This window comes from Tachyglossus aculeatus (genome assembly GCF_015852505.1).
Source record: "Tachyglossus aculeatus isolate mTacAcu1 chromosome 12 unlocalized genomic scaffold, mTacAcu1.pri SUPER_6_unloc_4, whole genome shotgun sequence".
Lineage (NCBI taxonomy): Eukaryota > Metazoa > Chordata > Mammalia > Monotremata > Tachyglossidae > Tachyglossus > Tachyglossus aculeatus.
In genome coordinates, this window is record NW_024044831.1 from 707,676 (window position 1) to 779,764 (window position 72,089).

Genomic DNA, 72,089 nt, shown 5'->3' on the forward strand with positions numbered 1-72,089 from the left:
GTCACACAGCTGACAAATGGCAGAACCGGGATTAGAACCCACGACCTCTGACTCCCAAGTCCGGGCTCTATGGCAGAACAGGGGTGTATTTATTGAATCCAGTGACAAAGAGGGAAAGCAACTGACAGGGGACTAAGGAGTGGTAGTGTCACTGTGCAAATCACTAATACTGGAGTCCAATCCAGGTACTCCGCAGCTATGCACATTTCAAATGGCTAAACAACACCTATCATCCTCCCTTGTTCCAGAAGCCTGCAACATTGGTGGCATTTTCTGACTCTTCTCTAGAATTAACTCTCACACTCAAAAAGCCACCAAATTCTACTAATTCTCTCTCTGCAACATGTCAGGCCAGCCTCTTTCTGATTACAGCCCTAGGACTTCGGTTTTCTCCTGGTTGCATTAGCCTCTTCGCTGATCTCACAGACCCCACAGACTTCTCCTCAATCCAATCCATACTGCATACATTCATTCAATCAATGTGTTTTGTTGAGGCACTTATTGTGTACAGAGCATGAACTAAGTGCTTGCAAAGTGCAATTCAGCTACAGATAGGGGACAGTCCCGTCGCAATGATTTGAGCTTCCCTTTCGGGAGGAATGCGATTAAATTAGTAATAATTAGAGCTTCGCCCTAACGGGAGGTGAATATATTTGCATATACATTCGCACGTTGCAGAACTCCCGAGGTCCCAACCGGACAGAATTCCCCTGACAGTTTGTACGCGATGGGGCGGCTCTAGCTCTCACCCATGTGCACTTCCCACTCGGGGAGAATTCCACTTGATTTACAACCCTCGCGAGGGAAGCCCCTAACTCCCCACCCACGAGTATTTTCCACTTTGGGGGGAATCTATTCATGCGTTACATACCCATGAGCACCCAACGGAGACGGGTACACTCACCCATCCCATGGTGTGCCTTCAACGCTTTGGACAGAAGCACCCTGCAGCCACTGTTGCACGTATCGATCCCCTGGCCCGATGCTGCAGGGTATTTATCCACCTGCACTCCTAGGTCATTCCAAGCTTCCGGCCTCAATTTATCTAATCTCTGCCCTCGCCCCTCCTCCATACCTATTTTGATTGGGCACGGGGGCGAGGGAACACCTTCATTAAGCAAAACAATGCAGTAGAAGTATCAAGAAATAATCATGTTAATCACCACCCCTACAGTTATTTCCTAGTCTGGGAGAACACTGGCAAATTCACCTTCCCAATTACCACCATCGTAGTTTCTAGGAGAGAGGGAGCCTTTACATTGAGGAAGGCAACCATTTATTTGAGGGAGTTGCCTTCTCTCAAAGGAATTCTCTTTTGATCTTTCAAACTGATAGCTCTGTCCCTGAAGGCAAATTGGTAAAGTTTCCTACCCCCCTGCCTTAACTGCAAATTTCTTGCAAGCAACTGGGAGATTTCATGAAAAGCTGAGATAAGGGAGAAGAATTAAGAACCCCAAACCAATAAAATGACTCTCAATCTGCGGAACTACAAAGATCCAGCTAGGAACTTCTCTTCAATGAACGATTTTATTTTGTTAGTATGTTTGGTTTTGTTCTCTGTCTCCCCCTTTTAGACTGTGAGCCCACTGTTGGGTAGGGACTGTCTCTATATGTTGCCAATTTGTACTTCCCAAGCGCTTAGTACAGTGCTCTGCACATAGTAAGCGCTCAGTAAATACGATTGATGATGATGGTGATACACGTTTCACAACACTGGCCAATTCATTCAAACATAACTTTCCTAAACACACTTTCACACCGATACAGGGGTAAAGCCAATTTCCCCGTTTCAAACAAGATGTAAATTTCCACCCACCTTCAGGACAAATGACTAAATCTTTCTTCGTTCCTGCTCCACCCAGAGCCATATACATAATCTTTCTATAGGCATCGCCTCAAATCTCAACAATTTGGCGTTCCAAGAACGTCCTCCGTTCTATGTACACAAAACACGAGGGGGCACGTTCATGCAACCATTTCAACCCTTAAAGCAGAACACTCTGCAAGTTCAAATTCTTACTCAAAGAGGAGGGTGTACCCAATCCCACATTCACACAATGTTTTCAGTACTTTAAAACAGAATGGAGAGGTTTTCTGGTCATCATTCAGAACTTCATTGGGGGCGTTGAGTCAGCTTCCAGCACACACAGATTTCTCATGTAAGAATGGTTTGATGCCTGCAATTTAAAACTAGATAACTTGCTTAGTGCTAGTTTAATGTAGTGGTGGTGGTGGTGGTATTTGTTAAGCTCTTACTATGTGTGAAGCACTGTTCTAAGCGCTGAGAGGATACAAGGTGATCAGGTTGCCCCACTTGGGGCTCACAGTCTTAATCCCCCTTTTACAGATGAGGTAACCGAGGCCCAGAAAAGTGAAGTGACTGCCCAAAGTCACACAGCTGACAAATGGCGAGGCCAGGATTAGAACCCATGATCTCTGACTCCCAAGCCCGGGCTCTTTCCACTGAGCCACTCTGCTTCTCTTTCAGAAGGCACTAATCCTTCCCTACTGGCTCCGGTGGATCGTTCGAGCCCAGTGTGCCATGTCGCCCAGAGGTCACGACCTTGACCACGAGTATGGGTCATGTCCACCCCTGGGCCCAGGTCTAGGTGGCTGCTTTCTTGTGGACTCACATCCACCTGGCCGGCTGGCCCACCTCAAGGTTTTCCATCCCCAACCTGCAAGGAAGGCAAACAGCCTTCCAGCTCTCCACTGTCTATCACCAATCCCATCCTCATCACAATTTATGTCACCCATCATCCGGGGACAGGTTCTTTGGGGAATTGGTGTGGCAAGAGAGAGAGGTCGAGGATGGAAAGCCTGAGTTTTATACAAAATTAATTCCACGAGGCAAATTGAATTATTTAATTGTTTAGGCACAATTAATTGAACTTCCCTTTTCAGAGGAATGTGATTAATAAGAAGCATGGAAAAGAATGGAGAAGCAGTGTGGATCACGGTCTTGGGAGACAGAGGTCGTGGGTTCAAATCCTGACTCCACCAGTTGTCAGCTGTGTGACTTTGGGTAAGTCACTTAACTTCTCTGTGCCTCAGTGACCTCATCTGTAAAATGGGGATTAAGACTGTGAGCCCCACGTGGGACAACTTAACTTCTCTTTGCCTCAGTTGCCTCATCTCTAAAATGGGGATCAAGACTTTGAGCCCCCCGTGGGGCAACCTGATTACCTTGTAACCTCCCTAGTGCTTAGAACAGTGCGTTGCAAATAGTCAGCACTTAATACATACCATCATCATTATTATTATTATTATTAGTAGTAGTAGTAGTAGTAGTAATAGTGTTTCCTTATATACACTTGTATATATTTGCACGTGACAGAACACCCAGGTCCCACCCAGGCGGAATTTCCTTACAGTTTGTTTGCACACAGTGGGGCAGCTAGCTCTCACCCATGTGCACTTCCCACTCAGGAGGAATCCACTTGATCTCCTTGCCTTCACATAATGGCACTGCTACTATTGCTTTTTCCCGTGGGAAAGGTTGACCTGACACATTCTACCTCTTCAACCCTTCTTTGTCAGGTGTGATCTCTCTAAAATTTCCCCTGCTTCTCTGCAGTCACTCCCTCCTCCTGCTCCCTCTTTAACTTTCTCATTTTCTCCAGCAGTATCTCAAGAGATCGCCCGCCTTCTCTACACTTGCCCTCTCCTTTCTTCCCTCCTTGACTCCCATCTTTAACTGTTCACTTTCCAATGCCTTTTCCCCCACCGCTTTCAAACATGCTCCCAGTTGTCTACACTAGCTGCCTTCATTTCTTCTCCAATTCTTTGCTTTCTCCAAGATCATCAGTGACTTCCTTCTTGTCAAATCCAGAATCTTCTACTGTATCGTAATCCTCCTCGACCTCTCAGTTGCCTTCAACACTGGTTACCAACTTATCCTGGAAACTTTAATTCTGTTTGTTCTGACTATTTTGACACCTGTCTACATGCTTTGCTTTGTTGTCTTTCTCCCCCCCTTCTAGACTGTGAGCCCGTTGTTGGGTAGGGACCATCTCTATATGTTGCTGACTTGTACTTCCCAAGTGCTTAGTACAGTGCTCTGCACACAGTAAGCGCTCAATAAATACGATTGAATGAATGAATTTATTATTCATTATACACCTGAGGGAAAGCCCCTACCTCGCAACCAAGAGTATTTTCCACTAGGGAGGAATCCATTCATTTGCTATATACCCATGGCGAATCACCTGGCTTCCGGCCCCATGAACGCTCAGTGGGGTGGGTCAGTTCCCCATCCCACAGCTCCTCACTTGGTGCGGGCAGAGTGGGCCTGTCTCTCTCTCTCTCTCTCTCTGTTCTGGACAGAGAAGCCCTGCAGCCACCTGCTGCAAGTCTTAATCTTCTGCACAGAGGGCCAGAGGCTGCAGGTATCTGGCCTCAGTTTATCCAATCTCTGCTCTCCCCCCTCCTCCATACCTAATTTTATTGGCAAGGGACACCTTCTGTATTCCCATCTTGGGCTGTCAATCTAGCAGTTTTAGTTGTAGGGGCGGTATTCCGCCCTCACTTCTGAGTTCCATCTGCTGGCTCAGGTGGCCACGAGATAGCATTTGACCTTGAGGTGGCCGGTACCCCAGGGTCACCTTGGGACAGTCATTCACTGCACACACCACCATAATGCATGGATAGCACCGTGGTGCTCATGAAATGTGTTGAGAGAGTTTACTCCCCCAACTGATTTCATCTAATCAGTTCTGGTGGCACCTTCAAGGAGATGGTCTTGATGGACGCTAAAGTAGAATAATAGGTTGAGACTATGGCATTTAGGAAAAAATAGTACATTTGAAAATACATATTTTCTTAAATGTGGCAACATCTTTTTTTGTCTGCTCCGTTCTCTTTATCTTTCATGAGAAGCACCGTGCTCAATGGAAAGAGCCCGGGGTTGGGACTCAGAGGTCATGGTTCTAAGTCAGCTGTGTGACTTTGGGCAAGTCATTTAACTTCTCTGTGCATCAGTTACCTCATCTGTAAAATCGGGATGAAGACTGTGAGACCACGTGGGACAACTTTGTGACCTTGTATCTCCCCCAGTGCTTAGAACAGTGCTTGGCACATAGTAAGTGCTTAACAAATACCAAAATTATTATTATTATTTATCTCTCGTATGTCTTATATGATCTAACTCTGAGATATTTCAATCAATTAACAGTATTACTGAGTGCAGACTTTGTGTAGAACTTAAAAAGGGAGGTGTTCCCTGGGGTTGTTTATCATTTGGGGCCATGTAACTTCTCTGAGCTTCATTATCTTAATCTGTAACATGGTTTAGTGGAGAGAGGATAGAGGAGTCAGAAGATCATGAGTTCTAATCCTCCCTCAACCACATGTTTGCTGTGTGACTTTGGGTAAGTCTCTTCACTTCTCTTTGCCTCAGTTACCTTATCTATAATTTGGGGATTGAGACTTGAGCTCCATGTGGAACAGGGACTGTGTCCAACCCAATTTCCTTGTATCCATCCCATCACTTAGTACAGTACCTGGCACATAGTAAGTGCTTAACAAATACCTTTATTTTTCTGTAAAATGGGGATTCAATACCTGTTCTCCCTCCTTCTATGACTGTGAGTTCCATATGGGATAGGGACTCTATCAGGCATGATTGTGTTGTATCTACCCCAGGTCTTAGAACAGTTCTTGGTACATAGTAAGTGCTTTATAAATGTTATTATTAATGATAATAATTGTCATGATACTGTCATTATTATCATCATTATTTGAGCCTATTGGAGGCACAACCCATTTCTGTGGGATTATGTTTGACTGTAGTACTTAAACCCAATTTCTGACTAAATCCTTCCCTCTTAGACTATGACCTATATGTGGGAAAGAGACTGTCTGATGTATCTTGTACCCACCCCAGTGTTTAAAGTGGAGTGCTTAGTACATAGTAATAAGCGACTAATAAATAAAATAACAAAATACATTCCCGGAATAGTAGCCTCCTGACAAATTAAAAATCTTCTCAGCCTAAGCAGGAGAAGAATTGAGTTCAAGGCTAGAAAAAAAGAAGTGGAGAATATTGCTAGGGGCATTTCATTCATTCATTCAATCGTATTTATTGAGTGCTTACTGTGTGCAGAGCACTGTACTAAGCACTTGGGAAGTACAAGTTGGCAACATATAGAGATGGTTCCTACCCAACAATGGGCTCACAGTATAGAAGGGAGAGGCAGACAAGGAAACAAACCAAGTAGACAGGTGATGATATTGATGGTATTGACACCTGTCTTCTTGCTTTGCTTTGTTGTTGAGAAGGGACCATTTCTATATGTTGCCAACTTGTACTTCCCAAGCGCTTAGTACAGTGCTCTGCACACAATAAGCTCTCAATAAATACAATTAAATAAAATGAATGAATCGGAATAAATAGAATTATAGCTATATACACATTATTAATAAAATAAATACAGTAATAAATATGTACAAGTATACACAAGTGATGTGGGGAGGGAAAGCAAGTAGGGCAGATGGAGTGAGGGAGGCAATGGGGAGGAGAGGGGAGGAGGAAGAGGAGAGGGAAGGGATGAAAGCCCTAAGATTTTTGTCTAGCGTAGATATGTGCTTCTGCAGAAAGAATTAGTAGGATAGAAGAAAACATAAACGAAGTGCATTTTCTGCTTGTGAATAACCAACAGAGACTAAAATGCTGTTATAACTGTACACAGGTTTAAGGTCAATCATCATCGTCAATCGTATTTATTGAGCGCTTACTGTGTGGACAGCACTGTACTAAGCGCTTGGGAAGTACAAATTGGCAACATATAGAGACAGTCCCTACCCAACAGTGGACTCACAGTCTTAAAGGGGGAGACAAAACCAAACATACTAACAAAATAAAATAAGTAGAATAGATATGTACAAGTAAAATAAATAAATAGAGTAATAAATATGCACAAACATATATACATATATACAGGTGTATATGAATTCCTTCTTCCTGGCTATGAAAACCTGACCCATATAAGCCATTAGAATTCATAACACATAACAAATTAGGACTCCTCGAAGTGGTTTCTTCTATAAAAGTACAAATTTTATCTTCCTACATCTCGCATTTAAAGGAAACTATCCAGATAATTAAAATGCCTATAAATGAAATGTCAAAGTTAAATGTTTTTTGAAAGTCCTAATCGTTAGGCAAAGTGAAACCTTTATTCTAAAATAATATGCTTTAAATACTGATGGAATCTTGTGAGAGAGCAGAATAATTAAGGTTGCTAAATAAAATGGGTCTGTAGGTCTAACTAAGTCTCTAATCAGAAAGTAATCTTGATGAAAGGGGGATGTTATAATAAGTGCATTTTTTTCCCTTAAATACTGCTATTATTTTTAACTTGAATCCAGCCACATTGGATAAAGCTAACACAATAACACACTGTGAATCAATCTCATTGAAAATGGCAAACAAGCATATAGAGTTGGTCAGATTGTGATTATCTTCACTCAGTATCCTTTCTTTTTCATCTTCTACATCCTGCTGGGTGAGGTAGAGAAATACAGTGAGGGAAATCTTCAGTGGAGAAGTTGAGTGCCAGTTAAATTAATTAATTCATTCATTCAATCATATTTATTGTGTGCTTACTGTGTGCAGAGCTTGGGAAGTACAAGTTGGCAACATATAGAGACAGTTCTACCCAACAACGGGCTCACAGTTTAGAGGGGGGAGACAGACAACAAAACAAAACATGTGGACAGGTGTCAAGTCATCAGAATAAATAGAGGTAAAACTAGATGCACATCATTAACAAAATAAATAGAATAGTAAATATGTACAAGTAAAATAGAGTAATAAATCTGTACAAACATATATACAGGTGCTGCGGAGAGGGGAAGGAGGTAGGGAGGGGGGATGGGGAGGAGGAGAGGAAAGAGGGGGCTCAGTCTGGGAAGGCGTCCTGGAGGAGGTGAGCTCTCAGTAGGGCTTTGAAGGGGAGGAAGAGAGCTAGTTTGGTGGATGTGTAGAGGGAGGGCATTCCAGGACAGGGGGAGGATGTGGGCCAGGGGTCAATGGCAGTACAGACGAGAATGAGGCACAGTGAGGAGGTTAGCGGCAGAGGAGTGGAGGGTGGAAGCTGGGCTGGAGAAGGAAAGAAGGGAGGTGGGGCTAGAAGGGGGTGAAGTGATGTAGAGTCTTGAAGCCGAGAGTGAGGAGTTTTTTGCCGGATGTGTTGGTTGACTGGTAGCCACTGTAGATTTTTGAGAAGGGGAGTAACATGCCCAGAGTGTTTCTGCACAAAGATGATCCGGGCAGGAGCATGAAGTATAGACTGAAGTGGGCAGAGACAGGAGAATGGGAGATCAGAGAGGAGGCTGATGCAGTAATCCAGTAGGAATAGGATAAGAGATTGAACCAGCAGGGTAGTGGTTTGGATGGAGAGGAAAGGGCGGATCTTGGCGATGTTGCAGAGGTGAGACTGGCAGGTTCTGTTGATGGATTGGATGTGAGGGGTGAACGAGAGAGCAGAGTCAAGGATGACACCAAGGTTGCGGGCTTGTGAGACGGGAGGGATGGTTGTGTCGTCAACAGTGATGGGAAAGTCAGGGAGAGGGCAGGGTTTGGGAGGGAAGATAAGGAGTTCAGTCTTGGACATACTGAGTTTTAGATGGTGGGCAGACACCCAGATGGAGATGTCCTGAAGGCAGGAGGAGACACGAGCCTGAAGGGAGGGAAAAATAGCAGGATATATATAAAATATATATATATATTAATATAATATAATATAATATATATTGTAATATAATATAATAATATATATATATAATTCATTCAGTTGTGTTTATTGAGTGCTTACTGTGTGCAGAGCACTATACTAAGCACTTGGGAGAGTATTATATAATAATAAACAGATACATTCTGTGCCCATAATGGATATATATTCGTAGTTAGATATCCTTTGAATGTAAGATTACACTTTGGGTTAGTTGATCAATCTCTGGAGTGTGGGACCTGTAAAATTTATTCTTTTGTTTTCTACAATTACAATATGTCTCTATTGGCTCCATTGCATGAAGGAAAGTGCTAAGCCTCTCACAGCCTACTGGATGTCCTAATTCTCACCTGATATTCACTTCAAAGTATTATTGAAGTGAATATTATTATTATTAATTATTGAATATTTTTATAGTATCACATCACCTCCATAGGCTATCCCTGATTAAGCCCACTTTTCCCTGGCTCACTCTTCCTTCTGCGTCATTCATGCCCGTGGATCTGCGACCTTTGGATATTTGGTATTCTTTCCAACCTCACAACTCATATGCACGTATTTTAAATTATACATTATAAGTTTATAAAGTACTTATCTATTCGTATAAATGTCACCTCCCTCTATAGACTGTAAACTCATAATGAGCAGGAAACATGTCTGCTAATTCTGCTGTATTGCACTCTCCCAAGCACTTAGTGCTGTGTGCTTTGCACATAGTAAGTGCTCAATAAGTACCACCAATTGAATGATTGATTTTGCTGGAGAAGAAGAGACTACATGGGGGTCCCAGGCACCTGCTAAACACAGATTATTGCAACAGAAAAACAGCTGCATGGAACTAGGGAGAGACTGTTTTACCTTCAGATGAGCTAGCAGGGATGAAGCTGGTTAGGAAGATAATTTATTTACCTTTGCTGGCATGTTCTCATTAACCCCTACTCCAGACCCTGTGCCCTTTCTGGGTTTAAGAGTTTGGTTATTCAGGATCCTCACATTGAGATTCTGTGAAGTTTCCTTGGAATTTGCTAACCTAAAGACTGTCTTTAGTGCACTCCAACACTTTATCTCTAATGGTTTTCTTGAGGTAGAAAAAAAAGGACTAAAATCACATTGTTGACCTGGATTGGGATTTCATGAAACCCATTTTGAGAAGACTTCTCTTTTGACTCCCACTTCTCAAGAGTAGAAAAGGTTCAGGTGGGCCATAAATGCATTGACTATACCCACACCACATTAAGTTCACATTAAGATCAGGGGGGTGCAAAACCATCATTAAAAGGCATCTGTATTCAGAGGAAAGGAGAAGGACTGTAGTAAATCAATTAATTCATTAATTGAGAAGTAACATGGCATACTGGATAGAGCACGGGCCCTGGAGTCTGAAGGACTTGTATTCTAATCTTGGCTCCACCAGTTGTCTGCTGTGTGATCATGGGCAAGTTAATTTGGCTTCCAGTTCCCTCATCTGTGAAATGGGGGATCAAGACTATGAGCATCATGTGGGACAGGGACTCTGTCCAACCCCATTTGCTCGTTTCCACCCCAGTGCTTAGTACAGTGCCTGGCACATAGCAAACACTTAACAAATACCACAGGTATTATTATTAGTGTTTACTGAGTGCATAGTGCATACAAAGCAATGTGCATTAAAAGGTACAATATTAAGAGACATGAGTTAGACACACAGTCCCTGTCCTCAAAGAGCAGAGGTAAACAGAGAGAATTATTTACAGTACTATGCATGACTAGTTATCTTAAGTTTTGTCAAGCTGTTTATGGCCTAGATCTGACAAATTGTATAGCCCCATAGAAAGCTTTAATTGAGAGACACATGGAATCTTCTGGCCTTAGGGAGAATCTTGTAAAGAAGATGAGGGAGAAGGCATGCAATGTGGCCTATTGGGAAAGAGTATAGGCCTACAAGTGAGACAACCATGTGTTTTAATCCCAGATCTGACACCTGCCTAGTGTGTGGGGTTTTGGGTAACTCTCTTAACTCCCCTGAGTTTCAGTTTCCTCATCTGTAAAATGTGGATTAGCTCCCTCCTACTTAGACTGTAAGACCCATATGAGGAATAGGGACGGTGTCCAAGCGTATTTTATAAACTACCCCAGGGCTTAGTACAGTGTTTTATCACATAGGAAATGCTTAATTAGAACAGTGCTTTGCACATAGTAAACACTTAATAAATGCCATCAATTATTATTATTAGTAATAATAATAATAAATACCATAATTAAAGAGGCAGAGGAGACTGAAATATTTTCATGTAACGAGGCTGGGAATAGAGCTCACTATGAATGGAAAGTAGAGATGCGCTTCCTAAAGAGCAAATGCATTGCCAAAAAGAAGTGATGTTTTTCTTTTTTCAGGAATAGGAGCTACATTCATTTAAAATTGTTTTGGGGTGTGGGATTATCTATGATGGGAACAAGCAAAACCTCTGAGACTGAAAATAATGCTTACAGGGCCTTAAAAAATCCAGGCAAGAGTCCTGGAGAACTATCTGGGCATTCTCATCTTTGTGTAATCCTGTTATTTATAAAATAAAATTACTCCAGTTTACTTTAGCAAAGAGAATCAGAAATTTAGACAGAAGGCAACAAGGGCATTGAGGATATTTAATAAACCAACTCTCTGACAGGATTATGGTATACATTAAGAATTCTTGTTTTGAATTTTCAGTATTAAAATATCTTAGCTGTGATCTGATTTCTTGGTTTCATGATTGTTCCTTTGACCCTATCATTTTGCCCATAGAAAAATTCTACATCTTATTTGCCTTAGTTTTTCTGTGATAAGGCGTAACAGAGAAACTGCTTTTGTGCAATAAAACCCAAAATATAAACACCTGAAAACTTCCATATTACTACTGAGGATTTGTTTCAGTAAAAAAGCAGAACTTCTTTTGATTAAAAGAGAAAAAGAAACTTTGACAGCTCTCTGCCCTAGTAGAAAAATTAAACGTCCATATTGATATGTATATTTGTGTGTATGTGTGCAGATGATTTCCAAGTCATTAATGAATGTAATAAATAACCACATCTTGTCCAGTTACTCTATCTCCAGACAACATTTTCTCTCTGGGTATTGCCTAGAAGCTGCACTTTTTACCATTTTCAAGCCCCCAACCTTCATTATATAAACCAGGGGTGAGGTGGGGGAAGATGGGTAGGTCTATATAGGGAGGAAGAGTGAGTAATTACTTTTAATAGAATCTACTGGTGCTTTGAAACTGCCCTTGATTTAGAGCCACAGAAGGTTGTAATAGGATTAAAAGCCATGGTTTAAATGAAAATATACAGTATTGGAGTTATAGCGTTTTTAAAAAATAATAATTTGATCTAGTGCTCTGGGGAAAATTAGCAAGAAAAAAAAATGAAATCCAATGAAGTCTCATGCAAATGAAAGTTTCATGAATTGAAAAGTAGATTAAAGGGCTACCAGAGTGAACAATTTTTATCTTGGCATTTGGCAGAATGGGTTTATTGGGCTACTTTGCTGTTTGTTAGTTTAGGATCTACATTGCTTACTTTGAAGGAGGGTCTATAATGTGCATTGTTTGATCCTGCTTAAATGAATTTCCTTGGTATTTGTTTACTGTGTGTTAGTAATATGATGGACTGATTGTGGCATTTTTTTAAGCACTTGCTATGTGCCTAGCATTGGGGTAAATATAAGATAATCAGGGTTGGACGTGGCCCCCTGACCCACACAGGGCTCAGAGTCTAAGTGGGGAGAGATATTTGAATCTCCATTTTACAGATGAGGGAAACTGAAACCAAGCTAAGTTAAGGAACTTGCCCAAGGTCAACACAGTGGGCCATTGGCAAAGTGAGGATTGGGGATAGGTGCCAAATCATGTAGCTTTCTAATCATTCACATCTTTCAGTCATTTTTCCACCTGTATCTCTCTCTTTCATCCTTCATTTTATCCTTCACAACTTAACAATGATACTGATTGATAAGCTGCTTTCTTCATAGCCTAGATCCTTTCTTATTTGTGCCAGTTGGTCAGTTGTCCTAATCTGCCCAGCTGTCAGATCGACATAGACTATTAGTTTGCACTCCACCACATCAGAACCTTCATGCCGGTAGTCTGAAAAAGACTGTGAATCAAAATAGAACTTGCCGCCGGTTCATGCCAGTGGCCTTTAACGGTACACTGAGCCTAGCCTTGATCGTTGGCTGGCAAGGACGTCATCTTCCTGGGTGATCCCTGAGAGTTTTAATCGTTATTCATCAGATACTTGCCTCACTGAAAAATTCAGCTGTTGGCAGCAGCTGTGCCTGTCATTACTGGCAATTGGGCTCCATTCCGATGTATTTTTCCCCGGCATTCTACCTTCAAAAAAGTGTTCATCATATACCATGCTAGATTCCAAGGGCCAGACCAACTTAGGCCCTGTCAGTCAATACCGTACTCACAGATTCCATGCATCGTAATAATGGTAATGGAAAGGAGAGGAAGAAGAAAAAGGGGGAACACACTTTGAAAGAGGGTGTTCACCATAAGGGAAAGGAAAAATTCCTAATCTCCAAATTCCACTCAGGTGGAGTTTGTAATTGTATTTGTAATTAATAAGCAATTTGTAATTGCTTATTAATTTATTTGGTTATGTGGCCACGTTCTGAATCAGGATCTAAAAATAAAGAAAAGAAAAATCTGCATCTGAATCTCTGCAGCTCTCCTCATCCAAGAGTATCCCAGAAAGATCATAGGCTAGATAAATTGCTTTTTTTAATCCATCCTCCTAAGATTGTCTCAAGGGATCAATCAATCATATTTATTGAGTACTTACTTTGCGGAGCACTGTAAGCCAAGCACCTAGAAGAGTACAGTACACTTGAATAGGATATAATCCCCAGCCCACAAAGGGTTTACTGTCTTGATGGTGAAACAGACATTGAAAGATTAATTGCAGGGTTAAGGAGAAACTAGGAAGGGTTAGACTGTTCATGGTGCAGATGGGGAAACTGAGGAACACAGGATTTGTTTGAGCTAGTCTGGGTCAGATGAAAGTAGTGGATAAAGTCTGAAGGATGCAATAAAAATAATTTGATCTCAGTGGGCTGGATTAGTTCTTCTGGGCTTTTCTGTTGCCAATACATCTTAATTGCAATCTATTTGACATTCTATAGATGATAACTTCCTTGCTTTCTGGTCTATTTCAACTTCTATCCCAAGTTTCTTTAACAGATTCCCAACTTCTCCAAAGTCAAAATTAAACCCCTTTCCCATTGCTGCAAGGCAACTTGCCACACTCTTCCTGTCAGCATCTCTCCCAAGAGGTGAGCATATTTTACCTGCCTATCCATGCCTAAGTCAAACTACATTAGTCCCATTAGCAGACCTAGGAATGATTTAGCTACTCATCCACTCTCCTCCAGCCCGCAAGCCACCCGTCATGGATTATAGCTTTCCATTTGTCTATCCTTATGGTGAAGATGAATGTTCTAGACTGCAAGATCTTCTCTAGACTGTAAACTCCCCGTGGGCAGGGAACATGTCTACCAACTCTGTGACACTGTATTCTCCCGAGCACTTGGTTCATTCCTCGGCACACTGTCAAATGCTCAATAAATTTGACTGATTGATTCAGTGATGCTTAGTGCTGACTTGACCCTGAGAGGAGTGTGGCCTAGTGAAAGAATGTGGGCCTAGAAGTCAAGGGACCTAGGTTCTAATCCTGGCTCTGTCACTTTCCTTCTGCGAAACCTTGGGCAAGTCATTTAACTTCTCCATGCACCAGTTTCCTCATCTATTAAATGGAGATTAAATGTTGGCTTTCCCCCTGATCTTTGACACTGAGCTCTGTGTGGGATAGGCAATGTCTGGTTTGATTATTCTGTATCTACCCCACTGCTTTCCACTTAAATTTCACTGATATTGTTATCATTAATATTGTTTAATACTAATAATAGTGTTAATAATAATAACAATATTGGACAAGGGAGGCAGCCACCCCTCAGCCGATACCACCTTCAAATGGAGGTGGTTATAGGATGGTTTATAGGGATTAGAAGTTTTAAATTGCCCAGCTTCCCTCCCACCTATGTGAAGCTGCACCTGTGTTACCGATGGGAGCCCTGGAAGGAGCAGCTCTGTGGACTTGGAGGAAGTGGGGATTGGTTAGAATTCTCCCCTTCCTGCCCTCTCTCTCAGAAATATTTTCAGTTTATAATTGTTTGGAAAGTACCTCTGATTCGTACTTCCATATGATGGTATGAACTTTTTGTTGTTTTTCTGGTGTACCGTTGACACATGGCATCAGAAATGATCATGCAAGGGGGAGGGCAGTCAAATCAATCAATCAATTAAATTGTATTTATTGAGCGCGGATACTGTGTGCAGGAGCACTTGTACTAAGCGCTTGGTGAAGTACAAGTTGGCAACATATAGAGACAGTCCCCTACCCAACAGTGGGGTTCACAGTCTAGAAAGGGGGAGAACAGAGAACAAAACCAAACATATTAACAAAATGAAATAAATAGAATAGATATTTACAAGTAAAATAAATAGAGTAATAAATATGTACAAACATATATACATATATACAGGTGCTGTGGGGAGGGAAGGAGGTAAGATGGGGGGGATGGAGAGGGGGATGAGGGGGAGAGGAAAGAAGGGGCTCAGTCTGGGAAGGCCTCCTGGAGGAGGTGAGCTCTCAGTAGGGCCTTGAAGGGAGGAAGAGAGCTAGCTTGGCGGCTGTGGGGAGGGAGGGCATTCCAGGCCGGGGGATGACGTGGGCCGGGGGTCGACGGCGGGACAGGCGAGAACGAGAGACAGTGAGGAGATTAGCACAGAGGACTGGAGGGTGCGGGCTGGGCTATAGAAGGAGAGAAAGGAGGTGAGGTAGAGGGGGAGAGGTGATGGAGAGCCTTGAAGCAGAGGGTGAGGAGTTTCTGCCTGATGCACAGATTGATTGATAGCCACTGGAGATTTTGGAGGAGGGGAGTAACATGCCCAGAGCGTTTCTGGACAAAGACAATCCGGGCAGCGGCGTGAAGTATGGATTGAAGTGGGGAGAGACACGAGGATGGGAGATCAGAGAGGAGGCCGATGCAGTAGTCCAGACAGGATAGGAAGAGAGCTTGAAAGAGCAGGGTAGCGGTTTGGATGGAGAGGAAAGGGCGGATCTTGGCAATGTTGCGGAGCTGAGACCGGCAGGTTTTGGTTACGGCTTGGATGTGAGGGGTGAACAAGAGAGCGGAGTCGAGGATGACACCAAGGTTGCGGGCTTGTGAGACGGGAAGGATGGTAGTGCTGTCTACAGTGATGGAAGATCAGCGAGAGGGCAGGGTTTGGGAGGGAAGACAAGGAGTTCAGTCTTGGGCATGTTAAGTTTTAGGTGGCGGGCAGACATCCAGATGGAGATGTTCTGAAGGCAGGAGGAGATGCGAGCCTGGAGGGAGGGGGATAGAGCAGGGGCAGAGATGTAGATTTGGGTGTCATCAGCGTAGAGATGATAGTTGAAGCCGTGGGAGCGAATGAGGTCACCAAGTGAGTGAGTGTAGATCGAGAACAGAAGGGGACGGAGAACTGAACCTTGGGGAACCCCCACAGTAAGGGGATGGGAGGGGAGGAGGAGCCTGCAAAAGAGACTGAGAATGAACGACCAGAGAGATAAGAGGAGAACCCGGAGTGGATGGAGTCTGTGAATCAAGGGTGGATAGCGTGTTGAGGAGAAGGGGGTGGTCCACAGTGTCGAAGGCAGCGAGAGAGGTCGAGGAGGATTAGGACAGAGTATGAGCCGTTGGATTTGGCAAGCAGGAGGTCATTGGTGACCTTTGAGAGGCAGTTTCCGTGGAATTGTAGGGATGGAAGCCAGGACTGGAGGGAGTCCGAGGAGAGAGTTGGTGTTGAGGAATTCTAGGCAGTGCGTGTAGACAACTCGTTCAAGGAGTTTGGAAAGGAATGGTAGGAGGGAGATGGGGTGATAACTAGAAGGTGAGGTGGGATCAAGAGAGGGTTTTTTTTAGGATGGGAGAGACATGGGCATGTTTGAAGGCAGAGGGGAAGGAACCAGTGGAGAGTGAGCAGTTGAAGATGGAAGTTAAGGAGGGCAGAAGGGACGGAGCGAAAGATTTCATGAGATGAGAGGGAATGGGGTCAGAAACACAGGTGGCCAAAGTAGCACTTGAGAGGAGGGAGGAGAGCTCCTCTGAGGATACTGCAGGGAAGGATGGGAGAGTAGCAGAGAGTGTTGACAGCCGGGGGTTGGAGAAGTGGGGGGAGTGACTTTGGTGAGGTCGGACCTGATGGATTTAATTTTATTAATGAAGTGGGAGGCCAGGTCGTTGGGGCTGAGGGAAGGAGGAGGGGGAGGAACCGGGGGCCTGAGAAGGGAGTTGAATGTATGGAAGAGCTGACGTGGATGATGGGCATGGGTGTCTGTAAGGGAGGAGAATGTGCAAAAAATTGCCCTGGTTTATTTGAATGAGCCTTATTGAGTTTCCATGCCACTTCTATGCCCCTAAAAGCATGTATTCACTTTATTGACTGAGTGTCTGTGATTTTCAAAGTAGTGAAGTGGGCACTTGAGGATCAGGCAGAAAAAGGAATATGTTCATATATATGTTCATTCTTCTTCTTTGGGAGCTTACACACTAATAAGGAAGATAAGGAGGCATGAAATGACAACTTATTTAATGGTGAAGTGTACAAGCAAAGTGTATGAAGTGTGTAAAAAATGTTGAAGTAGGTTGACATTATCAATAAAGTGGGGGAATAATGTAAGCATGCCTCTTAAAGGATAGGACTTTTTAGGTGGACTTTCAGAGTTGGGAAAGAAGCAAATTGGTGAAACTCAATTTGAGGAGTGTGTTAAGGTGGGTATAAAGGTGTGAGCCATGGGTAAGAAATGGGTTGAAACTGTAGGATGGTTAAGGGTTTTGCTTGAAGAAAACCTTGCTCAGCAATAGCAAGGAATAATATATGGTGGCTAATGAACCACAAGACATGGAATTGGAGGAGGTTGTTTCCTACACAAAGTAGCCAAAAAACATGGGCAGGGAAGACAATTCAATTCTGGGTCAGAAGAGGATCCAGACTCTTTTCTTTTTCTAGGAGGAATGGGCTGTCTCAAGTCCGTGGAGGGACCCCTACAAGGGTTTGGGAGGTCGGCATAAATGTATCATCCTCCTGCACATAGAGTGATGATGATGGCATCTTCCAGCTGGATCCCATATCTTAGACACCAGGAAATGAGGACATGGGAAGAAAACCCAGGTCTCATGATTCCCAGAGCATCAATCTCTCCAATGGGCCAGTAGCAAGGCTGCCACGTTGGGTCAAGACATTATTCCATACCTCTGCAATTCACTAATGGTATGTGCTGAGTGCTTACTGAATGTAAAGTGCCACATTAAATGCTTGCTTAGGACAGTAAAACAGGAGAAAAAAACATGTTCCCTGCTCACAAGAAGTTGATAATCTAATGATGGACATAGCACTAAGTGAGGGAAGGAAGTGGGAGGAAGTGATTTTATGAGGTGAGAGGGAAAGGGATCAAAGGCACAAGTGACAGAGATAGATTTATAGAGACGGTGGGAGAGTTACTCTAAACTTCCCTCAGCAGCTTTTTTGTGAGGATGTCATCCTCAAGTCTTTTTCTGGTATCTCATCCTGCTGCTAGCTCATTATTGCCTTCCTCGGGAACACCAGCTTCAAGCTGACTTCCCTATTGAAAGCAGCTCTAAGTGGAAAAACAGCTTGGCCTAGTGGGAAGAGCACAGACTTGGGTTTCTATTCGGATGCCTGCTTGCCTGCTGCGAGTACTTAAACACATCACTTAACTTCTTTGTGTCTCAATTTCATCATCTGTAAAATAGGAATTAAATACCTGTTTTCTCTCCCCCTTAGACTGTGAGCAGCCTGTGGCATAGGGACTGTGTTTTATCCAAGACAGAGCTCCTTATCTTCCTTCCCAAACCCTGTCCTCTCCCGAACTCTCCCATCACTGTAGACACTGCACCACCATACTTCCTGTCCCACAAGCCCATCACCTTGGTGTCATCCTTGACTCTGCTCTCTCATTCAACCCACATATCCAATCTGTTACCAAATCCTGTCTGTCTCACCTTCACAACATTGCCAAGATTCGTCTCCATACAAACCTCTACCACATTAGTATAATCACTCATCCTAACCCAACTGGATTACTGTGTCAGCATCCTTTCTGAACTCCCAACCTCCTGCCTCTCCCCTCTTTAGTCTATACTTCACTCTGCTGCCCGGATTATCTTTCTACAGAAACGTTCAGGGAATGTCACCCCCATCCTGAAAAATCTCCAGTCATTGTCTATCAACCTCCATATCAAACAAAAACTCCTCACTATTGGCTTTAAAGTTCTCCATCACCTTGCCCCTTCCTAACTCACCTCCCTTCTCTCCTTCTACATCCCAGCCTGCACACTCCACTCCTCTGGTGCCTGCCTTCTCACTGTGCCTCTATCTGCCTGCCTCACTGCTAACCCCTAGCCCACGTCCTTCCGCTGGCCTGGAACATCCTCCCTCCTCAAATCTGCCAAACAATCACTCTTCCCTGCCTCAAAGCCCTTCTAAAGGTGCACCTTCTCCAAGAGGTCTTCCCAGACGAAGTCCCCTTTTCTTCAGCTACCCCTCCCTTCCGCATCACCTTGACTTGCTCCCTTTGCTCTACGGCCCACCACCCCGGCCCTCAAAAATATATATATATATATATATATATATATATATATATATATATATATATATATATAGCTATAATTCGTTTTATTTATTTTGATGCCTGTTTACTTGTTTCGATGTCTGTTCCCCCCCACTAGACTGTAAGCCCACTGTGGACAGGTTTGTCTCTCTTTATTGCTATATTGTACTTTCCAAGTGTTTAGTACATTGCTCTGCATACAGTAATCACTCAATAAATATGACTGAATGAATGAATTAATCAATCTATTCTGGAGCTTGAACCATAGGAACAACTTAAGTGCCATTTTTAAAATATTATTATTTTATGGGAAGCAACATGGCCTGGCAGAAAGAGCCTGGGACTGGTAGTCAGAGGACCCAAATTCTAGTCCCAGCTCCACCACATATCTGCTGTGTGATCTTGAGCAATTTACTTAACTTCTCTGGGCCTCAGTTAACTCATCTGTAAAATGGAGATTAAATCCCTATCTTTCCAATTTATATGAGAGCCTCGTTAGGGATAGGGTCTGTTTCCAACTTGATAATCTTGCTTCTCTACCCAGGTCCTTAGAAAGAGCTTGACACATAGTAAGCACTAATCAAATATCACTATTATTTTTATGGTAATTGTTAAGCACTTACTACTACTACTACTAATAATAATAATGATAGTATTTGCTAAGTGCTTACTATGTGCAAAGCACTGTTCTAAGCACTGGGGGGATACAAGGTGATCAGGTTGTCCCATGTGGGACTCACAGTCTTAATCCCCATTTTACAGATGAAGTAACTGAGGCCCAGAGAAGTGAAGTGACTTGCCCAAGGTCACATAGCTGACAAGTGGCGGATTAGGATTCCAAACCCATGACCTCTGACTCCAAAGCCCGGGCTCTTTCCACTGAGCAACGTTGCTTCTCTGAGCCACACTGCTTCTCTAACTACATGGATTCTCTCTAGCTACTTGGTACATGGCTACTACTTCTCCAGCTTACTACATGGCAGGTACTATACTAAGCGCTGGGGTAGATGAAAACTAATCAGCATGGCTCAGTGAAAAGAGCACGGGCTTTGGAGTCAGAGGTCGTGGGTTCAAATCCGGCTCTACCACTTGTCAGCTGTGTGACTTTGGGCAAGTCACTTAACTTCTCTGGGCCTCAGTTCCCTCAGCTATAAAATGGGGATGAAGACTATGAGCCCCACGTGGGACAACCTGATTACCTCGTATCTACACCAGCGCTTAGAACAGTGCTTTGCACATAGTAAGTGCTTAACAAATACCAACATTATTATTATTATTAATCAGGTTGGAAACAGTCCCTGTCCCACATGGAGCTCACCATCTTAATTCCTATTTTACAGAGGAGGTAACTGAGGCACAGAGAAGTCAAGTGACTTGCCCAAGGTCACACAGCAGACAAATGGCAGAGCTGAGATTAGAATCCAGGTCCTTCTGACTCCCAGGCCCCATGCTCAAAAGCCTGGCAGGAACTAATTCTCCTCATGATTCTGGGATTCTTTCCCATTTTCAGAGAGTGCGTCTCCTTAACCAATTCCTCTTATCAACAGTGATTGACTACTACATTATTCTTCCCAAGTGCTTAGTACAGTACTCTGCATGCAGTAAGTGCATGATAAATGAGGTTGATTGATTGACATCCCATGCAAAATGATTACTCCTCTGGGAAGGGTCTAGTGAAGCAGACAAAATCTCCATTCTAGAACTCCCTGGGCCTTTGACCCTCTAGACTGTAAGATCCTTGTGGGCAGGGAACTTCTCAACCAAGTTCATTATATTGTACTCTTCCAAGTGCTTAGTACATTGGTCTGACAGTAATTGCTCAATAAATTAAAATGACTGATTCATATATGGAACTACTAAGGTGGCCATAATAATAATAATAATAATAATAATAATAATGGTATTTGTTAAGCGCTTACTATGTGCAAAGCACTGTTCTAAGTGCTGGGGAGGTTACAAGGTGATCAGGTTGTCCCAAAGGGGTCTCACAGGATTAATCCCCATTTTACAGATGAGGTATCTGGGGCCCAGAGAAGTGAAGTGACTTGCCCAAAGTTACACAGCTGACAATTGGCGGAGCCAGAATTTGAACCCATGACCTCTGACTCCAAAGCCCATGCTCTTTTGCACTGAGCCACGCTGCTTCTCTGTCACCTTAATGAATTCCAGACACCACTTTGCTAATCCCATAAGAGTATCCAATGAAGGCGCACACTGAAAGGCTTTGCAGGGGTTCATAGAACTTCTATAGTTGCTGAACCTTTCTTCGTGTGGTTCTCTGATCTCTATTCCTGAGACAATATTAATAATCATCAAAAATGTTATTTGTTAGGCACTTACTATGTGCCAGGCACTCTACTAAACACTGGATACAAGCAGATCAGGTTGGACACAGCCCCCATCTCACATGGGGCTCATGCTGTTAATCCCCACCTACAGCTGAGGTAATTTAGTCCCAGAGGAGTGAAGTGAGTTATCCAAGGTCACACAGCAGAGAAGTGGCAGAGCCAGGATTAGAACACAGGTACTTCTTACTCCCAGGCCCATGATCTATCCACTAGGCAAAACTACTTCTCTTCACACCTGTTGATTCTTCTCCTGCATCCCTGTTAACGCTTCCAAGCACTGGGACCCAGTGACAGAAGCCAAAGCAGAAGGAGGCTAGACATTGAAATTACATGTACTGGACATAAAGCTGTCAATACTGGATAGGGGCACCAGTTGAATGGCTATTGTAGTGATAGCGCTTAGCACAGTGCTCTGCACACAATAATCACTCAATGAATATAATGGATTGCTCATCTTGCTTGGTTGATCCTTGGGGTCCTCATAATCTAGTTTGTTTAATTGTAAAATATTCTTTGCTACATCCATGAGAAGCAGCACAGTTCAGTGGAAAGAGCATGAGTCTGGGAGCCAGAGGTCCTGGGTTCTAATTCCAACTCGGCCAGGTTCCCATCGTGTGACTTTGGGCAAGTCACTTAACTTCTCTGTGCCTCAATTTCCTCATCTGTAAAATGGGACTAAATACCAATCCTTCCTCCTCCTTATTTGGGCTGTGAGCCTCATATGAGACAGGGACTGTGTTTGACCTAATTATCTTATTTCTACCCCAGTGTCTGACACATAGTAAGTCCTTAACAAATACCATCATTATTACATCCAATGTATTACATTGCTCCCTGGTAAGCATCAACAGTATGCTGCTTGCAAAGGATCGAGATATAATAATGCATCTCAGTCACTTGGACTCATCTTTCCTTGGCCTCAAATTCTCCTTAAAATCATCTTTTCCCAAATTATGAAGAAGATGCTTAGACATCTGGCTCAGACATATGACCTGAAAGCTACAGGTGACTTTGTTATGAGTATTGCTTCATCACCCAGAGCTGAGGCAGCAGAAGAACTTCAAAGCAATCAATCAATCAAACAGTAGTGTTTATAGAGCACTTGTTATATGTAGAGCACTGAAGTAAGGTCTTAGGAGAGTACAATGAAATTATTAGGCAGGATCCCTGCTCTGTAGTAGTTTACAATCTAATGTAAGAGAGACACTAAGAAATTTCGAACAGGAGGAAGTAGTAGTGTATATGAGAGAGAATCAGTGTTACTTTTTTAATGGTATTTGCTAAGCTCTTACTATCTGGAAGAAACTATTCTAAACACTGGGATAGATTCACAATAATCAGGATTCACACAGTCTCTACCTCACATGGTGCTCATGATCTTAATCTCCATTTTACAGATGAGGTAACTGAGGCACATAGAAGTGAAATGACATAGCCAAGGTCACACAGCAGACAAGTAGCAGAGCCAGGATTAGAACCCAGGTCCTTCTGACTCTCAGGCCCGTGCTCTAGTCATTCTGCCACACTGCTATGGAAGGTTGATCATATTTAAGCGTTTAGGTGGTACAGAAGTGCTGAAGTGGCATTTGGGGGAAATATAGGTGGGGTGATTAAAGGTTAACCAGGGAAGGTCTCCTGGAGGAGAGGTGATTTTAGAAGGACTTTGAAGATGGAAAGGAATATGGTCTATCATATATGAAGGCAGAGAGTGCCAGGCATGGCGGAGGGCATGATCAATTTGGTCAGCAGCAGGAGAAATGAGAATGAGGCACAAGTTACTGACTCTGACTCTCGTAACCTGGACCAAATAAAATTCACCATGAGATTGGTGCTTCAGGCTCACATGTGAACACAAGTATCTGGTGGAACAATCGGTGTCACTCTGCTCCCTTACTGCACAAGCCCATTTATTTGTTTGATTTTATTCCTTTTCAGTAAATAATTTACATAGTTTTGTATTAGCCTAATTTGCCAAAATTGAACAAACAGTGCAATTTTCTACAATTACGCCAGTCCAAGACAGAAGCAAAGTCTGGCTGAGACAGCCTTTATCAGAATGGAAAAGACATTCAGTGGAAATGGAGCATTAGAAGATATTGAAGATCTGCTGAAATTGGCCCCGGACAAAATCCGAAGAGAATAGACTGCAATTCCACTAGCACTCCCTCTAGACATAACTCCCTTATTTTTTCCTCTTTTTATTTGGATTGCCAGGAGTGTCAGTATCCCCAGCCAAAGCAGAGTACCAGAGAATGGCCTCAATGTCTGGTCTGGGCCTAAACATAACCAGGCATGAATTTAAGCAAAAACATAATTGGGTCTTGGTCTCATTTTTGTGAGAATAGGACAGAACACTTCTAATTTATGTATGCTAATTGCTCCTGAGGGATTCTGGGAATTGTTTTAAAGATGTAGCCACATATTTTCAAATGGAAGCAGATATGGTTGATGCATTTCCAAAAATAAAAAAGACACGGTCACCTCTGGAATAAAATTTCCATTTTTTCAGTATTACATTGCCTAGCCTGATAAGGCGTCTTTCAGTCAAGAAATGTGATCAAATCTTTCAGAGTTGTAAGAGTAGGGAATAAATTGAACTAATCAGGACAGGGTCAAAGGTCACCCCGGGGTAGAGATAAAGGAGAAATGGTGAGTTGTGAAGTAGGTAGATGAATTGAAGACAGTTTTAGAAAGGTGTTTAGATTCAGAGCATTATTGGTTAGAGATTATTGTTCTCAGATATTTCAGTTACATCTATCACTTGTCTCATTATGCTGGAGAGTTCTTTCTCCCCAAAATATATAGGGGAATGGAAACTACTTGTCTGCTGTGTGACCTTGGGCAAGTCATTTTACTTCTCTGTGCCTCAGTTACCTCATCAGTAAAATGGGGATTGAGACTCTGAGCCCCCTATGGGAGAGGGACTGTGTCCAACCTGACTTGCTTGTATCCACCCCAGAGCTTAGCACAGTGCCTGGCACACAGTAAGCGCTTAACAAATACCACAGTTATCATTATCATTCTAGATAATGATAATAATAATAATAATTACATTTATTAAGTGCCTACTATGTGCAAGCACTGTTCTAAGTGCTGGGGAGGTTACAAGGTGATCAGGTTGTCCCATGGGGGCTCACAGTCTTAATCCCCATTTTACAGATGAGGTAACTGAGGCACAGAGAAGTTAAGTGACTTGCCCAAAGTCACACAGCTGACAATTGGCAGAGCCGGGATTTGAACCCATGACCTCTGACTCCAAAGCCCATCCTCTTTTCCACTGAGCCATGCTGCTTCTCTAAGGCTAGAACAATACTGAGAAGCAACGTGGCCTAGTGGACAAAACATGGAACTAGGAATCAGAAGGATCTGGGTTCTAATTCTGCTCCTATACTTGTCTGCTGTTTGACCTTGGGTGGGTTACTTCACTTCTCTATGCCTTAGTTATTTCATCTGTAAAATGGGAATTAACATTAATAATAAATCATAATGATAGCATTTGATTGAGACTGTGAGCCCCATTTGGGACATGGACTGGGTGCAACCTGATTATCTTGTATCTACCTCAGCGCTTAGAACAGTGCCTGCCACATAGTAAGCATTTAACAAATACCATAAAAAATTAGTACACTATATTGGAAAGATGAATCCTAAAGGGGAGGATTGATGCTTACCAAAGCATGAAGAAGGTGGAAAGGGCATGCACATACATTTTGTTTTTTACCAAATTCCACAATGAAGAAAAGGGAAATGCAGTGACTCTTGAAGGTGGTAGGTTAAAAATAAAGAACAGAAAATACCTCCTCCTTGCCAAATCTAACCTATTCTATTCTAATCTTCCTCATCCTCTCACCTGCCTTTGACACAATTGACCACTCCCTTGAGTTTACTAGCACAATTCTCTTTGAGTTCTACTCTTAAATGGTCAATCATTTTTAATTTCTTTCTCTGACTAGTCTAATTCCAATCCTCTTAACTGTGGGGTCTTTGGTATGTTCCTTTTTGTCCTATGTTCCCTTTTGTCCTCAATTTACACTCACTCCCTGTGGAGCACCTTCACGCCTATGCCTTCAGCCACCATTCTTAGGAAAATGATTCCTAAAGCTACCTCACTAACCCTGACTTCTCTCTTTATCTAGAATTTCACATCTCCTCCTTCCTCCAGGATGTCTCTTTGGATGTACCACTGGCACCTCAAGCTTAATATGTCCAAAACCCAACTCCTTATATTCCCTCTCAAGTGATCTCCCCCACTTAATTCCCTCATCACAGTTGATGTTGCTACTATCCCGCCATTCTTGAGACAGTCATTAGAATAAATTACAGGTAGGAAGAAGCAACAGAATATGAAGTTATGTAAGTCCAGGGGGTTTGTGTGAGAATCCAAGGAATGTGGAAGTGCTGAGGTGGCAGTTGTATGTGGGGAGGAAGGGGAAAAAGGGAGGTGGAGATAAAGGCTGGAGAGATGAGAGATTAATCAGGGAAGACCCCCTGAAGAAGATACAGATTCAGGAGGGCTTTGAAGATGGAGACAACAATGTGGGAGTGAGTTCCAGGCCGCGGAGAGGGCATTAGGAAGAGGTTGGTGGAAGGAAACAAGAATGAGGCACAATGGGAAAGAGCAAGGCTGAGTAGGAGTTGGGAAATCTGATAAAGCACTTTGAGTCCACTGGTTAGGATTGCCTGTTTCATGGGAAGAGATATGGGACAAGTACTGGAGGACTTTGGATATGAGGACAGATGTGCAGAATGCCATTTAAGAAAAATGATCTTGCAGAGTGAACTATAGGCTGGAGAGGGAAGATTCTGGAAGGTAGGAAGTTATCCAAGGTAGCTGAGCTGGGGTTTCTGCACCAGATACTCTTCAGTCTATCTATAAATATCCTTTCTCTTCTTCTAAACAGCCACCATGCCAGTCCAGGACTGACTACTTATCAGACTCCTCTCTAATCTCCCTGTCCCAGCCTTGCTCTCTCCAGTCTATACTTCACTCTGCTGCCCAGATCACTGTTCCAAAATGCAATTGTGCACACGTATCTCCATGCTTAAAAAACTTTCAGCTGTGACCCATCACTGCTCTCCCCAACTTCATTGCTCTCCTCTAATTCAAAACCTTATTGAAGGCACATCTCCTCCAAGAACCCTTCCTTGACTAAGCTGTCCTTTCTCCTCTTCTCCCACTTCTTTTGCACCACTACTCTCATGCTCTTTCATTCATTCATCCTCCCTCCCATCCCCACAGCACACAGCACAGCACAGCACAGATGAGAAGCAGCATTGCTCAGTGGATAGAGCCCAGGCTTTGGAGTCAGCTGTGTGACTTTGGGCAAGTCACTTAACTTCTCTGTGCCTCAGTTCCCTCATCTGTAAAATGGGGATTAAGACTGTGAGCCCCCCGTAGGACAACCTGATCACCTTGTATCCTCCCCAGCACTTAGAACAGTGCTTCGCACATAGAAAGTGCTTAATAAATGTCATTATTATTATATGATATATCTGTATATATCGATAATTTACGTATTTATTTATTTATCTATTTATTATATTAATGTCTGTCTCTCCCTTTAGACTGTGAGCTCCGGTGTGGGCAGGAATGTGTCTGTTCATTGTTATATTGTACTCTCCCAAGTACTTAGTACAGTGCTTTGCACACAGTAAGTGCTCAATAAATGTAATTGAATGAATGAATGAATCCCTTTCTGCATCAGTCAAAAAATCCTAACTATGAATGTTAAGGCACTCAATCAAATCTCCCCTTCCTACTTCTCTTCTTCAACTACATCCCAGCTCATGCTCTTCACTCTTCCCAAGCTAAACTGTGAATTATTTCAATAGTAATGTCTACCAACTCTGCTATATTGTAGTCTCCAAAGTGCTCTTCCTCACCCTCTCAGCTGCCTTTAACTGTGTCGACCATCCCCTTCTCGTGGAAACATTATCCAACCTTGGCTTCATTGACACTGTCCTCTCCTGGTTCTTCATTTAACTCTCTGCCATTCATTCTCAGTCTTACAGGTTCCTTCTCTGTCTCCTTCCCCCTAACTGTGGGAGTCCCTCAAGGTTCAGTTCTGGGTCCCCTTTTATTCTCTATCTACATCCACTCCCTTGGAGAACTCATTTGCTCCCATGGCTTCAATTACCACCTTTATGCAGATGATTCCCAAATCTACATCTCAAGCCCTGTTCTCTCACAGTCTCTGCAGTCTCACATTTCCTCTTGAATTCAAGACATCTCTACTTGGATATCCTCCCATCACTTCAAACTTAACATGTCCAAAACAGAGCTCCTTATCTTTCCACCCAAACCTGTCCTTCCCCCAGCTTTTCCATCACTGTAGATAGCACTACCATCTTTCCTGTCTCACAAACACATAGCCTTGGCATTATCCTTGATTCCTATCTCTCTTTCAACCCACATATTCAATCCATCACTAAATCCTGTCCATCCACAATATTGCTAAGATCTGCCCTTTCTTCTCCATCTAAACTGCTACCACACTAATAAAATCACTCATCCTATCCTACCAGAATTACTGCATCATCCTCCTTGCTGACCTCCCAGCCTTCTGTCTCTCCCCATTCCCGTCCATTTCACTCTGCTGCCTGGATCATTTTTCTACAAAAACACTCACGCCATGTTTCCCCACTACTCAAGCATGGTTACCCATCGCCTCCTCACCATTATAATAATAATAATGATGGCATTTATTAAGCACTTACTATGTGCAAAGCACTGTTCTAAGCGCTGGGGAAGTTACAAGGTGATCAAGTTGTCCCACAGGGGGCTCACAGTCTTCATCCCCATTTTACAGATGAGGGAACTGAGGCACAGAGAAGTGAAGTGACTTGGCCAAAGTCACACAGCTGACAATTGGCAGAGCAGTGATTTGAACCCATGACCTCTGACTCCAAAGCCAGGCTCTTTTCCACTGAGACAGCTGTCACATTATTGGCTTTAGAGCACCCAATTACATTGCCCACTCCTACCTTACCTCACTACTCTCCTACTACAACCAGCCTGCACATTTACCTGATCTAATGCTATCCTTTTCACTGTACCTTGATCTCATCTATCTCACTGCTGACCCCTCCCCAACATCCTGCTTCTGGCCTGGAATTCCTTCCCTCCTCAAATCAGTTACACAATTACTTTCCTCCCTCTTCATAGCCTAATTAAAGGAGCATCTCTTCCAAGAGGCCTTCCCTGACTAAGCCCTCCTTTTCTCCCAGTCCCTTCTGTGTCACCCTGACTTAGTCCTATTTTTCATCCCCCCTCCCAGCCCGAAAGCACTTATGTACATATCTATCATTATATATTATATTAAAATATTATATTATTATGTTATATCATTATATATTATATTAATATATTATATGTCTATATATTATAGGTATATAATATATAATTTAATAATATATATATATATTAATGTCTTTATCCCCCGATCTAGATTGTGAGCTTATTGTGAGCAGGGAATGTATCTGTTTATTGTTGCATTGTACTCTCCCAAGCACTTAGTCCAGTGCTCTGCACACAGTAAGCACTCAATAACTATCTCTGATTGTGTGATCCCCATAGAATATTTCAAGTTACCAATTACATGTGGGGAGGGAGTTTCAACCTGATCATGTCTGTGAAATAATGTGATCTAGTGTAGAGATTGTGGCCCTGGGAGTCAGAGGACCTGGGTTCTAATCTTGACTTTGCCACTTGCCTGCCATGTGACTTTGGGGCAAGTCACCTATCTTCTCTTTACCTCTTTTTCCTCATCTGTAAGATGAGTACTAAAGACCCAATCTCCCTCTTACTTAGTCTATGAGTCCCTTGTGGGACTGGGATACTGTGTGGATTATCTTATATCCTTTATGGTATTTGGCAACAACTAAGAGCTTAACAAATACCACGATCATTACTATTGTCAGGGGAGAGAAAGGAATGCAAGAAATGACACAATAACCAATCAATCAATGGTATTTATTGAGTGTTTACTGTGAGCACAGCACTGTTCTAAATGCTTGGTAAACACAGTTCGAGTTGGAAGACATGATCCCTCCCCACAAGGAGCTTACAGTCTAGTGGAGTAGGCCTTTCAATACAAGCAGCAAAGCTGCTAAAATATAGCCAGAATTATCTTGTAAATACACAGTGCTGACCTTCAGCTACCAGTTCTGAAGTGGTACCTTTCTTTGGGCTATAGGTATTGAGCAGTTAACAAACCCTAACTCTACAGCACCTCCCACCTATTTTTCTAGAAATAATTTTAACCTTGAAACCCTCACTGTATTTTCTCCCCGGTCAGGAATAGAGGACAGAAGATGAGACTTTGTTAATTTTATTTATTCTTGCAGTTTTCATCTTTTTCCTTGCCCATTTGCCCATCCCTCTGCTCTCTCTGGAAAGTAGAAAAAGAACACCCTAGAAAGCAATCTTTCACACTTAAAAGAAAGCCAATGTTGTGTCCTCTGTGTTGTCGAAAAAAATAAACCATCTCTCTCAGCAACTGTGAAATTCCCTGGCCCCTAGAGAGGAATGTTTCTTGACTCATGTTTGGATCCTTTTCTTTACAAATGCTGCCAGTGGGAACTTGAAGAGATAAATGATGAATAGTTACAGATACTTATAGCCCAGCTTGGAAAAACAATTTCATTTAACAGGCATGCCTGTTAAAATAATGTTGATCAAATGGACATGTGAATAAAAGTTCCCAATGGAATGGCTTAAATAGGTGTCACCATCCAAGGAGAAATGCTTGGTATTACCTTGGAGGAAGGAGAAGAAGGAGGCTTGTTATCCTTACAAGCTAAGTTCCTTGCCTAAAGAAGCAGCGTGGCTCAATGGAAAGAGCATGGGCTTGGGAGTCAGAGGACATCGGTTCTAATCTTGGCTCTGCCACTTGTGTTCTGTGTGACCTTGGGCTAGTCACTTAACTTCTCTGTGCTTTAGTTACCTCATTTGTAAAATGGGGATTAAAAGTGTGAGCCTGACGTGGGACAACCTAATTACCCTGTAACTACCCCAGTGCTTGGATCAGTCCTTGGCACATAGTAAGCACTTAACAAATACCATAATTATTTATTATTATTATTATTATTGTCATTTAAGGATAGGCCCTGTGCTCCCTCAGTGGTATTGTCCTACTTCTGCTTGCATAACTGGGCCTGCATTACTTCGGACCATTTTATTGTCTGTCTCCCCACTTCTAGACTGTGAGCCCGCTGTTGGGTAGGGACCATCTCTATATGTTGCAAACTTGTACTTCCCAAGCGCTTAGTACAGTACTCTACACACAGTAAGCGCTCAATAAATACGATTGAATGAATGAATGTTGCCGAATTGTACTGTACAAGCACTTAGTACAGTGTTCTGCACACAGTAAGCACTCAATAAATATGATTGAATGAAGAAAAAGACTGTGGTATGACTTGTAGCATTCAGATAATAATAATAATAATAATAATAATGGCATTTATTAAGCGCTTACTATGTGCAAAGCATTGTTCTAAGCGCTGGCACTGTTCTAAGCGCTGATGAGATGACTGTTGTATATTCAGATGAGTTTGAATTCTGAGTGTCCACCCCTAAGGATGTGAATGTTGAAATGGGGTTTGGAGCCTTGTGATTTTTGTAGAAAGGCAAATAAGATAGTCAAGGGCTTACTCATGTTTTTATTCATTTTAAAGTTGATTTTATTGTAGAATCCTCAATCCAGTGGACTGAGCATCATTTGATTAGGAGACCTGAGTTCTGGTCCTGCTTCTGATGTGGATTCTAATTCCGGCACTGCCACAAGTTTGCTGTGTGACCTTGAGCAAGTCACTTAACTTCTCTGGGACTCAATTACCTCATTTGTAAAATGGGGATTAAGAGTGTGAGCCCCATATGGTTGAGGACTGTGTCCAACCTAATTAACTTGTATCGATCCCCGAACTTAGAACAGTGCTTGGAGCCTAGTAAGTGCTTAACAGGTACTATTATTATTATTAATATTATTGTTGGCTGGGTGACCTTGGACAAGTTTCCTAATTTCTCTGTGTCTCAGGTTCCCTCATTTGCAAAATGGAGATTCAACACCTGGTCTCCATCCTATTTAGAATGTAAGCCACGTGCCCCCCTCCACCCCGTATCTAGTAAGCGCTTAACAAATACCACAGGCATTATTGTTACTCTCCCCAGTGCTTAGTAAAAGTGTTCTTGCACATAGCAAACACTCCATAATCTGAAGAAGCAGTGTGGCTCAGTGGAAAGAGCATGGGCTTGGGGAGTCAGAGGTCATGGGTTCCTAATCCCAGCTCCACCACCTGTCAGCTGTGTGACTTTGGGCAAGTCACTTAACTTCTCTGGGCCTCAGTTCCCTCATTTGTAAAATGGGGGGTTAAGACTGTGAGCCCCACGTGGGACAACCTGATAACCTTGTATCCTCCCCAGGCACTTGGAACAGTGCTCTGCACATAGTAAGTGCTTAAGGAATGCATCATTATTATTATATAATACCACTGACAGATAGATTGGTGTCAACCCACCTGAGTCCAACTTTCTCATCAGGAGATTTTGCATTCAGACGGGGGTGAGACAAATGGCAATCCTCTTTCAGGGGTTGTCATCTACATTATTGAAAATATAACCTGCTACACAAAAATTGCCCAAGATGCTTTTACCTTTAAACTGTGAGGTGTGATGTTGAGATGCTGCATTTCATTTTTATTCCTCTTGCTTCAGTAAAATGAAGTTGCCCTTGCTGAAGTATATTGTCAGTGCAAGGGCTGTCCTCAACCATGTTCCACTGATGAATGTTCTCCCCCAAAATAGTGCAAGATGGGAGCAGGAAACCCCAGAGAAAGGCTGAGATACATGATATCCAATGTGACCATGATTTGATTCCAATTATCACCCCCTTTGACTTTAAATGTCCTGCTAAAGACACTACATAACTTCAGTCTGGGTTCCCGGGTACAGCTGAAATCCATTGCATTTATTGTTCACAAAGTACAGTCCTCAGTGCCTGGGTGAATGCAATAGAGTTAGAAGAACATGAATATTTTGATTCAAGGATAATTTAATTGGATGAAGAATTTACCATCTAGGGAAATCTATTGTTCTCTCCACAATGTACTGATCTAGTGATTGCCCTTAGTTCAGCATTTTCATTTGGTCTTTGCAGTGCCTGGTAGGTGTTCCCATTCTTCTTTACACTTCTAACTACATTAAGCCTCTCCTGGAAGGAATCAATCCCAATTTTATATGCACAAACAGGCTGGTATATTTCTCTTTCATCAGTCTACTCGCTTGCACTACTCTTTTTGATACTTCGATGTTTTGCTTCCACAGTACTTGAAACCTGGTATTCTGACTTTTTTTTCTATGGTTCCCCCTCATTTTAATCATTCCATTGTGTTTTAACAGGTTAAGGATAGTGCCTATGACTTGAATTTCTGTTGGATCATCCAAACTGCTACCATATAGCTCAAAGCTAGATCACAAAGTAGGCACTTAACAAAAACTATTGATGATGGTGCTTCTTTGTTCTAGACTGCAAACTTACGATTTCCTGTGGGCAAGGGAAGTAGACTATCAAAATCTTTGTATTGTACTCTCCCATGCACTTAGTACAGTGTTCTGCACACTAAGTCCCTCCAATAACCACGAGAAAGCAGCAATGATTTAGTGGGAAAAAAGCCCCTGGCTTGGGAGTCAGAGGTCATGGGTTCTAATCCCGACTCTGCCAATCAATCAATCGTATTTATTGAGGCGCTAACTATGCTGCAGAGCAACTGTACTAAGCGCTGCCACTTGTCTGCTGTGTGACCTCGGGCAAGTCACTTAAATTCGCTGTGCCCTCAGTTTCCTCATCTGTAAAATGGGGATGAAGACTGTGAGCCCCTTGTGGGAGCAACGTTGATTACCTTGTATCTATTCCGGTGCTTAGCAGCAGTATTTGGCACATAGTAAGAGCTTAACAAATACCAACATTACTATTATTATAAATATCATCGGATTGATTGACTTACTGATTCCAGAAATTAATTTCCAGAGTCTAAAAGAGTTCTGGGACTCTAGAGGTATCAGCATTTCAGATTCTCATGGAATTTTAGCACCATATTCCTCCCCTAAGGTAGATGCAACAATATGAACAGACCAGACACAATCCCTATCCAATTGGGGGGCTTACTGCTAAAGGAGAGGGAGAACCAAATATCTCAATCTCATTTTACAGTTGATGTAAACTGAGGTACAGATATGTTATTTGACTTTCTCCAGATCACTGGCAGACAGTGGAGGAGCTGAGATTGGTAACTCAGAGATCTCCTGACTCCACTAGGCCCACTAGGCCACACTGCTTCCTGCGGGTCAGATGCCCTGATGTCAATAACATGCCCAACCTTAAGTTTGGATACAGTCAGAAATGCTAAGTAGTAATAGTAGTAGTATTAGTTGTTGTAATAATAGCACTTTGTAGTAGTATTAGTAGTAGCAGTAAGAGGGGGAGGAGAAGGAGGAGGATAGTATTTACTGAGCATCCATTATGTGCAATGAACATACTTAAATGCTTGGAAAATAATCAGAAATGCTGAGACCATTCCCTGATCCTAAGAAGCTACCTAATGGGAGAGAATGAAGAGTGCATATATATATAGGAGAGGGCACTGTTGGGTACATATGATTTGGGGCACTGGAAATACATTGGGCAAGATTTGTGTGAGGTGATGAAATTTTAGGAAGGCTTTGGACATTGGCAGGGCTGTGGACTAGAAATAGGGGGGAGTAAGGGGAACTCTAGCTGCAGGAAACTGTGGGCAAGAGGATATGGCTCTTGGCCACTGGCAAGCATTCCTGGACAGTTTCAGCCAGATAACTGTGCTCAGGATAGCAAGCAATTACAATTAATTGGGGTGGAGTAGGTGATTCATCCAAGAACATATGAACCCATTCACCCTAGAGAGATATTCCAATCCCAGCACAACACAGGGATCCATAGGCACCAACCCACAGCCCCTTACACATACACATCATCTGGCAACTCTCAGATCGCACTGTGGGCAGGAAACATATCTAGCAACTCTCTTGCAACTGTACTCTCCCAAGTGCTTAGTACAGTGCTCTGAATACCGTAAGTACTCAGTACCTGGATTCTAAATGTGGATCTGCACTTGTTTGCTGTGCAACCTTGGGCAAGTTACTTCACTTCCCTGTGCCCTCAGATAGCTGGAGAAGCAGCGGTGGCTCAGTGGAAAGAGTCCAGACCTTTGGAGTCAGAGGTCATGGGTTCAAATCCAGCTCCACCACTTAGCTGTGGGACTTCGGGCAAGTCACTTAACTTCTCTGTGCCTCAGTTCCCCCCCCCCCCTCATCTGTAAAATGGGGGATGAAGACTGTGAGCCCCCTCATGGGACAACCATGATTACTTTGTAACCTCCCCAGCCGCTTAGAACAGTGCTTTGCACATAGTAAGCAGTTAATAAATACCATATTATTATTATTAGCCTGTATAATGAGAATTGAGACTGTCAGTTCCCTTGTGGAACATGGACTGTGTCCATCCTCATCAGCTTCTACCTATCCCAGTGCTTAGTACACTGCCTGCCATTTAGTAGGTACTTAAGAATCACATTCCCCCCTCCTACCTCGCCTCACTGCTCTCTCTACTACATCCCAGTTTGCACACTTCCATCCTCTAATGCCAACCTACTCACAGTACCTCGATCTTGGTCTATCTTACCACTGCCTCTGCCCTGAAATGTCCTGCTTCTTCCTATCCAAGAGACAATTACTCTCCCCACCTTCAAAGCCTTACTGAAGGCCAATCTCCTCCAAGAGGCCTTACCTGGCCTTAGACCCTCATTTCCTCCTTCTCCCACTCTCCTTATGTGTCACTCTCATTTGCTCCCTTTATACACTTCCTTACCTCAGTCCCACAACACTAATGTACGTATCCCTAATTTTATTATATTAATGTCTGCCTCCCATTCTAGACTGTAAGCTCATTGTAAGCAGGGGTTGTTTCTACCAACTCTGTTATTCTGTAACATTGTTTCTCCCAAGAGCTTAGTACAGCACTCTGCACACAGTAAGTCACTCAATAAATTTGGTTCTTTGACTGATTAATTACCATAAAAAATGCCATTGTGATGATTTGGCCCCTGACCACAACTGGAGCCTTTCTCCAGAGAACTCCACAATGCCCTGGAAGTTGACTTTAATCCTCACCACCCAACTGGAGTCTTCTTTTACCTAGAAGCAAGCATGGCATAGTGGATAGAGCACAAGCCTGGGAGTTAGAAGGTCATGGGTTCTAATCCCAGCTTCACCACTTGTCTGCTGTGTGACCTTGGCAACTCACTTCACTTCTCTGGGCCTCAGTTTCCTCATCTGTAAAATGGGGATTAAGACTGTGAGCCTCACGTGGGACAACCTGACTACCTTATATCTATTCCATTGCCTTAGAACAGTGCTTGGCACACAGTAAGCACTAAACAAATGCCATAATTATTGTTAGTAGCCATTCATCCAGAAAAGTGGTCTAGGCTTGGCAGGAGGCCGGGGTTATGGGATGAAAACTATCTGGAGAATTTGACATCACTTTTTATGAAAGTGGGGGAGTGAATCCAAGTAAATTGTATGGACTAAGGGCAACCCATCACCCCCACTCAAACATTCCTATGCGCTGTGTGTTTCACTCCCTTTTTCTGTCCTCAGATGTGGTTATCTTTCAGATGTGCGGAAGGCACTGCATCGCAAAGGGGATCCTGACCCACAGCCTAATCCTCTGAAGAATATCTGTGATGGAATTGACTCCCACAGAGGTATACTTCACTCTGGAGACCATATTGTTCTTATGCTGCCCACTTAGCCATGTACTCTTGGCCCTGGAGAATTATTTATTAAAACCTGCAAGAGTTTAAGGAAAATGGCTTGTTGAGCTGAGCCTGCTTTTCCACACTTCTCATGAGAGGTGAGGGAGATGGCAATTGTAGGAGGAGATAATGAGTCCAGTGGGGTTTTTGAGACAGTGGCGTATCTCTTAAAGTCTGAAGCATGGCTTCAAAAGTGACTTGTGGAGAACACTGGTTTCAGTTCTCCTTTAGCCCAGCTAAAGGCTCCCCAGCTGGGTTTCACCCGCACATTCACATTGCAAGAGGTCCTTGTAACCTATTTCACCCATCATCCACAATCAGTCAGTCAATCAATCAATGACATGAATTGGTCACTTGTGGTGCACTAAGAACATGGTAGAATAGGTTAGATTTGAATAGAATAGATAGAATTAGTAGGCATGAACACCTGTCTGCAAGGAGCTTACAATCTTGTGGGAAGACAGACATTAAAATAAATTGATCAATGCTATTTGTTGAGTGCTTACTGTATGCATAACACTGTACTAAGCACTTGAGAAAGTACAACAGAGTAGAAGTAGAGTATAACAGAGAAGCAGTGTGGTTTATTGGATGGAGCCAAAGAGACCTGGGTTCTAATCCTAGTTCTTCCAGTTGTCTGTTGTTTGACCTTGGGCAAATCATGTAATTTCACTGTGCCTCAGTACATTGTTTGTAAAGTGGAGATTAAGACTATGAGCCCGATGTGGGACAGGGACAGTGTCCAACCTCATTAGCTTGTATTTACTCCACCATTTAGTACAGTGCCTGGCACATAGTAACTGCTAAACAAATATCATATTTTTTAAAAAGTAAATAGACACATTTCCTCCCCACAAGGAACTTGAAGAATTGGGGAGCAATCAATCAATGAATCAAACAATTATATTTATTGAGCACTTACTGTGTGAAGAGCACTGAATTTAGGTGCTTGGAGAGTACAATAGAGTAAATAGATATGGTCCCTGCCCTCAAGGACCCTTACAGTCTAGAGGAAGGAGACAGACATTAAATAAATTAAGGATATGGAAATATGTGCTGTGAGGCTAAGGGTGGGGTAAATAAAAGAGACTAATACAAATGCCAAAGACAATGCAGAAAAGAAAGAGAGTAGGAGAAATGAGGGATTAGTTGGGGAGTGCCTCTTAGAGGAGATGTGTATTTAATAAAGCTTTAAAAGTTGGGGGAGTAATAGGTCTGTGCGATGTGAAGAGGGAGGGAATTCCAGGCCAGAATCAAGACATGAACAAGGAGCTAGTTATATGAGGTTGAGATATAATGAGAAGTTGGTTTTAGAGTGAAGCAAGAACACTGGTTGTGGTAATAAATCAGTAAGGTAAGATAGGAGGGAGGCAAGGTGATTGGGTGCTATAAAGTCAATGGTGAAGAGCTTTTATTGAGACAGAGTTAGGTGGGCAACCGCTGGAGGTTTTTAAGACACGGGGGAGATGTGGACTGTATTTTCTTCTTTTTAGAAAATGATCTTGGCAGCGGATTCAAAGTATGAACTGGAGTATAGATAGGAAACAGGGAGGTTAGCAAGGAAGCCAATGCAGTAATCAAGGCAGGATAGGATAAGTGCTTGGATAAACATGGTAACAGCTTGGATGGGGTAGATTTTAATTGAAGTTGTGAAGTTTGAAACAACAGGATTGAATGATCACTTGAATATGTAGGTTGAATGATAGAGAGGAGTCAAGATAATGCCAAGGTTATGGGTTTGCGAGACAGGGAGGATGGTGGGTGCTGACTACAGTGATGGGAAAGTCAACAGGGAGGACAGGGTTTGGGTGGGAAATGAGGAACTCATTTTTGGGACATCTTAATTTAGAGGTGTTAGAGGGACAGTCATTCAATTCATTCATTCAATCGTATTAATTGAGCGCTTACTGTGTGCAGAGCACCGTACTAAGTGCTTGGGAAGTACAAGTTGGCAACATATAGAGACGATCCCTACCCAACAACGGGGTTCACAGTCTAGAAGGGCGGGGGGGGGGGGGTCAGACAACACTCATTCATTCATTCAATCGTATTTATTGAGCACTTACTGTGTGCAGAGCACTATACTAAGTGCTTGGGAAAGACAAGTAGGCAACAGAGAAAGACGATCCCCTGCCCAAGAATGGGCTCAGTCTAGAAAAACAAGACAAGCACTAGTCGGGATTAGTACCCACGACACTTCTAGACTGTGAGCCTTTGTTGGGTAGGGACCCGTCTCTATTTGTTGCCGACTTGTCCCTTCCCAAGCACCTAGTCCAGTGCTCTGCACACAGTAAGCGCTCAGTAAATACGATTGAATGAATGAATGACCTCCGATTCCCAAGTCTGGGCTCGGAAAGCTGAGCCATGCTGCGCCAAAGCAGTGCACTAAGTGCTGGGGAAGGAAAGAGGCACGACGGGCCAGGGCTTGAATGGGAGCGAGGGAGATGGGTTGTCCCCGCGGAGCCGTGGTCCGGGGCATGTCCAGAATAGGGCCAGGTGGATCGGGCGGGGCCCCAGGGCTCCATCTCGGCCCCCAGCCGAGCCCCCGGGGCCCGGGGATGGCCACGATGGCCAGGGATGGAGAGGGAGCACAGAGCGGCCCATATTCACCGGACTCACAAGAGAGCGGAAAGAGGAACGGCCTGACATCCAACTAGAGATGGCCTGAAGGCAGGAGGAAATACGAGAATGAGGAAGATCGGGGTTGGGAGATATAGATTTGGGAATCATTTGCAAAGAGGTGATGGTTGAAGTCATGGGAGTGAATAAATTCTCTGAGGAAGTGGTGATAGATGAGAGTAGAAAGGGACCTAGAATTGAACCTTGAGGATCTCCCACAGTTAGGGGGTGGGAAGCAGAGGAGGACCCCATGAAAGAGTTCAAGAAAGAGTGACCAGAGAGCTAGGAGAAGAACCAGGAGAAAAGAGAGTCAGAGAAGCCATGGTTAGACCATGTTTACATCCAAACCTCTACCACAATCACTCACCCTATTCCAACTGGATTACTGCATCAGCATCTTTTCTGATCTCCCAACCTCCTGTCTTTCCCCCACTTCACTCTACACTTCACTTTACTGCCTGGATTATCTTTCCACAGAAAACGTTCTAGGCATGTCACCCCTCTCCACAAAAATCTGAAGTGGTTGTCTATTAACCTCCCATATCAAGCAAAAACTCCTCACTATTGGCTTCAAAGTTCTCCATCACCTTGCCCCTTCTCTTACCTCTCACCTACCCTTCACTCCTTCTACATTCCAGCCTGCACTCTCCACTCCTCTGGTGCTAGGCTTCTCGCATGGTTCTCACCTGTCCCACTAACAACCCTTAGCCCACCATCTTACCTCTGACCTGGAATGCTGTCCTTACTCAAACCTGTCAAACAATTACACTTCCCCCATTCAAAGCCCTACTGAATGCTCACCTCTTCCAGAAGGCCTTCCCAGATTCAGCTTCCCTTTTCCTCTGCTCCTCCTCCCCTCCCCCATCACCTCAACTCACTCCCTTTGCTCTACCCCACTACCTCCCCACAGCACTTGTGTATTTACACACATATTCATAATTCTGTCTTATTTATATTAATGATGTGTATATATCTATAATTATATTTAGTTATATTGATCCTATTGATGCCCTGTTAACTTTTTTTTATGCCTGTATCCCCCCCTTCTAGGCTGTGAGTCTGTTGTGGACAGGGATTTTCTCTACTTGTTGCTGAATTGTACATTCCAAGCACCAGTGCTCTGCACACAGTAAGCGCTCAATAACTATGATTGAATGAATTAAGAAAGAGGTGGAGTCCACAGTGTTGAAGGCAGCTGAGAGTTTGAGGAGGATGAGGAGGGAGTAGAGGCCATTGGATTTGGCAAGTATGGGATCATCGATGACCATTGAAAGGGCAGTTTCCCCTGGAGTGAAGGGGGTGAAAACTAGATTGAAGGAGGTCAAGTAGAGAATTGGAGAGGAGATGGAGGCAAGCACTTGTAGACAGCTTGCTCAAGGAGTTTGGAGAGGAATGGTAGAATGGACGGTGGGCAATGACTGGAGGAAGCTGTATGGTCAAAGGAGGGTTTTATCAGATAGGGCTACATGATCCTGTTGAAAGCAGTGGGGAAAATTGGAGAATGAAGCACTGGAGAATGAAAAGTTGAAGATGGCAGTTAGAGAAGCAAGAGGGTGTTTTGATAAAGTGTGAAGGGATGGGCTTGGAGGCACAGATGAAGGGAGTAGATTTTGAAAGGAGGAGGGAGATATCCTAAGATACAGCTGGGAAAGATCGGAGAGAGACATTAAACTATATCATGAGCATTTACATTAGTGCTTGAGGTGGCAGAGTAAAGGCTACGTGGGCTTGTATGTGTACGTGGGAGCTATGGGGCTCCCGCTGGTATGAATATCAAAGGGCTTAAAGGGAGTGCAGAAGGGAAGTGAACATGGTGGGGAAATGACAGGTTAGTCAGGGAAGGCCTCATGAAGGAAATGTGATTTTAAACGGACTTTGAAAGTGGGGAGAGTGGTAGCCTGTTGGATACGAAGGGAGAGGATTTCCAGGGCCGAAGGGAGGATGTGGGCAAGGACTGTCAGCAGCAAGATAGACAAGATTGAGATAAAGTGAGTAACTTGGCATCTAGAGTTGTGAAGAGTGCAGGTTGGGTTGTAGTAGTTAGAGATTAGTGATGTTGGGTAGGATGGGGAGAGCTTGTTGAGCACCTTAAAGCCAAGGTAAAAAATGTATTTTTGTTGTGGAGATGAATGAGCAACGACTGCAGATTTTTGAGAGGGAAGAAATTAACTGAAAGTTTTTTACAAAAAGAATCCAGGAACTTGAGTGCAATATGGAAAGGAGTGGAGAGAGGCTGGAAGTAGAGAGATCAGTGAGGAGGGTCAAGGAGGGATATGATAAATGCTTAATCCAGCATGGTAGTAAGTTTGGATGGAGAGCCAGGGGAAAATTCTAGAGAACTTCGATCCAGTCACATTTTATATTGATAATGTTTAGTAGGAATATAATTCCCCCTCTAGATTTTAATCTCTTTTATGGACAAAGGAACCGTGTCCACCGATTTACCTACTATTATATTGTACTTTCCCAAGAGCTTAGTACAGTACTCTGCACACAGTAAGTGCTCAATAAATACCACTAATTGATTGACAATGAGATGAGCAGTTCTAAAACAAATTTGGGAGTCAGGAGAAAGAGGATATATTGGGAAGGTATGAGAAAGGGAGACTTCACAAGCTAACACTTTTGTGACTACTCTTTTGGTTTCTGTTATGGTATTTGTTTAGCACTTACTATGTGAGAGGCACCATACTAAGCAGTGGGGTAGATACAAGAAAATCAGGTTTGGATGCAGTCCCTGTTCCACATGGGGCCCACAATCTTAATCCCCATTTTATAGATGAGGTAACTGAGACACAGAGAAGTTAAGTGACATGCCCAGGGCCACACAGCAATCAATCAATCAATCAATCAATCGTATTTATTGAGCGCTTACTGTGTGCAGAGCACTGTACTAAGCGGTTGGGAAGTACAAGTTGGCAACATATAGAGACAGTCCCTACCCAACAGTGGGCTCACAGTCTAAAAGGGGGAGACAGAGAACAAAACTAAACATAGTAACAAAATAAAATAAATAGAATAGATATGTACAAGTAAAATAAATAAATAAATAGAGTAATAAATATGTACAAACATATATACGTATATACAGGTGCTGTGGGGAAGGGAAGGAGGTAAGATGGGGGATGGAGATGGGACGAGGGGGAGAGGAAGGAAGGGGCTAAGTCTGGGAAGGCCTCCTGGAGGAGGTGAGCTCTCAGTAGGGCCCTTGAAGGGAGGAAGAGAGCTAGCTGGGTGGATGGGTATTAGGAGGGCATTCCAGGCCCGGGGGGTGACGTGGGCCGGGGGTCGATGGTGGGACAGGCGAGAATGAGGCACGATGAGGAGAAAAAAACCCTCTCTTGACCCCACCTCAAATTCTAGTTATCGCCCCATATCCGTCCTACCATTCCTTTCCAAACTCCTTGAACGAGTTATCTACACGCGCTGCCTCGAAGTCCTCAACAACAACTCTCTCCTCGACACCCTCCAGTCTGGCTTCCGTCCCCTACATTCAACGGAAACTGCCCTCTCAAAGGTCCACCAATGACCCTCCTGCTTGCCAAATCCAACCGGCTCATACTCTGTCCTAATCCTCCTTGAACTCTCAGCTGCCTTCGACACTGTGGACCACACCCTTCTCCTCAACATGCTATCTGACCTTGGCTTCACAGACTCCGTCCTCTCTTGGTTTTCCTCTTATCTCTCCGGTCGTTCATTCTCAGTCTCTTTTGCAGGCTCCTCCTCCCCCTCCCATCCCCTTACTGTGGGGGTTCCCCAAGGTTCAGTGCTTGGTCCCCTTCTGTTCTCGATCTACACGCACTCCCTTGTTGGCCTCATTTGCTCCCACGGCTTCAGCTATCATCTCTACGCTGATGACAACCAGATCTACATCTCTGCCCCTGCTCTCTCTCCCTCTCTCCAGGCTCGCATCTCCTCCTGCCTTCAGGACATCTCCATCTGGATGTCTGCCCGCCACCTAAAACTCAACATGTCCAAGACTTAACTCCTTGTCTTCCCTCCCCAAACCCTGCCCTCTCCCTCACTTTCCCATCTCTGTTGATGGCACTACCATCCTTCCCATCTCACAAGCCCGCAACCTTGGTGTTATCCCTCGACTCCACTCTCTCATTCACCTCTCAAATCCAAGCTGTCACCAAAACCTGCCGGTCTCAGCTCCGCCACATTGCCAAGATCCGCCCTTTCCTCTCCATCCATACCGCTACCCTGCTCGTTCAAGCTCTCATCCTATCCCGTCTGGACTACTGCATCAGCCTTCTCTCTGATCTCCCATCCTCTTGTCTCTCCCCCACTTCAAACCATACTTCATCACCTCGCCCCCTCCTACCCTCACCTCCCTTCTCTCCTTCTACAGCCCACCCCGGGCACCGTCCGCTCCTCTGCCGCTAATCAATCAATAGTATTTATTGAGCACTTACTGTTTGCAGAGCACTGTACTAAGCGCTTGGGAAGTACAAGTTGGCAACATATAGAGACAGTCCCTATCAAACAGTGGGCTCACAGTCTAAAAGGGGGGAGACAGAGAACAAAACCAAACATACTAACAAAATAAAATAAATATAATAGATATGTACAAGTAAAATTAATAAATAGAGTAATAAATATGTACAAACATATATACATATATACAGGTGCTGTGGGGAAGAGGAGGTAAGATGGGGGGATGGAGAGGGGGACGAGGGGGAGAAGAAGGAAGGGGCTCAGTCTGGGAAGGCCTCCTAGAGGAGGTGAGCTCTCAGTAGGGCCTTGAAGGGAGGAAGAGAGCTAGCTTGGTGGATGGTCAGAGGGAGGGCATTCCAGGCCAGGGGGATGACGTGGGACGGGGGTAGAAGTCGGGACAGGCTGAGACGAGGCACGGTGGGGAAATAAGCAGCAGAGGAGCGGAGGGTGTGGGGTGGGCTGTAGAAGGAGAGAAGGGAGGTGAGGTAGGAGGGGGCGAGGTGATGGAGAGCCTTGAAGCAGAGGGTGAGGAGTTTCTGCCTGATACGCAGATTGATTGGTAGCCACTGGAGATTTTTGAGGAGGGGAGTAACATGCCCAGAGCGTTTCTGGACAAAGATAATCCGGGCGAGCAGGCATGAAGTATGGATTGAAGTGGGGAGAGACACGAGGATGGGAGATCAGAGAGAAGGCTGATACAGTAGTCTAGTCGGGATAGGATGAGAGCTTGAACAAGCAGGGTAGCGGTTTGGATGGAGAGGAAAGGGCGGATCTGGGCAATGTTGCGGAGCTGAGACCGGCAGGTTTTGGTGATGGCTTGGATGTGAGGGGTGAATGAGAGAGCGGAGTCGAGGATGACACCAAGGTTGCGGGCTTGTGAGATGGGCAGGATGGTAGTGTCGTCAACAGAGATGGGAACGTCAGGGAGAGGGCAGGCTTTGGGAGGGAAGACAAGGAGTTCAGTCTTGGACATGTTGAGTTTTAGGTGGCGGGCAGACATCCAGATGGAGATGTTCTGAAGGCAGGAGGAGATGCGAGCCTGGAGAGAGGGAGAGAGAGCAGGGGCAGAGATGTAGATCTGGTTGTCATCAGCATAGAGATGATATTTGAAACCGTGGGAGCGAATGAAGTCACCAAGGGAGTGAGTGTAGATCGAGAACAGAAGGGGACCAAGCACTGAACCTTGGGGAATCCCCATAGTAAGGGGATGGGAGGGGGAGGAGGAGCCTGCAAAAGAGACTGAGAATGAACGACCGGAGAGATAAGAGGAGAACCAGGAGAGGACGGAGTCTGTGAAGCCAAGGTCGTATAGCATGTTGAGGAGAAGGGGGTGGTCCACAGTGTCGAAGGCAGCTGAGAGGTCGAGGAGGATTAGGATAGAGTATGAGCCGACAAGCAGCAGACAAGTGGCAGAGCTGGGATTAGAACCCAGGTCCTTCTGACTCCTAGGCCCGTGCTGTTTCCACTAGGCCAAGCTGCTTCTTTGAGCCTTCCCAGTCTCTTATGTCACATGAATCCTAATTCTTTGGGACTGGACATGTGCACCTCTCAAGGACAAAATAGAATCAACCTATTTAAAGAGCAATATATGTGCCATATGCGTAAGTTCCTTCCAATGAAGTTTTGTGACTATGGATGGGTCTGTACCCATTCACCCCCCTCCCCGCCCCCCACTCCCGCCAACCCCCCTTCATCTGCATCTTCAAACTTTGCCAAAAGGCAGCCAAGAAAGATTTCCTCTTTCATCATTTCTGTCCCCACCTCACCGACTCTCATTTCCTATAGACAATTGGCATTGGACAGATGGTGCTGAGTTAATGAGTCTAGACTGTAGGAGGGTACAACTCCATTTTCTGCCTTATGATTATATAGAATAATTTCTCAATGAAATAGCAAGCGGTGCTGAAGGCGGGCTCCCAGCCTACATTCCCCCCAACCACTCAATTTCAAGCAAGTTGAGCCCAGTGCACTTCTGCCGCTCCTAAAATGCCACCACAGCTGGATTGGAAATCAACAGCTGCTTGCCAGCACCCAGGAACATGGTACAACAGTTTAGGATAATAAATGAAGGGGGCAGGCCTTAGTAGTCGCTGCAGGGGGAATTGAAACCGAGAAGAAGCAATTATTAGAACTGGGAAGGATCCAGAAAAGTGCAGATAGAACACCCCCATAACTTGGGAAAGTGAAAGAAAAACCCAAAGCATGTAAGTCTCTCCCAGAGACAGGATTTCCAATTTATGTTCTTGGTTAAAGGAAGCGAAAGGCAGAATGTAATTCTGCCTGGAGTAAACTGGAGGACAAACTCCTAAACTCTCTCCCCTAGATACCTCAGGTTTTCCTTAATAGGTCTTATCCAAGGACAGACCCAGGGCTTGCCTTGTTTAGCTTATGAGATCTTACAAGATCACAGCTTGAGGGGGTAAGTATATAAAACTGCCTGACAGTGTTTGACTTGGGTTTTAATAGCAACGGGCAGAGAGGCAGAGACCCTGGACAGTTATACCTGCAGTATCTGTGCGGTTTCCAACAGAGAAGTTGCCTAGCACACTGCTGCCACTGGAGCAGAGACCCATTAGATGATCTGAAAAATAAGTCTTTTCTTTCAAACAGGAGCCTCTACATTGTGTTCCTTTAATTGTACCATGTCATGTCATGTTTCGGTGTAAAATGACACAGTGTAACACTCTGTGACATGCGATAACTATGATGAATTGCTTCCCGAACAAAGACCTGCTTTGAAAGGATATCTGATCCGGGGAAGCAGGTATTTCAAGCACTCCATGTATATTTTGGATTAGCCGATAATTCCCCAGCACATATCACAAATGTTTAATAATAAGATTACCAACATGTTAGTAGAGGAAGTTTCTTGACTTTTATCCTAACATATCAATTTTTTTAAATTTACTGTAGCAAATCAATCATAACTTCTGTACTTAAGGTAATAAAAATGCAGCTACTTTCAAAGAGATTGACTTATTTGATTTCTTGGAATAATAATATTAGATGATGGAATTAACGTCAGAGAGGTGTTTCATCCATGCAAAAAGAAAGAGGAAAACTGGAAAAAAATACCAATAATTTTTTAATCAGGCATATTATTGTTCAACAACAATAAATCCCCTTGAAGTTCAGACAAAAAGAAAAAACATGTCTTAGACATTTCTGCCTCTCAGCATCATTTAATATCCCACAAATAAGTGTTACCAGTTTATTTGGTTTGTTGTTTTATTTCCTCAATCCCAGTAAAGTCAAGATAAAAGTTGGCTCTGAGGTTGGAAAACCATGGCTTGTTCCTTTTGGGACTGATAGCATCATCTAGACTCTATGTTTATTGTGGACAGGGGACAAATACCAACTCTGTTGCATTGCATTCCCCAGGGCTTAAGTGCTCTGCATACCAGTAAGCACTCAATAAATACCAATAATGATGATGATGATCATTATCATCATGATGTTAGATCAGCTATCATCATGAATAGCCATGCTTTTTACCACCTAGCCGCAAATCCTCTTTTCTGTTGTGTACTGGAAGGAATGCATTGCCCTGCAATCAGAAGCGTCTCTCCTCCCTGACAAGTCACCATCATGGAAACACACCCTGGCTATGCCCATATATCACTATGAAATAGTGTACCCTCTCCTCGAGGGGAAGGGAGGAAAAGGAGAAGGGAAAAGGAGAAAGACCGAGGTTGTGGTGAACAATCAATCAATCAATCATATTCATTAAGTGATTACTCCGTGCGGAGCACTGTACTAAGTGCTAAGTGTACTAAGTGCTTGGGAGGCTACAATAAAACAGAATTAGCAGACACAGTCCCTGCCCGAAACAGTTTACCACGGGGAGACAGACAGAACACTCATCTAAGTGTTATGCTCCCCGGGCTTTTTTCTACCTCTTGATTTATTTGATAAACAAACAATGGCTTTCAACATATCAAACGGATGTCATACCAAAGTAAACATGACAATAGTAATTTGGGGTAAAAACAATGCAATTTTCTGCAAAAGAGAAAATTGTAGGAAAGGGACTCATTCTAGGAAAGGGATGATAGCTGGATCTCATAGAAAGCAACAAAATGAACTTCCGGGAAAATTACAAAATAAGCAAGTTCTTCATATATATATATATATATATATATATATATATGAAAAAAAACACACCAACAGTAGCTCTTTCCACCTTTTTAGAGGTAAAATTTATCTGAAACCCTTTTCTATAAACAACTGAATTTGTGACAATTCCTGCCTAAAAAATGTCATTTGTCTTATTGGTAGGAAATAGAAAAGAGCCCTGTGAAATATGGATAAAGGGTGGAGGAATGTCACCTCTGTAGAACAAAATGCCACATTATTTCACAAAAGCCATTCAGATCAACTACAGCTCCCAAACACTTTGAAGAGTGAAATAAGACAGTGAAGAGAACAAATTGCAGAGTGTTGCAAAGCTATTTTGTGGTAAATATGCACAGCCATTCAGTCCCAGTGCAGCCTTGGTAACAGAGAAAAATTCAAAGGCCCAAACAAGTACCAAACATCTGCTTGCCCTCAGAAAGTCATTAATGTTAATAATAATATTATTAATAAATTACTAAGCTCTAGCAAGCTTTTTAACATTCCAAGCCATGCAAGGATTGCATACTGCTCACTCTGACTTAAACATTTATAACTACAAGATCGAGAGAAATTGTTGGGATGAGGAGGGTCAGGGTGAGACGTTGTACTGTAGCTGGTAAAAAAAATCAATATATGCTCCAGAGATAGGGTACTTTGCCAGAAAGGATATTGCAAGATACAGAATAGCAGATATGAAATACTATTCCTGTGAAGTTCATTTCTTGATCTTACTGCCTCAGTTCTGCAGCAGAGAGTTGGCCTGGAAATACACACATTTTTTGTTGTTCCCTGAGATTAGGGTGAATTTGTATGGGAAGTTTTGCAGAAACTGGCTTTTGTTCTTGCAGCTACATGCATCTCTAAGCGATGGTTTGAGAAGGGCATCTCTGTGTTCTATTTACTAAATGATATTTAAAGGTGTTCATATTTGAACCCTCTTTTTTAAGCCCATTGTTCTGCTCCAAAAGGGAAGAGCAGACTCCTCCAAATCTGCAGAGAGAAGCCTTAAGGTTCCCCTCATCACTTCATACCTTACATTTCACACATCAGATCACTCACTCCCCATTGCCCTCATGTTTTGTCCATGCCACTCAAGACCAAAGGTAGACTCTAGCCATGTTATTCTGGGATAGAGGCTAGATGTCGGTGCTACCAGTGGTTCTCATCCCTACCCTTTCTGAAGCTTTCTTTTGCCAATTCCGACGTGAAACAGATAAACTGTGAGACAGTACATAAGTTAAAGGAGAAAATCGGCGATGTTGACTTCCCCATCTCCATTCTTGATAGCAGGATCTGGACCTTCCCAGGCTCCCAGGCTGGGAGACAGACAGAACACTCATCTAAGTAATATACTCCCCGGGCTTTTTTCTACCTCTTGATTTAATTGAAGAACAAACAATGGCTTTCAACATTTCACAGGGTTGTCATACCAAAGTAAACATGACAATAGTAAAAGTTTAAGGAGAGAATTGGGGATGTTGACCTCCCCCTTTACATTCCTGATAACAGGATCTGGACCCTCCCAGGCTCCAGAGGAATCCATGAATTAGCAAGCATACACTTGAGCTATTCAGACTTATTTCCTTGGCAGCACATATCCTCACCTAAAATCATTCCTTGATCTCATCATCTCTAGTCACTGCACAATCTCTGCCCTCACCAACTCTGAAATCCCTCTACATAAACACAACTTCCTCACCTGCTTTGTCTCCTATGCACCTCAGCGTGGCTCAGTGGAAAGAGCACGGGCTTTGGAGTCAGAGGTCTGGGTTCAAATCCCAGCCCCGCCAATTGTCACTGTGTGACTTTGGGCAAGTCACTTAACTTCTCTGGGCCTCAGTTCCCCAATCTGTAAAATGGGGATTAAGACTGTGAGCTCCAAGTGGGACAACCTGATCACCTTGTATCCCCCATCACTTGGAACATAGTAAGTGCTTAACAAATACCATCATTATTATTATTATTACCTCCTCCCCACAAATTTGTCCTGTTCCCCAGAGAGAACTCCAATCATTTGACCCCATCCAATTTTCTTAAGTCATCATGTTCCTTTTAGCCTCCAAACCCAAACTACAATCTTATGATGACCAAATTGATGCCCTCAACACCACCCTCTCTATTGATCTTAATTCACTCACTCCCTTATCCCTCTTCGATTTCATACCACTAACCCACAACCCTGGATCACCTCTACCACCCACTTCCTTCACTCCTGTGCATGAGCCTCAGAGTGCTGCTAAGTGGAAATCTAGATATCAGGTCAACCTCATCCACCTCAAGGTCATCCTTGCTTATTTTAACTCTGCCCTCTCCTCTACCCAGCAAAATTGCTTCTCCATCCATATTGACAACCCTTGACCATTGCCCTGGCCAGCTGTTCCAGATGTTTCACTCCCTCCTCAAACTTCCATCCCCGCACCTCCGCCATCCCTTGTCGTTAATGACCTGGCTACCTACTTCATTGAAGAAATTGAAACCATTAGGTGTGACCTCTGTAAAATAGCCCCTGCTCCTCTCCAGTCCCTCCCTGCTCCTGCACCGTCTTCAATTCTCCCATTCGTCCCAGAAGTATCTCAAGAGATCTCTTGTCTTTCAAAATCCACCCCTTTTACCCCTTCCACTTGTGCATTCAGCATTATCTAGACTGTGAGCCCGTCGTTCTAGACTGTGAGCCCATTGTTGGGGAGTGACCATCTCTATATGTTGCCAACTTGTACTTCCCAAGCGCTTAGTACAGTGCTCTGCACACAGTAAGCACTCAATAAATACGATTGAATGAATGAATGAATCCCTTCACATCTAAATCAAAACTCTTGCTCCCCCACTTCTTTCCTCCCTTACTGCCATCTTCAACTGTTCTCTCTCCAGTGGATTGTTCCTCATGGGTTTCCAACTGGGATATGTCTCCCCTACCATAATAATAATAATAATAATAATGGTATTTATTAAGCACTTACTATGTGCAAAGCACTGTTCTAAGCGCTGGGGAGGTTACAAGGTGATCAGGTTGTCCCACGGGGGGCTAACAGTCTTAATCCCCATTTTACAGATGAGGTAACTGAGGCACAGAGAAGTAAAGTGACTTGCCTGAAGCCATGCAGCTGACAATTGGCAGAGCCGGGATTTGAACCCATGACCTCTGATTCCAAAGCCCATGCTCTTTTCAATGATACACGCTGCTTCTCATAAAATGCCCACCCTTGACCTCAGGGCTCCCTCCAGTTATTGCCCCATTTCCCTCCTACCATACCTCTCCAAACTCATTTGGCAAGTTGTCTACACCTGTTGTCTCAAGTTATTCTTCTCCAGTTCTCTCCTAGACCCCCTCCAAGCTGGCTTCCTCCACTTAACTCCACTAAAACCACCCTCTCAAAGATCATAAATGATTTCCTTCTGGCCAAATCCATTCTAATCCTCCTTATCTCCTCAGCTGCCTTCAACACTCTGGCCACTCATTTTCAGTCTCTTTTGTGGGCTCCTCCTTTGTCTCCCACCCTCTAACTGAGGGTATCCCTCAAGGTTAGTTCTGGGTCCCCTTCTGTTCTCCATCTATGCGCACTCCATTGGAGAACTCATTCACTACCATGGCTTCAAGTACCAACTCTATGCAGACGATTCCCAAATCTACATCTTCATCCCTGATCTCTCTCCCTCTCCGCAGTCTCATATTTCCTCCTGTCTTCAAGTTATCTCTTCTGTGGATGTTCTGCCAACTCCTCAAACCTAAGATAACTAAAACAGAACTTCTTATGTTCTCACCCAAACCCTGTCTTTCCTCTGACTCTCCCATAACTACGGACAGCACCATCATCCTTCCTATCTCACAAGCCCATAACCTTGGTGTTATCCTTGACTCCTCTCTCTCATTCTACCCATATATTCAATCTATCACTAAATCCTGTCAGTTCAATCTTCACAACACCACTAAAATCCATCTTTTCCTCTACATCCGACTTCTACCTCGTTAATCCAAGCACTTATCCTATCCCACCTTGATTACTGTATCAGCCTCCTTGCTGACCTCCCTACCTCCAGTCTCTCCCCACTCCAGCCCATCTTTCACTCTGCTGCCCAGATCATTTTTCTATAAAAGCATTCAGTTCATGTTTCCCCAATACTCCAGAATCTCCAGTAGTTCCCCATTCACCTCCCCATCAAACAGAAACTCCTTACCATTGTCTTTAAAGCACTCATTCACCTTGTCCCCTCCTACCTCATCTCTCTGCTCTCCTACTACAACCCAGACCACATGCTTCACTCCTCTAATGCTAACCTATTCACTGTACCTCAGTCTCATCTATCTGGGTGCTGACCTCTCACCCATGCCCTGTCTGTGGCCCAGAACACCCTCCCTTTTCACTTGTGACAATTACTCTCCCTAGCTTGAAAGCCTTATTGAAGACACATATTTCCAAGAGGCCCTCCCCGACTAATTTCTCATTTCCTCTTTTCCCACTACCTTCTGCATCACCCTGACTTGCTTCCTTTATTCATCACCCTGTACCCGGCCCCAAAGCAGTTATGTGCATATTAGTATTTTATTTATATTAATGCCTGACTCTCCCTCAAGACTGTAGTGTGGCTTAGTGGAAAGAGCATGGGCTTGGGAGTCAGAGGACATGGGTTCTAATCCTGGCTCTGCCACTCGTCTGCTGTGTGACCTTGGCCAAGTCACTTAACTTCTCTGTTCCTCAGTTAGCTCATCTGTAAAATGGGGATGAAGACGGTGAGCCCCACGTGGGACCATCTAATTATCTTGTATCTATCCCAGCACTTAGAATGGTGCTTGGCACATAGTAAGTGCTTAACAAATACCATCATCATTATTATTACTATGCTTATTGTGGGCAGGAATTGTGTCTATGTTGTATTCTAATAAATGCTTAGTACAGTGTCCTGCACACAGTAAGTTCTTAATAAATATGACTGATGGTGATGATGATAATGGTGATGATGATAATAATAATGATGATGATTCCCAATAGAATGTAAACTCACTGTGGGCAGGGAACCTGTTTGACCAACTCTCTTACATCGTATTCTCCCAAGTGCCTAGTACAGTGCTCTGCACACAATAAGCACACAATAAATACCAGTGATTGATTGAGTTCCTCCTCAGCCTGTTGAAAACAGGAAAGTGTTGCCCCAAAGTGAGACAGTACTGACTGAAATGAAGAGAGCCTGATTTCACTTTCAGAGGCAAGTGGGAGACTGAAAAATTTCAGCAGTATCTTCCATTATTCTCCCTGCTAGATGTTTTGCTAAAGACACAAAAGAAGACACAAACTTAACACATTACCAAATTATCTAATTGAAATTTTCATTAAATTAAATTTCACCATTCCTATATTTGAGGGGAAAAAATGAAGAAAAAAAAATCCCCCTAGTTCCTTTGGGTTTCTGGTTTTGTGTCCATGTAGGTATATACCTTGCATCCCCCCAGCACTTAGAACAGTGTTTGGCACATAGTAAGCACTCAACAAATGCCATCATCATCGTGTGTATGTATGGTAGGATATGCATGTATGTGTGTGTGTGTGTCTGTGTGTGTGTGTGTTTTCCCTCAGACAGTTATTATGAATCCCTTAAGCCTTCTCTTCTCCGAACTAAGTAATCCCAATTCTTTTAACCTTTCTTCAGCAAGCCAATCTTCCTCCTAGTTAATCATTTTGATCGCTCTCCTCTGGTTCTTCTCCAAATTCTCTTCATCCTTTTATGTTCAGCGAGAAGACAGAGATGCCAGTTAGGGACTCTGCTGTGTAAAAAAAGCCGGATTCACAGAGACAGCAAGACAAGCTGCCTCACTAGGGGTTTGCCTAGGATAAAGAGTGTGTTTTCTTGTCCAGCACAACTAGGAATTCTGAACTTGTGCTGTAGCGTCCCCCGAGTCTCCCTGCCTATTTGATGCTGATGGCATTGTAAATACAGAATAGGGAGCAGAGTATATAATAAAAGAAAGCATTTATCTGCATATCTCAGAGAAAATATAAAATAAAAATCTTTAAAGGGACCATTAATTTTAACGTCCCTATGTGCTTTTCATTGACGCAGAGAACAGATATTGAACTCCAAAACCCAGATTTTGTTTGTATAAGAGGGATAGAGATTGAGCACTGAATCTCCCAAGCATGACGGTATAATGTTATTAATTTCGCCACCCCTGAGAAAATCATGTGGGCGTGGCCCCCAATTTCTGCCTCTCATCTCCATGATGGAGCCATCCAAAGTGTTGACACTGGGCATTTGTAGAGTTGCTACAGCCTCTTCAGCACTTGCTTAAAGAACCTTTCTGATTCTCAAGCTTTGATTGTTTATCCAAATCTGTTTCTCCTTTCTGGGTTAACATAAGGGAACAGCATTTATTAATCTCTGCATCTTGGCTTAAGATATGCATTCAATAAAGAAAGATTAACTGCTTTGATTCTGGAAACAGACTTGTACCAGACCATTAGCCATCTGGTCATTTGATGCAATAACTTGGTAGGACACAATTCATAATTTTTGGCTATGCGGTAGGTAAATAACCTAATGAGAATGAATATCAAATCTGTTGCCAAGAATGAACTGTGTCTACACAAGCACAGAGAAATGTTTGCAATTTTCTGGATAATTCATGCAAAATGAATCTCAGGTATAGTGCAAAAACAGGAGCTTTCAGAAACCTAGATTATTCTGGTTGGCTACCTTTGGGGGTTGAATTCCCTGGAAAACTACACAGCTCCATATTTTTGGAAAGGCATTCTTATAAACTGTTCTGTATTATTGATTTGTCACATATTCATGGGTGAGCCCACATGCAATTTACCCTTAGCAAACTAAGGTATTGTATGCTGGTTTCTTCATCTTCCATCCTCTACAATAGACTAAAAAGTCAGAAGGGAGGGTGGGATAGAAAATAAACTAATGGTGGTAAAGAAAATATTTGTGGTCATTTTTAAGATGTAAATTGGGACATGTTTCAACGTATCACCAACCTCCAACTCTTTTTTTGCTTGATCTTTCCAATCAGGATGAAGCAGAATCCATCCCCTCCCCAAGAATCCTCAATAACTTAATAGCATTTATTGAGCACCTATTTTATTCAGAGGACTTTGTAATTGTTGCCTGCACTCCAGGAATTGACACTCTGGCAGGGGAACAAGCACCTGAAATAATTTACAAGTAAGAGGGAAAAAGAAAAGCGACAATATATCAGTTAATTTCTAAGTAGTAGGGTACTATCTGCCAGACATTGCATTATGCTCTGGGGTAGATACAAGCTAATCAGTTTGGGCCCAGTCCATGTCCCACATAGGACTTACAATAATAATAACGGTAGTTGTTAAGTGCTTACTCTGCAAAACACTGTTCTAAGCGCTGGGGGGATACAAGGTAATCAGGTTATCCCACTTGGGGCTCACTGTCTCAATCCCCATTTTACAGATGAGTTGAGGCACAGAGAAGTTAAGTGATTTGCCCAAAATCACACAGCTGATGAGTAGCAGAGCTGGGATTAGAACCCATGACCTCTGACTCCCATGTTCAGGCTCTTTCCACTGAGCCAAGCTGCTTCTCTTCAATCTTAGCACCCTTTTTACAAATGAGATAAGTGAGGCACAGAGAAGGCAAGTTCCTTGCCTGAGGCAACCTAGCAGACAAGTAGCAAGGCCAGGATTAGAACCTAGGTTCTTCTGATTCCCAGGCCCATGCTCTATCCACTAGACCATGCCCATTATTATTTTACCTCTCTGATTTCTTTCTTCAACAGAAAAGCAGCTTGGCTTACTGTATGGAACATGGGGCTGGGAGTGAGAAAGAACTTGGTTCTAATCCTGCCTCTGCCACTTATCTGCTGTGACCCTGGGCAAGTCACTGAAATTCTCTGTGCCTCAGTTACGTCATCTGTAAAATGAGGATTAAGACTGTGAGCCCCACGTGGGGCATGGACTATGACCAATTTATTTTGTTTGTATTTATCCCAGCTCTTAGTACGTACTTGACACATAGTAAATGCTTAAGAAGTACCATTAAAAAACCCCAGCATGCCCACGTTGCTTATCTAATACCAACCTACTCACACAGCAGGCAAATTGTAGAGCTGGGATTAGAACCTAGGTTCTCTGGGTGCCAGACAAATCTTTAAATCCACTAGGCCATGCTGTTATATTGTACTCTTCAAAGTGCTCAGTACACTGTTCTGCAAACAGTAAGCACTCAAGAAATTTGATTGATTGATATTTCTGGAAATAATTCATTGTGTGGAAAGCACCATTTTGCGAAAGCACTTTTCTCTTTTAGTAGGGTGTGAACCACCAAAACTGAAGGTGGTTTCTTCAGAGCAAAGCAAACACTTCCATATTTGTGATTTTCTTTCCCAAAGACGTCTTTTCATCAGTTCTAAGTGTGAAGAAAGAAGCAGCGTGGTTTACTGGAAAGACCAAGGGCTTGGGTGTCAGAGGTCATGGGTTCTAATCCCAGCTCCACCACTTGTCTGCAGTGTGACTTCAGACAAGTCACTTAACTTCTCTGTGCCTCAGTTCTCTTATTTGTAAAATGGGGATTGAGGCTCTGAGCCCCACGTGGGACAACCTGATTACCTTGTATGTCCTCCACTGCTTAGAACAGTGCTTGGCACATAGTAAATGTTTAACAAATACCACTATTATTATTGTGAATGTACTCTCAACTTGTCAAATCTTTCTGAAATATTGTGGGCTCAATCCCCTGCCTTATTACCTCTTCCTTTTAAAGGAAGACCAGTTAAATACCATGAGGCATGCCATATGAGAACCTTTTTGATGAGATCTTTAATTCTGAGTTCTTGCTTGGAAGTTAAACTACTATGGAATGCTCTTCATAGATGGACCTTTTCCTTTTATCTTGATCATCTTGAATAAACTTTGGGCAATTTTGAAGCAGCCTTATCTATAGAGGATTTTAGTCTCTGTGTAAAAGTTTTTTTTTATTTTGTGTGCTAAAACTCAAATGTGTTATTTTATATCTGGACTGTAAGCATGTTGTTCCTAGACTGTAAACTCACAGTAGACAGGAAACATATCTATCAACCCGATTATATTGTCTTCTCCCAAGTGCTTAATATAGTGCTCAGCACATGGTAAGTACTCAATAAATAGCATTTATTAATTGACAAATTAATCAGTGGCTAGTTCTTACTAAAATATTTGTCTCAATAATATTCTGAAACCATACCTTTTTCCATATAGGGTATTCCCTTTTATTCTGAATGGTTTATTGTAATTAACAATAATAATTAAGGTATTTGTTAAGCACTTACAGTGTGTTAAGCACTGTTTTAACTGCAAGGACAGATACAATATAATCAGGTCTGATGCAGTGTGAGTCCTGTATGAGGCTCACAGTCTAAGTAGGAGGTAGAACAGCTATTGAATCCCCATTTTACAGATGAGGAAACTAAGGCAAAGCAAAGTTAAGTGACTTGTCCAAGGTAACCCAACAAGTTATTGCCAGAGCCAGAGTTAGAGGTCCATTCCTCTATCCTATAGAGGATGGGCATATCCTACAAATCCTACTCAACATCAACCCTTGAAGATTTGGCTAATTGCTGAGCCTAAAGAGTACAGGGAGCTAGAAGAGTTTTAATCTATCAATCATTCAATCATATTTATTGAGAGCTTACTATTTGCATAGCACTAGACTAAGGGCTTGGGAGAGTACAATGTAACAGAATTAGCAGACACATTCCCAGACACATTCACCTTCTAGTTATCGCCCCATATCCCTCCTACCATTCCTTTCCAAATTCCTTGAACGAGTTGTCTACACGCGCTGCCTCGAATTCCTCAACAACAACTCTCTCCTTGACCACTTCCAGTCTGGCTTCTGTCCCCTACATTCTACGGAAGCTGCCCTCTCAAAGGTCACCAATGACCTCCTGCTTGCCAAATCCAACGGCTCATACTCTGTCCTAATCCTCCTTGACCTCTCAGCTGCCTTCGACAGTGTGGACCACTACCTTCTCCTCAACACGCTATCTGACCTTGGCTTCACAGACTCCGTCCTCTCCTGGTTCTCCTCTTACCTCTCCAGTCGTTCATTCTCAGTCTCTTTTACAGGCTCCTCCTCCCCCTCCCATCCCCTTACTGTGGGGGTTCCCCAAGGTTCAGTGCTTGGTCCCCTTCTGTTCTCGATCTACACTCGCTCCCTTGGTGACCTCATTCGCTCCCACGGCTTCAACTATCACCTCTAAGCTGATGACACCCAGATCTACATCTCTGCCCCTGCTCTTTCCCCGTCTCTCCAGGCTCGCATCTCCTCCTGCCTTCAGGACATCTCCATCTGGATGTCTGCCCGCCACCTAAAACTCAACATGTCCAAGACTGAACTACTTTTCTTCCCTCCCAAACCCTGCCCTCTCCCTTACTTTCCCATCTCTGTTGACGGCACTACCATCCTTCCCATCTCACAAGCCCGCAACCTTGGTGTTATCCTCGACTCCGCTCTCTCATTCACCCCTCACATCCAAGCCATCACCAAAACCTGCCGGTCTCAGCTCCACAACATTGCCAAGATCTGCCCTTTCCTTTCAAACCATACCACTACCCTGCTCGTTCAAGCTCTCATCCTATCCTGTCTGGAATACTGCACCAGCCTTCTCTCTGATCTCCCATCCTTGTGTCTCTCCCCACTTCAAACCATACTTCATGCTGCTGCCCAGATTGTCTTTGTCCAGAAACGCTCTGGGCATGTTACTCCCCTCCTCAAAAATCTCCAGTGGCTACCAGTCAATCTGTGCATCAGGCAGAAACTCCTCACCCTGGGTTTCAAGGCTCTCCAACACCTTGCCCCCTCCTACCTCACCTACTTTCTCCTTTTACAGCCCACCCCGCACCCTCTGCTCCTCTGCCGCTAATCTCCTCACCGTACCTCGTTCTCGCCTGTCCCGCCATCGACCCCCGGCCCACGTCATCCCCCTGGTCTGGAATGCCCTCCCTCTGCCCATCCACCAAGCCAGCTCTCTTCCTCCCTTCAAGGCCCTGCTGAGAGCTCACCTCCTCCAGGAGGCCTTCCCAGACTGAGCCCCTTCCTTCCTTTCCCCCTCGTCCCCCTCTCCACCCCCTCATCTTACCTCCTTCCCTTCCCCACAGCACCTGTATATATGTATACGTGTTTGTACATTTTTATTACTCTATTTATTTATTTTACTTGTACATATCTATTGTATTTATTTTATTTTGTTAGTATGTTTGGTTTTGTTTTCTGTCTCCCCCTTTTAGACTGTGAGCCCACTGTTGGGTAGGGACTGTCTCTATATGTTGCCAACCTGTACTCCCCAAGCGCTTAGTACAGTGCTCTGTACACAGTAGGTGCTCAATAAATATGATTGATTGATTGATTGATTTCCTGCCCACAAGAGAGTTTACACTGAGTCCAGTCTCTCCAGCCACAAAAGATATCACCCCTTTTCCTTCTAAAAAAAGATGGGTTTCTTGAACCAAAACTTATATGTTAACTTTGTCCTTCAAATAATTCTATTAAATGTTTGGCTCCACAGCAAGAAGGTAACAATTTCTTTACTCATATGTTGCCGTGCCGTTCAGGTAACTCTATTAAATTCTTAGATACATCACAAGAAGACAACAAATTCCTTTATAGAATCTAAGTGTGAGTCTTGATGTCTGGGATGGAGAGAAATGCAGAGAAGAGTCCCAAGGAGCAATGTTATGTGTCCAGAGCTGCAAAACTACAGAGCTGCAAAGTATTGTAATATTACAATCCAGAGCTAATATATGAGAATATTTAAATCGGACTTTGATTCTATTACCAGCTCTGCCTTCACCCTATAGAGGTAGGGGGTGTCACCTCTTTCAATTTTGATTTTCTCATCTGTAAAACATATGAAACAATTCAATAATACCCACCTCACAGAGATATTTTAGGGATAAAATGGGATAAGGAATATGAATGCACTTTGGAAAAATAAAAACGACTTACAAATTTCAAGTGTTATTTTTCATTCTATTCATTAGTCTTTGTCATTGTGAGGTAAAGTCTGATTTACGGGCAGATGTAAAGTAATCAGGTACTTGTGACTAAGAATAGAATTGGGTAGCCAGTACATAAGCACTTTCTGATTGTAAATCTGACACAGTGCTTTGGCTTTGAAGACCTGAGTTGCTCCAGGTGAAGGTGGTCTCAGAAATTTCCTCAGGTAAGAAAACAAACACTCTTATCAGAAAGGGAAGGAAGTGCTACCATCTGTGCTCTTAGATCTGTGCTCTTAATTGTTCTGATAAGACCAAGTGTTGCCTAGGGGGGGTAGGGAGACAATCAAGTGTTTAAAATCAGTGGCAGCTGAGTAGGAAGGGGGGAGAGGTTAATTTTTTTCATTCAGTGAGGGTGATGAGAATTGTATCCTTGATTCCTGGCAGCTCTAAAGAGGAATAAGGTGGCTTGACATTTGGGGCTCCTGTATCAAGTGTAGACCTCTGCTTGCTTCCTGTGGAAATAGACTCTGTCTGGGTGACTAGTTGGTTTACTGGCATAAGTGAAGTTCAATCTCCCTGTTTAGGCCTCAGGTAAGGACTGGTGTCATGTAATGGCTTTTGTGTTCCTTGGCATGCACATTTAAACTAGTGAGACAAAGCCTTCATGCTCTTGCTGTGAAGTTCCTGGGCCAAAGGACTTCATTTCACCTGAGAAAAAGAAAATTACTTTGAAGTTATTACTCCCAAATTAGTGCACCAGCACTTATCATATCAAGCATTTATTTTTGTACTTGATGGCAGCGGTTGTTGCGGATGGTCACCAAGTCGCCGGGCGACTAAAGAATTAGACAGCATGTGACTGCCGAAAGTTTGAATAAAGTGCCCCATACAGTGGGCTTATATACCGCTGTTGCTGATCACAGTGATTGGTAGATTTGAAAACAATGGGGACTGGATTGGTGCAGATTTGGTACAGAGTTGGGCGGAGTCTACCTCCTTATTCGGTTTGGTTCCTGGACCCAGCCAGTGGGCTGCAGGGTCTAAGGCCCATACCGTATATGGCAACAGAACCGCGTACATTCAAACAATATCTGCAACCTTTCCATGGTGCATGAGCGGGCCCCCATCATTCCCCCCTCAAGACATACGACCCTTATTCCTAAGGGGTTGCTGAGGGTCGATGGTCCATCTTCTGAAGTGGCTTCATGCTGACAGTGGGCGATGGACTCATAACTAGATGTGTTCAGGGTCGTATGGGTGTACTGTAAACCAGCCGTGAGTTCAATGGTGAGATGGCGGTGGTGTCACGGTCGGGGTGATTTCTCATAGAGCCTGTAAGATGGGGGCAGCATTCCCCTCAGGTTCCTCAGTTGACTTCTGTCCCATGGGTTGGTGCTGTTCCCTGCAGAGCCGGAGGTCGCCGATTCAGTCACAGGTGTATTGTGAGGGAGTGTCCTCCTGGGGAGAATCAGAAAAAATCTCGGACAAGAGGTGTCCTCGGTTTTGGTGTGGGTTGCCTGTCAAGCAGCTAAGTCTGCAAAACGATTTCCCTTAATTATTTCTGTATTCCCCTTTTGGTGTCCCCAACAGTGAATTACAGCCACTTCACAGGGTTCCCAAACTGCTGTGAGTAGCTGGAGGATTTCCTCTGCATGTTTGATAGGGGTGCCTCGGGCAGTAAGGAGACCTCACTCTTTCCAAATAGTCCCATGAGCATGTAAGACATGGAAGCCATATTTGGAGTCAGTAAATATGTTAAGATGCATCCTGTTTCCCATCCCCTTTCCCAATTCCATAGCTTGAGATAGGGCTACTAGTTCTGCTTTCTGCACAGAGGTCCCTGGAGGGAGGGGCCATGCTTCACTGACCTCGTGGAGGCTCACTATCATGTACCCTGCATATTGGACTCTCTGGTCCATGTAACTAGACCCATAACCTCAGGGGTGTCAAGAAGGAAGGCCTGGTATTGCAACAAGTGGCCTCCCATGAGCCAACACTCGCCCCTATTTCCTAGCACTGCTAGGACTCGATGTGGAGTATAGACGGTAAGGGTTTAGACCAAAGTCAGGTTTCTGCTCTCCTGTACCGCTACGGCAGTGGCTGCTACCGCATGGAGACATGCTGGCCAACCAGAGGTGACACTATCCAACTGCTTGGGAAAATATGTTACCGCCGGAAAGTCTGACCCCAAGGATTAACCTAGAACCACAGCACAGTGGTGTCAGTGCTCGTCTACATATAAGGCAAAAGGTTTGGCTAGGTCAGGCCAAACAGTTACTGCTGATATAAACATGGTAGGGGGGCAGTTTGGAGACAAGATTTTGAGATGCCGTCAATCCCCACCACCCTTACTCCAGATGGATGGGTAGGACCGCGAAAACTGGGAAGGACAGAATAGGTGGCCCCCGTATCGATAAGAAAATGTATAATCTTACTGGACACTTCTACGCTCACCCTGGTTCCGGCCATGGAGCTGGTTCCTGTGGGGACCTGGCTGTTCCCTAGGCCTCGTCAGTCCCGACTCTTAGACATGTCAACAGCCAAGAACTGTCCAGCCTCCGGGTCAGCGCTTGCCTCCAGTAGTGGGCAGTCCCGCTTCCAGGGCCCAGGTCTCCAGCAGAGGGGGCACGGTCCAGGTGTCTGGGGGCTGTGACCAGGCCTTCGTGCCTGGGGGCACTCTCGAGACCAATGGCCAGACTGGTGGCACACAAAACAGGGCTTCCCGGACCCTGGGCCGCGGACAAGTGTTATGGCCACGTCAGGCGACCTTCCAGGGTGAGACTGACCCTTCATCAGGGCCGCCACAAGTAACTGGGCCTGCTAGCTGCCCTTCACTTTGGCCCTGCGGTCCCTCTCATCCCGGGCTGCCTGGTCACGGTTGATAAAAACTCTAAAGGCATCCTTTATCAACTGATTCGTGGGGGCTTGTGGCCCCAATTGCTCCCTCTATAATTTTTGGTGGATATCTTCAGCTGATTGATTAATAAAATGCATATTCAGAATGACACTTCCTTCTACCAAGTCAGGATCAAGCTGGATGTACGTTCGAATCGCATCCGCCAGTCTGAGCCTAAACATAGCGGGGTTCTCAGTAGAGTCCTGGGTCACAGCTTGGACCCGATCATAGTTAACTTGCTTCCTAATTCCTTTCTCCATGCCTGCCAGTAGGCATGTAATCATATGATCCTGGAATTGTCTGTCAGTACTCTCCCCCTGATAACTCCACTCTGGTTTGGAGCGAGGGACAGCTATAAAGCAACAGGTTAGGATCTTCCCATGACAGACTGTACTGCAGGGTCAGACTCCGGAATTCTTTCCAAAAGTGCGTGGGGGCCGCAGCATACTGTCCCAATTTCCGTTTTGCCATTTTCAATTCACTCAAAGAGAAAGGAACCTGTACCCGCACTATCTTTCCCCTCTCCCCTGCAATCTCCCTCAAGGGGAGTATCCTTTCCCCTTCTTCCGGAGGGGCACAGCGTGTGCCTCCCCGGGTGCTGGAAGGGCCTAGGGCCCACGAGGTGGACTGGTATGGAGGAGGACATAACAAAGGGTTGGGCCTTGTATTGGTGGTGTTTCCCATTCCCTCAGGGGGCAGAGGGGCGGCCAAAAGTACCTGAGATTCCCAGCCAGAGGGAGGGGAAAAGCCATCCTCCTGGGGACCCCTGCAGAGGAGAGGATCATCCAGTATATCTGAGGAATCGGACCTTAGGGCTGGACCCCCTGGAGGGGCCCAGGAAAAACACACGCAGCAGTTTTTTTCTTCAGGGCTTTGGGACAAAGCCATAAAAGCTTGGATATATGGGATTTGTGACCATTTCTCTAACCCCCTGCAATATAAGAAGTCCAGCTGGAGAATGGTATTATAATTTAGTGACCCATATTCGGGCCAGACCTCCTGATCCTCTAATTTATACTGGGGCCATTTTATGGTGCACACAAAAAAATCAGTTACTGGCATTTTAAATCAGCCAAACCAAATTTGTCCTTATTAAAACGTTCCTCTTTTTAGGTGATTGAAAAGAAAAAAACTTCCCATAATGGATGGAAAACGTTCCTTTTTTGAGGTTCTGTGTCTGTTTTAGGTTAAGACCGAACCGGTAGGCCTTTCTTCCCCCCTAGTGAGCCTGGGGACTAGAGGGTGCCTCCGCGAGAGCAGACAAGAATAATTCCGGTTCTGTGTCTGTCTCGGGCTATGTCCAAGCGCAGCGTGGCATCCCACTGGCGCTGGAATACCCGGACCGTCTCCTGACGAGAGGTCCTTTCCCAGACCGACCAGGTCGGCCTTCCTTCCCCCCTAGTGTACCCAGGAACTAGAGGGTGCTTCCGCGAGAGCAGACAAGAACAATCCCAGTTCTGCGTCTGTCTCGGGTTATGCCCGTGCACCGAGTGGCGTCCCACTAGTGCTGAAATGCCCGAACCGTCTCCTGAGGAAAGGTCCTTTCCCAGACCGACCCGGTCGGCCTTCCTTCCCCCCCAGTGTACCAGGGAAATAGAAGGTGCCTCTGTGAGAACAGACAAGAACAATTCCGGCTCTGTGCCTGTCTCGGGTTATGCCCGAGTGCCACGTGGCATCCCACTTGCCCAAGCTGTGGTCCCTCCAACTCAAGGCATCCTCTGATGAGAGGTCCCTTCCCCGGACCGCCTCTTGACGAGAGGTCCTTTTCCCAGACCGCCTCCTGACGAGAGGTCCTTTTCCCGGACTGACCCGGTCGTCCTTCCTTCCCCCCTAGTGTACCCAGGAACTAGAGGGTGCCTCCGCGAGAACAGACAAGAACAATTAAAAAAAAAAGAACTCACCACTCCAATGGCTTCATGCTGTGCTGTGGTTTGCCAGGGCGGCGGCAGTCACATCTACTGGATCTCCCAGTTTCGTCCACCAAAATGATGGCGGCGGTTGTTCCGGTTGGCCACCAAGTCACCGGGCGACTAAAGAATTAGACAGCATGTGACTGCTGAAAGCTTTAATAAAGTTTTATTGGTAAGGCCAAAGACCGAATAGGGGGTAACACACCCGGCGGGCTCATTTCCTTAAGTGAAAAGGCCCCAAAGACTGAATAGGCGCTAACGCACCGGGTGGGCTCATTTCCTTAAGGGAGAAGGCCCCAAAGACCGAATAGGGGGTAACACCCCAGGCAGGCTCATTTCCTCAAGGGAAAAGGCCCCGAGTGCCCCATACAGCGGGCTTATATACTGCGGTTGCTGATCACAGTGATTTGAAAACAATGGGGACTGGATTGGTGAAGATTTGGTACAGAGCTGGGCGGAGTCTACCTCCTTATTTGGTTTGGTTCCTGGACCCAGCCAGTGAGCTGCAGGGTCTAAGGCCCACACCAGATATGGCAACAGAACCACGTACATTCAAACAATATCTCCAACCTTTCCATGGTGCATGAGGGGGTCCCGCATCATACTCATGTATCATTCTGGATGGTTTTGATTTTTTTCTACTCTGTTATCTTTCATCCTGAAGCTTAGCTTTCCTTAATCTACTCTTTCTTGCAAGGTAACACACAGCTACTGCTGTCCTATCTTTAGAAAATTCTCCCTATCTCTTGAAAACTTCATGAGAAGGGGGATCTTCCCATTATACTCTTAATACAGTTCTACGTACAAGGCAAGTGCTTACTAAGTAATGATTGACTGAAGAAGTCTAATGATATCTTTAGCTGTGAAAGTAGTCTTTCTAATCATTAATGTTCTGTTTCTTATTTCACTGTTGGTGAACCAAAACTCAGTTGGATTATGTTCTCTTTCCACTTTAGGATGAGAAATACATTTATAATCATAATAATTGTGGTATTAATCATATATGTTCTTAACAAATGCAGTTGTTCTTGTATCTCCCAAGTACTTGACATGACTGACTCCATTTTGTGGATGCTGACAGTAACCCTCCATTTGGTGCAGGCTGAGAGAACAACTTCTTTTTGTATTGTCTGCAACAGATGCCTTCAAGGCCATTAACAAGTAACACCTATCTATGTAAGGTCATAGGGCAGATGACATCCAGCACAAGACAGTGATAACAGAAGATAATGAGAATTTACACACCTATCTATGCAAGGCGATAGGGCAGAAAACAACATCCTGCAGAAGGCAGTGAGAACAGAGAATAATGAGAATTTGTAACATCCTGTCAGTCCTAATTGAATTTCTGAAATTTCCAAATGCCCCACTCCCATGTTGTTGTAACTCAATAAAACACACAGTGAGCATGGGATCTAGGCTGCTTGTCACTCGTACCTCTCCCGGGAGGTGAACGGTCAGGTAGCCACTTTCCTTCTTTACTGCTCTATCTGAACTCATGTCTCCGAGTCATTTTTCCTATCTGTGTCATCACCCTAGGTACAAGAACCCTGTGGCCAATTTACACCGAGTTAACCTATTTTGCACCTTAGTTGTCAATAAGACTTATTTCACTGTTGGTGAGCCAAAACTGAGTTGGATTATATTCTCTTTCCACTTTAGGATGAGAAATACATTTATAATCATAATAATTGTGGTATCAAGCATATATGTTCTTAACAAATGCAGTTTTTGTTGTATCTCCCAAGTACTTAGTACAGTGCTCTGCATACAGTAAGCTCTCAATAAATACAAATAAATCAATGTGCCAGGCAGTGTACTAAACACTGGGATAGATTAAAGGTAAGTGGGTTGGACACAGTCCCTGTCCCACACAGGGTTCACTGTTAATCCCTATTTCAGATGAGGTAACTGAGGCCCAGTGAAGTGACTTGCCCAAGGCCACACAACAGGTATGTAGTAGAGTTGGGATTCCTAAATGGAGCTAACTGCTTATTGCCAGGGTGACACCAGACATCACTGCTGTCTCATCAGCCCTACTGAGAGCTCACCTCCTCCAGGAGGCCTTCCCAGACTGAGCCCCCTCCTTCCTCTCCTCCTCCTCCCCCTCTCCACCCCCCGCCTTACCTCCTTCCCTTCCCCAAAGCGCCTGTATATGTGTATATATGTTTGTATGTATTTATTACTCTATTTTACTTGTACATATCTATTCCATTTATTTTATTTTGTTAATATGTTTTGTTTTGTTCTCTGTCTCCCCCTTCTTTTACTACCCTACCTTTGGGTAGGGACCGTCTCTATATGTTGCCAACTTGTACTTCCCAAGCACTTAGTACAGTGCTGAGCACACAGTAAGCACTCAATAAATACAACTGTTTGATCAGCCACCAAATGGCTGATACCTGTCTGCCTACTTACAGAGGACTCTCACAGAGGAGGGAATATGAGGTTGTGAATCTGAATTGTGAGACTTCCCACAGAAAGGAGGAGAAACCCTCTTTGAATCAAGAACTCTTGTTTTTGGGGGGGTTTTCCCCACTTCCTATCAGAAGTGGAACTCTAGTCTTGAACACTTTTAAATGGTCAATACTTTTAACATTGAAGGAGTCTCACTCAACAATGGTCCACAAACTGAATCCAGGTCATAGAAAGACAGTGCCATTTTTATTTTATTTTTCTCTCCCAGTCTGACTTGGAAAAGAGGACTTGTGGAGAGAGAAAACTTCCCTGTTCTTGGTTTCCTGATGGGCATGGCGGAGACTGTGGGCTTTTTGCTTCTTACATGTTAACATTTTCTACCCCAATTTATTATTAAGTATCTTCTATCTTATAACCTTTTGGTTAGGGGCATTGAGTGACAATGGAGAACAGTCATTACCCTGCTAAAGATGGCATCACCTGTAACACATGGGTTGGCCAGGTGGGGAGTGAGTATTTACCATTTGGAAGCAGTATGGCTTAAAGGAAAGAGTATGAGTCTGGAAATCGGAGGACCTGAGTTCTGAATCCCAACTCTGTCCAGCTTCCTATTTGGCCTTGGACAAGCTACTTAAATTTTGTGCCTCAGTTTCTTCATCAGTAAAATGAGAAAACAATATCTGTCCTCCCTCCTAATTTGACTGTGAGCCCCATGTCGTGATAGCGACTGCATTCAACCTGATTACCTTAGTGCTTTCCACAGAGTACTTAACAAATACTAGTAGTCCTAATATTAAGCACTTACTGCTTACAGAACTCAAGCACTAGGAGAAAATACATAGGTGGGAATTAAAGATGGCTGTATGAAGAATTGCTCACAAAAATGGATGGTAGATATTTTCTATCTTTATTGGGGTGTGTGTGTAGGGTGAGGGGAAGTCTTTGCTTATCATAACAGTAGCTATCTGTGCTTCAAACTGGAGAACTGGTGGAAACAGACCTGCCCAGTGATGACTAGTACCCTGCTCTGAAACGTCTGCCTCTTTCTGTCTTTGGTCTGTCTAGTTTGATGGAATAGGTGCTTTTGTGGTGGTTTATTTTTTTCTCTCCACAAGAAAAAAGAAAGCCTGCTTTTCCCTTTTAACCACTCTATTATGCTTGTAGATGGGTTTCCCAAATGTGAGGGTCCAGCAATATCTGCTCTTCAAGTCTTATATTTTCTGTGATCCAGAATGCTCCTGTTCTCCCTACCAGATGTCTTGTAATGTATATTACCAATCATAGGGGCATTTAAGGGCTTACTATGTGGCAGTCACTGTTCTAAGCATGGGGTAGATACAATGTAATTAGGTTGGACACAGTTCCTGTCCCACATAGGGTTCATATTCTCAGTTCCCAACTTACAGATGTGGTAAGTGAGGCACAGAGAAGTTAAGTGATTTGTCCAATGTCACACACAAGACATTTGGGGGAGCCAGGATTGTAACCCATGTCCTCTGATTTCCATCATCAATCGTATTTATTGATCGCTTACTGTGTGCAGTACACCAACAGTACCCAACAGTGGGCTCACAATCTAGAAGGAGGAGACAGACAACAAAACGCATTAACAAAATAAAATAAAAAGAATAAAGATGTACAAGTAAAATAGAGTAATAAGTACGTACATACATGTATATATATATATATATATATGTAGGATATACAGGTGCTTTGGGGAGGGGAAGGAGGTAAGGCAGGGGGGAGGGGGAGAGGAAGGAGGGGGCTGTCTGGGAAGGCCTCCTGAAGTGCTTCCCAAGTGCTTAGTACAGTGCTCTGCACACAGTAAGTGCTCAATAAATACGACTGAATGAATGAACAAATACCATTATTATTATTATTATCCCTCCCTCCCTCCCTGGGGAGCCCCGGAGAGGCAGATCATTCCAGCTCTGTCACCTGTCCACCATCCTCCTTCTCCCTCTGTCTCTCCTGACCTCCCTATTAGGCTGTGAGCCTGATATTGGATGGACTTGTCCAACCCAATAATTTTGTATCTACCCCAGTGCTTAGTACAGTGCTTGCACATATTAAATGCCACTATTAATATTGCAGAAGAATTAGAATGAGTAGATATTGCCCGTTCGGTAGGGACCATCTCTATATGTTGTCGAATTGTACTTCCCAACTGCCTAGTACAGTGCCCTGTACATGGTAAGTGCTCAAGAAATATGATTGAATAAATATTGCCCTTGAGTTGTTTAGTCAGAGAAGACAGGCACTGAAGTATTAAACAGGAGGGAGCAATAGAGTATAAAGATGTGCAAGTACTATGCGTTGAGTATAGAATAGAGAAAATAAAATTATATAAACACACAGTTGTTTGGGGGACTGATTATACCCAAGTTTTGATAATGTAGGAGTTGCCGGTGGGGGGGCGGGGGATGAGGGGGGATATAAGGCACAGAGAAGAAACATCAATCACAAAGATCTCCTGGGGAAGATGTGACTTCAGAATGGCTTAGAAGGTAAGCAACAGTCTGCTGGATGCGAAGGAGGGAGGAGATCCAGGAAGAACAGAGGGTGTGATTAAAGAGTCAGCAACAGGGGAGATGACAATGAAGCATAGTGAAGTCGATTGACTTGAGAGGAACAAAGTGTGCAAGGTGAGATGTAGCCAGAGAAGGGTAAGGACAAGTTAAAAAAAATATTAGTGAGTACCTTAAAACTTATAGGAGTTTCTGCTTGATGTGAAGAGGACTGGGTGACCATTGGAGGGTTTTTTGTTTTTTTTTTTATTTTTGAAGATCTGCCAGGCATGAGCAGAATTATTAGAAAAAGGATGCAGGCATCCAAGTGAAGTATTGACTGACTGGAGTCAGGAAAATCAGTGAGCTTAATACAGTTGTAAAGTCAGGATATGGTACATCCCTGGACCAGCAAGATGCCAGTTGAAATAGACTGGAAGGGGAGGATTCTGAAAGTGTTGTAGAGAAAGAACTGGCAGGTTGTGGTGATGGACTGAATATGAGGGTTGAAGGAAAGGGAAGAATCTGAGATGATGCCAAAGTTCCAATCCTGAGATCTGCAGAGAATGGTAGTGGTGTCATTTGAATAGGAAAGGTAAGCAGAGGAGAGGATTTGAGAAGATGAGTTCAGATTTGGAAGTGTTGAGCTTGAGGTTCCAGAGGGACATTGGCCCCTGGCCCACGTCCTGACTCTGGCCTGGAATGCCCTCCCTCCTCTTATCTGACAAACAACTACTCTCTCCCACTTCAAAGCCTTATTGAAGGTACATTTCCAAAAGGCCTTCGCAGACTAAGCCCCACTTTTTCTCATTTCCCACTCCCCTTTTCTCTCCCCGTTCCTGCCACCGCCCAGCCCCAAAGCACTTATGTTCATAACAGTACTTTTATTTATATTGCCATCTGTCTCCCCCACTCCAGATTGTGAGCTTGTTGTGGGCTGGGAATATCACTGCTTATGGTTGCGTTGTACTTTCCCAAGAACTTAGTACAATGCTCTGCACACAGTAAGCTCTAAATAAATATGATTGAATGAATGGAGGAAGTAGGATATGTGAGATTGAAGAGAGGGAGAGGTTTGGAATAGTGAGGAAGACTTGGGAGATATCTGTGTAAGTGTGGGAATTGGGGCTATGGGAGCAGATGAACTCCCTGGAGGAAATAGTGTAGACTGAAAAGAGAAGGCAATGTTGGGTAGGGATCTTCTCTATATGTTTCAGAATTGTACTTCCCAAGTGCTTAATACAGTGATCTGCACACAGTAAGCACTCAATAAATATGATCGAATGAATGAGTATTGTAGGGCACCCGTAGTTAGGAAGTGAGAGGAAAAGTCAGTGAAAGACTGAAGGATCAGCCAGAGTGGTGGAGGTGGTGAAATCAGGAAGAGATTGTGACAGAAAATCCATCAGGTTGACATTGTAGATTAATTCATTTTTCTAGAAACAATGGCAGCCAAAATGGCTCAGTACTAGTGCTAATATTAGTGTCTTAATATGTGTATGTACAGAAACGTTATGGATATTTGTGAGTACTCAAGTCCATATAGTTGATGCAGAAGTGCTGACATGAAGATGGGGAGAGCTGTGGTCTCGTGAATTTGAAACGAGATGGAGTTGCAGCCCTGAGAGAAGGCTTGAAAAGGAGAGTGTAGGTGGGAGAGATTAAAATATAGCCTAATGTGTGTGTGATTCATTCAATTGTACTTACTGTGTGCAGAGCACTGTACTTAGCTCCTGGGTGAGTACAATATAACAATTAAAAACTTACATTACCTGGCCACAATAAGCTTACAGTACCAACCTTTATTCCTGGTTCCATATTCAAAAGGGAAATTAGGACAAAGCCCTACTGAGAGCTCACCTCCTCCAGGAGTCCTTTCCAGACTGAGCCCCCTCCTTCCTCTCCTCCCCCCCCATCCCCCACCTTACCTCCTTCCCCTCCCCACAGCAGCTGTATATATGTATATATTTGTGCATATTTATTACTCTATTTTATTTGTACATATTTATTCTATTTATTTCATTTTGTTAATGTGTTTTGTTCTCTGTCTCCCCCTTCTAGACTGAGCCCACTGTTGGGTAGGGACTGTCTCTATATGTTGCCAACTTGTACTTCCCAAGTGCTTAGTACAGTGCTCTGCACACAGTAAGCACTCAATAAATACGACTGAATGAATGAATGACAAGAAAAAAAATGATGGAAGTGTCTGTGTCTAAACAAGAGGGGTGAGGGGAAAGGCTGCAAAATCACTAGCATAAATCCCTGGACTTGGAAAGAAGGAACTTTCCAATTATGACTTTCAAAATGACCCTTTGGGTAGTGAAAGGAGAAAGACAAAAAAGGGTGCAGAAGAGATGCAGGAAAACGATGAAAGTTGGGAAAAGATGGTTCAGTACCAGGATTTTTAAAAAAAGGAAACATGGGCATATCAAAATAAGATCAGTTGGCTTACCCCTGTTTCTCCTACTTCCTTTCTTGCTTCTTCTGCCCTGGCTCTAGCTCCCAGCTCACTTCCCACCCTTACTCCTCTCAAACCTTCAGGGCTCTCACAATTAGAACTGCATCCCTCAAAGCCAAGCCGGTTTTTCATTTCAACTAGAAGTCATTATTTTTTTAATT